Source organism: Crocodylus siamensis, chromosome 1, assembly GCF_052110815.1.
Source record: "Crocodylus siamensis isolate JL-2025a chromosome 1, ASM5211081v1, whole genome shotgun sequence".
NCBI lineage: Eukaryota > Metazoa > Chordata > Crocodylia > Crocodylidae > Crocodylus > Crocodylus siamensis.
In genome coordinates, this window is record NC_143395.1 from 83,143,984 (window position 1) to 83,216,072 (window position 72,089).

The window sequence follows — 72,089 nt, forward strand, 5'->3', positions numbered from 1 at the left end:
CTGTAACATAGAGGTCCAATTGTTTTCAATGGAGCTATTCAAGACCAATGCAGAAGCTAGTATCAAACCATCCATCAGAGCCAAACTGAGCAGGGTGCAGGGCCTGGGGCAAATCAGCTCATATGGGGCCCCACCCCTGCCTTGCTTGCATGCTCCCTGGATGTGAATAAACCACTGTCACCACCGCTGGTGGTAATGGCAGGTGGGGGGAGGAGAGGGTAGTGAGCGGCCAGATGCAAAGCCAGCGGCGGTGGTGCAGAGTCACCACAGCCACTCTGCCTGGCTCTGGGGGGCCTCCCAAAGTACTGGGTCTGGGGCAGTCATCCTGATTCACCCCCCACTATGGACAGCCCTGCCTTCCATTTAGTATCATGAAGGAGAGTGAGGAGAAAGCTTGAAGTTTTATCAAGGCTCCACAGCTCAACATGTTCTATTTGATTTTAAGATAGTATTATTATAATTGCATTTGTGAATTGTGCAACAGAGGTATTTGACAATTCTTCATATAATTCTTTGTTCCTATTGGGCATGTCCAGATGAGCACACACATGCCTCTTGTGGTATCTCAAACTACTTGGAAATGAAAAAATGTTCCCTGTGTTAGTTATTTCCAGCATGGGCTCAAAATATGGTAGATGGAAATCCAGGTATCAAAAAAAATCTGCAGAAAAAGTGTGGAGCAAGATGGGCCAGGACCATGCCTTGAAGCAACTGAAGGCTAGGGGCTTCCAAGAGACACACACCCCTTCTCCCCCACCAATCTCACACCCTGCATTTCCAGCCTATCACATGGAATGGGACAGGACCTGCTGGCAGGAGCTGCAGCTGCAGGGGCAACTGCCACACTGCAGACCTGCTCCATGCCCACACCTGTGCTGGGACATGCAGCCCCAGTCGGGGGGGGGGGGGTTCCCGATCCCAGGAATCACTTGGAGGATATGATGGACTGGGGAGGAGGGGAGGTGGCAGCAAGGGTGTGTGAAAAAGAGGTGGGGGTCAGGGGTGAGGGAGTGCTCCAGATAGGAAAGGCCTCCAGAGCCAGGCTTAGAACCCCCCAGCCCCACTAGAACAGCCTGTGCAGGGGGAGACCAGCCTGGGAGAAAGGGGTCAAGCTCACTTCCTGATCCCCAGCTGAGGGCTTCCCAGGAACAGCATGGGGCAGGGAGCAGAACAGCAAGGGATGGCACTGCTCAGAACCACAAAACAGTGGATGGGATAGCTGCATCTGGACTTATGTCCTGGTGTTGGGACAGAGCTGTGGCTGGGAGGAAGCTAGTGAAGGCAGGCAGGGGCTGTGGTTCAGGAGTGAGGGGACTGGGGAAGGGAGGAGTAGGTGGGGACCATGATCACAACAAACTCTGGTGGGGTTGGAGGATATAGCGGGGCAGGTATCACCGTCACACAGGACTGGTCAATAAAGGCAAAGGCAGATTTAACCTCCTGCTATGTGTTGTGGGCAAACCCTGGCATTGGCCTGGGCCAGCAGGATCTAACCCTTCTCACTTACCAGCAACAGCACCAGCAGCAGGAGTAGAAGCAGCAGCCTAGGGAAGGAAGGGGCATGGCTGACTTTCTCCCAGAAGCTCTTGTCTATTTGTAATCCTCATACCATGGGCCCTAAGGCCCACTGGGTAACTAGTAATGCAGTGTGGGGCTAATGAGTGAGTGGTACAACTAATGAAAAAAAAAGGACAGGAGTGACATGAGGGTCAAAGGGTCAAAATGAGAAAATGATTGTGCCTGAAGGGGACACTGAACAGAACCCCAAGGCTGTACCTACCAGTCCTCAAGGCATCCAAGCAGCTGGTGGATGCTGCCCATTGGTGCTCTGCCCAAAAATGTGCATTGAAAAGCAAGAGGAAAGTGGTACTGCAGTCCCTGGACACTTTCCCTGCCAGATCCTCCTTCCTGGTCAAGTACAGTGTCCACTTGGCAAGGAGGGCCCAGGTTGACCAGGAGGGCCCGGGACATGGTGGGGCCACAGATGGGGTGACCAAAAACAAAAGGGTGGGGGTGAAATTCAACCAGAACCTCAGGAGGAGGTTCTGGAGGTGCAGGAGCTGCAGCCTGGTGCACTCAAGGGTCATGTGTGCCAGGGTCTTTTTCTGCTGTCAGAAGGGGCCCCAGAAGCTCCTGAGATCAAGTAGCCCTGACCTGCTTGCCAGGGCAGATTTTTGTACTGCTGGAGCCAGCACAGGGTGGATTTTTATGTTGCTAGGGCCAGCACCAGACTCTAGTTCCCCCTGGCTGCAAATCCAGGAGGAGCTAGGAAGGGTCATTTTGCCTCAAGTGGCACAACTTGCCCCACACCAAAGTGCATGTCTGGGCATGTGTGCTGCAGCAAAAATCCCCCGCACAAATTTGTGCTGCTACTATTTGAGCTGCTCCAAGTGCACATGCCTGCATGTGTGGATGTACCCATTGTGACCTGATAGCATGCTACTGATCTGTTGCATTTGAGTATCAGTATTTTCAGGCTTCAAGATTTTGTGGGACTTTAGCACTGAACACAGCAGTGAGATGGATATTTTAAAATTAAGACATTCCCAATGCAGTTAAAATCCTTTGTAAATAGTATTAGATGTTAAACAATATACTTTAAGACCATGAGAGATCATTATGACAACTAATTTTCTGAGCAGCTTTTAGACTAATCTAAAGATTGTTAGACTGTTGCAACTCATTTGAAACATAAAATAGTACTCACAACTATGTTATGCTTCTGGAGCAGTTTTCATGCTTGACTTACAAGTTGCTGGCTAATTAGTTTATAGAATATCTCTTTCCAGAATTGTTTTTCCTTATATTGCTTGCAATGCTCAGTTTTTAATTTTATACATATGTCCAACATGGCTATCTAGACAAAATTCAAATATAACATGGATGTACAGTTTAAAATTAATACTGTAGTATTAAAAAAGAGAGTAAGATAGAATTCTTATAGAAAATAAATACAAAGAAAAGAAGTAAGCAAGAACTTGTGGATTGGTTTGTGTAAATGGTTGTAGATATGAATTTGCAAAGGGGCCCCTACTCCATTACTAAAGGTAAGAGAGAGCCCATGGATAACTGACCCTCCCAACCCCTGGAACAAGTTATTGCCGGCAGGGAGCCCTGAAACAAATTGTCTGCCCATGTCTGGTGCAAGCAGTAACTGATAGGCCTGGGGGTGGAAGTGGAGAGTCAGTGATCCAGGAAGGGACTTAGAAGAATCAGATCCAAAAAAAGCGGGCAGTCTGGCTATAGGAGCTTCAGGGGACAATGTTCTAGGAAAGTCAGGCTGTTGTGGCCCAAAAGAAACATCTCTGAGCTGCAGTGGAGGTAGAAGAAACCTTGATTCCCAAACCAGGAACAGATAAGTCCCTGAGGCCCCTTGGGCCAGGGCTTCCACAGGGCAAAATTAACTTTGGAAGGGGAAACCTTAGTTTTTGAGTGGGCTCTCATATTTTTGTTTTTTTGTTTAGATCAGAGGGCTGGGTTGTGGCTGTAGAGGTGGAGGAGGCCACTGAGAAGTGTGCCCAGGGGCACCCCAGATCCCAGGAACAGTTGTCGGTAGAAGGACTATTGCATCAAACAGCAGAAACTCAGGTTCCCAGCCCAGAGCTCATGAAGGGCGAGGCACAGAAAAGACTTGAGTGCAAGCCCAGAACTCATGAGGGTGAGACAAGGGCCAAGGATCCCAGAGCCCTTGGGGACCTGAGCATGGACAAGGAAGCCCAAAGCTATGAGGGTATAGGCAGAGCTGGGGCCTGGGACAGTGGACCCCAGGCCAAGGGGTTCAACCAGAGTAAAATGAGACAAAGCCAGGAGGCCTCAGCCCAAAGAAGGACCTACCATCCAAAACCTCTTGTGCTCTCTAGAGTCAGGGTCTCTGCCAGTTTATAATATCAAGGTATGGCAGGTGAGATATCAGGGCGGGACCCTGAGAAGCCAAAGAGGGCAACAAAGTGGGGCCCAGGGAGTGGCTAGGAGAGAATGGAGCTTTGCTGCCTCAACCCTGAGCACATTTACAAAATTTAGAAATTTTTTACTAAATTTTAAACGATTCAGATGTCCTAAAGCTTAGATGAAATTATCCTGTTTTTTAATGTTTTCTTTCTCCTGAGTAGTGTGCATCTTCCAGCACAAACAGTTCCCACCATTTGTATTGTGCACATGTTGGTGATGGTTGGTGTTACATCTAGTTGGTCTTCTCTGACTTTGTGAGGAAGTCTGAGGTTTTCCTTCAAGGTGACTTTCTCCCTTTGAAAGAGGAGGTTATACAGGGGTTGAGCCTCTTGGGAGCTTATCTTTTTTATGTATGACCAGTTGCAAAATATACCCAGTTACAATGCAATAATACAATTGGAGAGCGTCTTCAGAAGTCTGAAGTAGGTTGTATGGCTAATTAATTCAAGTCTAATACTTTCCAATAGGATATATTTAGCAACACCAGGGTGGTTCTTATATACCTGTTCACAAGAGCTACACAGAACTAAATGCCCAGAAGAAATTCTTTCCCTCATTGCTAATGTGAAAATATGCTGTGTTTATATTAAGCATGTAAGTCAGTGAATGGTGAGGCTTTCGTAACAGATATGGTAAAAGGGACAATCACTTCTATGGAAAGTTCCTCCATTTCTATTTTTCTTGGAAATTATGCTGACATTTTACAAACATATGAAAAATTGACATGTTCCTTCCTAATCTGAAGAGGCTTTGATAATTTTTAGAAGTCTAATAAAGTCCCTTAAACATATTTGTCACATTTAATGGAAAAAAAAAATAATTGCAAGTGAATATAATGTAGTGTGAATGACAGCACCAGGACATAAAGGCATGTATTTATAAATATCAACAGGCAAAGCAAAGGCTGTGCTGTTCAAATATTTCTCAAATTCTTGCTGTATCACTGCTGAAAAGACGCAATGTGGTTTGATTTCTGTATGGATATTGCTATTATTTTCATTTTAATATAGTGCATCTGCTGGTAGACAGTTTTGTAAGTAGGGCTTTGGCTTCTTCAAGCATGGGATGTTGTTCCAAGAGGAAGGTTTGCTAGGAAGAGGAAGAATGCAGTACACTGACAGGCTCACTAACATAGTGAGGAGGGAGGGCTTTAAACTTGGTTCACTGGGGGAAAGTGACCAAAGCCCTGAGGTAAGTGGGGGAGTGGGTGACCTGGAGGAAGCACAGGCAGAATGGGCAACAGGGGAGGCCTTTTCATTCTTCCTGAGTAAATAGGTCAGTCAGGTAGTTACCTCAGATATCTGTATATAAATGCATGGAGCTAGGGAAACAAACTGGAAGAGATGGAATTCCTGGCACAGTCATGGAACTATGATATGATTGGAATAACAGAGACTTGGTGGCATAATTCACATAATTGGAGTATGGATGGTGTTAGGGTGACAATAATTTTGATTATTGGGGAGCTCTGGATTTGCAGCTTAGTAAAAGGCATGACCTGTAGCCTAGCAGAGCTGCCAACCACAAGGCAGAATGATATATTAAAAATATATTGCAAGATGCTTAGGCAACCATATTTTGCTTATGAATGCTTATGCTAAGCCAGCCATTTTCTTATGCCAAGTAACCATTTTAACTATGTTAAACATTTTTTTGAGAAAAAGCAGGAAGTAAATCCATGTGAGTCTGTGTGCTGTGAACCAGCTACAGTAAGGAATGAGATAAAATACAGGGGCCCAAAAAAGGTGGAAGTTGGTACAACATGAGACAGAAAAACAGAATGGTATGTGAAAACCAACACGTAATTGGTAACAGAATCCAAAATGAACATATGGAAAAAACTGAATGGTGACTGGTGAATAAGCCTCCAGAAGCTTCCAGGTTTTGGTCAAAATCCACCCATTGACCGAAGAGCAAGAGTCAAGGTCTTAAACATGCGCTTATAGCAAAAAAGCATGTAAATGAATGACATGCATAGGCAATTCCATGCTAATGAAGCAAACAGTAAACAGAGGTGGAGCTTGAAATGGGAGGAGAAATGGGTGGAACAGAAGGCAGGACGAAGGTAGAGTGAATGTTAATGATTATAAACCGAAGTGTATAAATGAAGGATGAACCTATTGTTCAGGGCAGGACCCTGTCTCTTATGGTGTGAGGCCCCTTGTCTGAAGCTGTCTCCATTCTGAATAAAGTTGTTGCTACCAATGTGTGCTGCTCTTTGCCCCCTGCTCTGCTCTGGCTAATAAGTACCAGGATTCACAGGTAATTGGACCGTTGTCTCCCTAGTCATTGGATGTCACATGGAGTCGGGGTCTAACAGATGGGTATAGATTGTGTAGGAAGGACAGGCAGGGGAGAAGAGGAGGAGGAGTTGCTCTTTAGGTAAAAGAGCTGTATGATTGCTCAGAAGTCCAGTATGAAACTGGAGATGGGCCTACTGAAAGCCTCTATGGTAGGGCCAGAGGGAAAAACAATAAGGGTGACATAATCATTGGTATCTGCTATAGACCACCAGAACAGGGGGATGAGGGACTGTTACTTTCTTTAAAAAGCTAGAGAAAGTTTCAAGATCACAGGCCCTCGTTCTCATGGGGGACTTCAATCACCCTGACATCCACTGGGAATGCAATACAGCAGTGCACAGGAAATCCAAGAAGTTTATGGAGACTGCTGGGGACGATGTCCTGGTGCAAGTGCTGTAGAGGCCAACTAGAAGCCAGACCCTTCTTGATCTTCTGCTCATAGAATTGGTAAGGAGTGTAGAAGTGTATGGCAATTTGGGCAATAGTGACCATGAGATGATTGAGCTTAGGATCCTGAGGAAAGAAAGGATGGAGAGCAGTAGATAAGGACTCTGGACTTCAGAAAACCACACTTTGACTCATTCAGCGAACTGATGGTCAGGATTCCCTGGGAAGCCAGTCTGAGGGGGCAAGGAGTCCAGGACAGCTGGCTGTACTTTAAAAAAAAATTACTGGCTGTGGCCAGATGAGTGGAGCTGTGTGGTATGTGGCAGCATAGATATGTCTGTGGTGCCACATAACACATACTCTGTTCTCTGTACTGCAAGGGTGAAGTGCAGAGGGTTTTTTGATGCCTGGATATCCAGGGGTCAAGAAAATCCAAGGAGAAAAAACATGGAGCAGCGCACACATGAACAGTGGGTACATCTCAAAAGCCCACTCTTAATAAACCTTAAAAATAGTGATTTTAAGATAATCACACCTAAATTTAATACTTGAATAAAGCAAATATCAAATTTTGGTGTAATTAATTAAGGCACCTTAACCCATGTGTAGACACTGTAAGGTGCCTTAAGGCTATGTGACTGAGCAGGCCAGAGCTGAGCCCTTGGGGCCTCATGCCTCCACTGGTCACAGTCAAGAAGAAGGCATGGTGGGTGCTGTACTGAAAGACACAGATGCTGGAACAGTAGTGGTGTTTCTAGCAGCAGGTCCCCTTTGGTGTGCTGTAAGTCAGAAGAGGGGGAAGAAGGCAGGAAGGGCTCCTGTAGAAGCACAAGGGACACCCCCTGTCTCCCCATGCAGGGGAAGGGAGCAGGGGAAGGATACAGCCTTTCTTAGTGGCTTCCCCACACCTTTCCCTTGGGGCAGGGTTGCTAGCTGGGCAATGCAGCCCTGCGGGGGTTGAACCCTATGCTGCCTGCCCTGGATGCAGGGGCCCTTAGAAGCCCACACTGGAGTTTTCACCCAGGATAGTAGGTGGGCTGGGACTGCATCTTCCCCCAGTGTCCAACATGGTTTTCCCTGTTCCACCCACCTCCATCCCAGGGAAGTGCCTGGCCTCTGTGCCAGACGCTACAGGTGGGAGAGCCGACATCAACACCTGGAGGATCTACATAGCTCAGCCCAGGCGGACTGGGTGCAATGCAAGTGGGGTTCTTGGATCAGCCTCTGTGTGTGTGTGTGTGTGTGTGTGTGTGTGTATAGATATATATATTTAATAAGTTTATACTGTTATATTAAATTCTATATTTTACTAATGTTATATATTACTCTTCTGTTATATCATATTATGTACAATATCACGTACATTATATATAATATCATATAATACATATCTGACATCAGAAGCACAAATTTAGAAATTATACAACATATTACATAAAATATGTAACACATTCAACATTCTATGTAATATGTAATATATTCTTCACAATGATATATAATATGTATTATACTATATGTAATTATATCTACATATAATTATACATACAGTAGATATAATCTATAATATATTGTAAACCTACGAGCATACATATATTTACACACACACACACACACACACACACACACACACACACACACACCATATTTACTTGAATATAAAACAACCCCCCCCCAGTAATTAGATTTTATATGGAAAAAATATAATTTTGTTGTAATTTTCTAGGTATACAATCTTATTATTAGATATTTGCCTTGTATTTTTCCCCCTTCTTGTGCTACAGCAGGGAAAACAAATCTTGGAGTTAGAGTAGCACCCTTGCCTTCTGCAACCTCCTAACTTCTTCCCCCTATAGCCCTTTGCCCTATCCCTTACTATCTAACCCTGCTCTCCCATATCACATGAAAGTGAAGAGCAAATATAAAAACACTCACATTAAAATTAAACATAGCTGTAGTAATTTGCATATAGTACCTATAGACTCAGCTCATCCAGACTTGATGGATGTTACCTTTTTTTAAACCAATACAGTTTTAGTGAAGGTATCCTATAAACAGACTTTTAAGCACCACTTATGTAACTACTTATAGATAGTACAAACTATGCACAGTATTTGTCCAAAGCCAAACATTGCCACCATCATGTTTCACCATATGGTTCATTGGACTAGGCCAACTGATTTCAAGCCCTGGTAATCCCACAACTCAGCACTGCTCAGTATGTGTATGTACTCCAGATACCAGCCACAAAGCCCCCCACTCATTACTGGAACCATGTGTTCTTTTCATGAGCTGTATATCCTCCAAAAATATATAAGCAGATAAGGCTCAGGGCAACTTGATCCAGCTTTACCTCATGGAAGGCGAACCACACTAACCACCTACAACAGGCTGAGAAAGTCAGTGATAGAGATCTTCTGGGGGATGTTTGGCGATGTTTGTAAAGTATTTAAGTTTGGTAAAGAAACAGGAATAATTGGAAATTGGAAAGAAAGGCATAGCTCAGCTGTGGGAGTGAAGTTGAAGTCAAAATGTATGCAGTGTTGTGGCTCACCATAACTTGAAAAGGCGGTGGTGTTGTGGGGGAATGCATGCAATTGACATTGCATGTATCTTATTCAGATGCATTGTACTGGCTTGTGGTGGTTTCCCATGAACATCTCAGCTTTTTGGTAAAAATCAAGCATTTTTGGTGCCAGGAGGAAGATGTAAGAGCTGGCTCTGACTCTCCCAGTGCTGGCCTAGTATTACCAATAACTCCATACCCAGTGCCAGTTCCCTGTGAAGAGAATACTTGCCCATTTTTTGAGGGGCAAAAAAGAAAAAGATATATATTCCTATCACTATGTTTGCCCTATATGGGAAATATGTTTTACAGCTATTCTCAAGGGTGACTTCAGCTTCATAATAGGTTTCCATTATTAAGCATATGTTACTTTGGCATCAGTTGAATTATATACTACATATTTAATAAGGTTTCCTTGTATGCAAATGTACGATGAGGGGCGTTTTCCACATACTGATAGTGTTGCCCTGTGGGGCCAGGCCAACCCTCAGGATCTTAATATTGCGCTGTTAGACAGGAGGGTGTGGTGTACAATTGCACATGCACACACTCAAAAATCAATTAGATGTATACACACACACACACACACACACACACACACAGAACATATACACACTCCAGGTGCATGCACCCCTACCAGACATGCACACACACACACACACACATTACCAGTCCAGGCACAAACACATCCAAAATTACCAGCCTAGGCAAATGCACACCTATCACCAATTCAAGCACCTACACACACTATACAAACCAAAAGAAATTAGACCAGAATCAATTATCAATATCTGTACATCCACATACACAGATCATTAATTTGTACACACAGGTGAGTTCCTAACCTGGGTGTTGTGATGTGTATGTATGTATGTGCTTGGTGTATTTGGGATACCTGGGGAAAATTAAGGTAAGAAAGTGGAAGTGTAGAGAGTGAAAGTTGCCAGGACCAGGATTAGAACCAGCAAACTAGAGAGAACTGGACTGAAGAACTGAGGCTTGGGGCTTACTTTAGGTTAATTGACCCTAATTGATTAAAAGGGCAATGCCCAAAGCCTGTGGAACAGGGGAGTGATGCCATAGAGAAGCCAGCACAGAGACTGGGACCAAAGCTGGAGCTACAGGGAGCCAAAAGGTAATCGGGGAGAGGAAAACTGAGAGGGTGCAGCAGAGCTAGAGAGGCTGCAGAGGAAACTGGGGATGGCTCCGGGAACCAGGGGTGCTGGAGAGGGACTGCCGGGGAAGTTAGAGGCAGGCCAGAGTACTGTGGGGGGGAAGGGGCAGCTAGAGAGGGTGTTGGGGAAAGCTGGAGAACACAAAGGAAAGGGGGAAAGGGGCAGGAAAGCTTGAGAACAGAAGGAGGAGAAAGAGAGAGATGGGAAGAGACAGCAGGAGGCAGAAATGAGCAGGGCTGAGAGGCTAAAAGTGGCAGGAAGCACTGCAGAAATACATGGGAAGGAGGCGGTGGACAGCAGAAACAGGGCCAGGAGGCTAGAAGCGGCAGAAATGGTAGGAAGGGCTGCAGAAAGACATGGGAAGAAGGCAGTGGACAGCAGGAACGGGACTGAGAGACAGCAGAAAGCAACAGGGTGAAGAGGCTACAGCAGGGGAACAGAGAAGGGACAGAGAGAAGCTGAGATGTGGAAGGAAAAGGTGTGTGTGGGGGGGAAGCTGAGAGAGAGAGAGACCGGAATTTAAGATGGGGAAGGGACTGGGACTCAGTAACATACAACCCAATTCAGGGTTACAAATGACAGTGGTTTTGTTGAACATGGGAGATGGTGACACAATATCTTATTGGTTCCTTCACACACACGCGCACACACACACACACTCAATGGCAGCAGGGGTTAAAGAGGGCTTGGTGCAGAGGTTGAAGTCCAGGAGGAGAGAGAGAGAGAGTCCAAATTGGAGGAGGAAATGTGTAGGTGATATCTACCTATCCCAGGCTGGAAGCTGATCCTTGATGGCCAGATGGAGTCTACTTCAGCTTGGTGTTTTCCAGAGGGGGTTGCCGGCAGGGCCTCTGGGGTGGATAGGCAGCGTGACGTGGAGCTGGTCTGGTTCAGATAGAAATGGTGTTCCCACTGGGTCTCTCTTCACTGCCCCTTTTTATAGGGGCAGACTTTGTGTGACCCTAGTGACAGGAGGCATGCCCAGGCAAGAGTCAGCCCCTGGTGTACTGAGCATGTGTGCTCCATGCAGGGATGTGCAGTTTCAGGTGTCTGTAATGGTGGGGTACAATGATAGAGTTGCTGGTTCTGCAGGGTCTTTTCTTTCAAATGCTGGGTTCTCGTCTCTGTTCCTGGGTGAGGTCTGTGGTTCCTGCATAATCAATGCGAGGTGATGGCCTGGTCATTACAAGCCATTCAGTAGAGGCCTGCTACCATTGTATTTCAATCATTCCCAATCACTCTTATTCATCTGGGAGCCAATTTACATGGGAGGGGTACATGAATCATACAGTTGCAACACAGGGAATGTCCAGGCATAAGACACAAGATGAAGGCTTGACATACAAAATGGAAACTTGACATGACTTACGCTAACTTACATATATAGGCCTAAAACAGTAATCATACAACATAAAAGCAGTACAAACATAATAATTATCACTTACATAACAGGGGTATGAATATCAAAATATCAGGGAACTTATTTGCAAAGAGGGTAGAGAAAAATAAAACTTTACTACCTAAAATAAAATGTTCAAGCTTATCCCACATCTTAGCTTACATATACTTATCTATAGGGAATAGAGAGGGAGAGAAAAAGTCAGAAATGGTTGGGGAAGGGAAGGGAATGCATTTTAAATAAATTTAAAAAAAGAAAAACTGGAGGTTTTGCTACAATTGTAGGAAAAAAACCCCAAACCTTGTTCTGTATTTGAGTAAATACAGTGTGTGCGTGTGTGTGTGCGCACACGCACACATTTTACATATACCATGTCGCTTGTGTGCTTAGGAAAGATACTCTTAACTATATCATACCAGGAAATTTTTGGGAAAGGATTATTTAAAAAATACTAAGAACAATTTTTCTTCCAGGATATTAAAAAGTAAAGTCCCCCGGAAAGTTCAGTTCCTAGTTTCCATTTGTTGGCTCTTCTCCAGGACTGAGCAAGTATAGAAAAAATAGATGTTGATGATTCTGAGAAGTTTTGCTTCACTGTAAAAAAGATAAAAAGTATATGCATTTCCCAAAATATGCACAATCGTACTGAGATTTTGATAGACATATCAAGGTTGCTTGCCAATTCCTGTTGGCAATGCCATATTTTAAGCAGTGATATGTTCCCTGATGGCTTTCTTAAAATTGGATTTATAGAAAACTTATGCACAAAAAGCAAATGGACTATTTTCTTAGATATTGAGAGGTTTTGGAATAGGAACAGAACAAATCACATTTATCTCAGAAGTCAGACAGGAATCAATGGAGTCACTAGTTCAGGTGTACAGTGTAAGAAGTAGTTCACATAAAGCATAAAAGTAAGAGCATTTTTAGTAGTTCAGTTCAAGAGCGAAGAAGTTGAAATCAATATCTGATTTTGTTTGGACAGCACAAGGGCATTCTAACAGGGAGGAACACAATTTGACAGAATTCAAGTATGTTTCAGGACCTAAAATTTAGGATTACCCAGTGGATCTTCAGGCATATATTTTAGTGTTCAATTCTAGTTTGTGTAATGTATTACTATCTCCTCATATTTCTATGATCCATCTCCAAACTCCTTGTCTTTTAATAGAAAAACACAAAGTGTTGTAGTAATAGCATTTGTAATAACACAGTCAGTGTGCTGATTGTCACTTTGACGCTTTCTTCCTTGATATGAGACAGCAATATAAAACAGGTCTGGGTGCTATCTCAATGTGTTCTCCAATAATAATAATAATAATATATGGATTATGCAAAACAATGAAAGGAAACCTTGGGTAATATACTTGGGATCTTGGGATCTTTTTTATGTATCTTAGTATATGAGAAATTTTAAACTATTTAATACATTTTTCCTCAAAATATTTATAAAAGAAAAAAAAAGCTTTTACAGGTGAAGGTTCAAGTAATTTCTAAGGAATTCTTAGGTAAAATTTAAGAAAAAAATTTAAAATAAACGTATTAATAAAAGAATTAATAAAAGCAATCATGTAATGTGAAACAGAGATGAAATAATGAATGGGGTTGAATTGTAGATTCTACTTATATTAATAACTATTATTAGTTTCATACAGTAGTTTATAAGTTATGGAAAATAATACATCTGAAATGATGATTTTACTAATCCCAGGACAGGACAAAGTAATAATATGAAATCAACATCAGAGGCCAGAACAGGGAACCATAATGCATTGATTATATTTACCTTTACCTATATTTATCTTTAACATTCTTCTTCTCTTTCAGTAGGTAATACTCCAACTCCATACTCACATTTTGCAAATTTAACACAAACATACACATCCCTTTGCACAGAGAAACTAAGGGTAAATGACCAGTCCCAGACTATTCAAGTAAGAAAAAAGTGCAAGTGCACTCCAAATGTAGGGCACATTCAGCAGCTTTTCACTGATTAGGTGCTGTAAATTGCTAAAAATGAAATATACTTGTGAATGTACTGTAGTAACATTTTAAGATTTTATGGTAAGATGTCTGAAGGAAGAACATCTTGCTGGGGTTGTTTGACCCCAGTATTCTTTCCTGCCATGGCAGGGTGTTGGACTAGATGATCTGCTCACGTCCCTTCTGACCCTAGAAACTATGAAACTACTGCCACCTAAAATTTCAAAACATGGGCTACTGGTGCCTCTTAACATTGAGGAAGCATGAGTGGTCACCGATTGCCCACCATGGCAATCTGATCGCTAACTGGGGGGCTAGGGGCAGATGTAGAGAAAAAAACACCGAGTTGGGGGATGAATGTGTGCAAATGTGTGCACATGCCCATCCCCTGGGTAAATGTCTGCGGGGGAAGGGGCAGGGTGGAGGAAAGGACCATGGCAGGGGAGGGAGTGAGGCTGGGATTGGGATCAGGGCTGGGGTCTGCTGCACCCATGCGGCTGCCCCTTCCTCTATACCAGGGCTCATTGAGTGGCACCAGCGTCCACTGCCCCCCAGCTCTGCACTGGCCCTGGCTACCTTCCTGCACCAGACCCTGTCTGGCCCCAGCCCTGCACCACCTTGGGTGGCCCAGAGCTGGAGCAAGGCCAGCCTTGGCTGTGTTATGGGGCCAGAGGAAATGGAGCACCTGGGTACCCCACCCTGCCTAAGTCACCCCTGGCAGTTCCTGCAGAGTCGTGGTGCTAGGGAGCCAAGTGGGGCATGCGGACCCCTCGATCTTTTCCTGGAGTAAGGGTGGGCTGCAGCTGTGATGCACATGGCACTGTGCTGCACCACTTTCAAAGGCTGCAGGGAGGTATGGAGCAGGCAGAACCCAGCTTGCCTTGCAGACACAGCCCTCCCTTGCCCTATGCAAAGATTGGGGGGTCATGTGCCCCGCCTTCACTCCCCAGCACCATGACTCTGCAGGAGCCACTTAGCTCCGCTTGTCCCTCATCTCAGCCCAGCCAGGGCTCCATTCACCATGAATAGGGCCCTGACCAGGCCAGGTCACAGGGCAAGCAGAGCTCAGTGGCTCATCCAGGGCCACTGTGCATTGGAGCCAAAGGGTTGGGGGAACATACCACCCCTCCCCAGCCCCCCCACAGTGCATGAAGTGGCAGGAGCCACTGGGCTCCAATTGCCCTATGACCCGGCCTGGCTGGGGCCCCATTTACAGTGAATGGGGCCCTGGCTGGGCCATGGGACAATACCCACAGTGCAGCAAGGATTGGGGCAAGGTCAAGGGTGAATGATTCACCCCTGCCCGTGCCACACTCCTTCCTGTACTGTGGGTGTCTTGATCTCCTCACCCCCCCAAGAAGAAACCTTACCTACCTGCCTGTGCCTGATGTGCTGGGCCAGCTGCGAGCCTGGCATGCCCCTGCCCCCTGCTACAGCAGTCTGTGGCCAGGTTGCCCAGCAGCAAATCCAGAAGTGCCACAGGTGCTTCTCTGGGGGGCGGTACAGATAATCTCAGGGGGTGCATGTGCGTCCCTGTGTACCCTCTATACATCGTCAATGGTTCAGAAACAAATAATCAGAAGTAAAATAGATCATGGTATGCATACAATGGTGCTATAGGCCAAGCTGTATAAATGACAATGTTATTCCAAATTCTATATGTGAAAACTGTTCTCTCTCATATTATTTTCAACCTGAAATACTGTTAAAGGGATACCAATCCTCTAGTGTGATAGAGAGTGACACACAGCTCTGTGAACCAAGTTACATTCTGCCATCAGGGTTCTTATTAATCAAGGCTACTCTTAACAGACAGCAACCTTTGGGAGATGGGCACTGGAAATACTGTCCAAGGAGTGAATATAGGCATAGCTTTCAGTTACACTAGATCTATCTTAAACTGTTGATATCTACAGTGCAATAAAAGTAGTTCACAGGCAATGGAGACTTCTATAATGAATGAACAAAGCCTTGTATAAATATTTATTAAAAGTGATGAAGTGAGATTACAAGCTGCTTGATAGAATTAATTACTTTTGCTAATCTTATTTTGGAGACTACATGTGCACATGGGAACACAGGACTGGAAGCAGTCATGTAGGCCATCAAGTACAGCCCTTTGCATTACCAGGCAACTGATTTTTCAAAATGGCCCATCAGAATGTCTATTCAGGCCAGTTTCACACACCAGTCAGAAACCTAGCATCAGACAAACAACCAAACTAAACGAACAAACAAAAAAACCCCATCCTCTTACTGTAAAGACTCACATTTGCTGTGTTGTATTTAAAGATCTAGTGCATTATATGTATAGGGCATGTAGTTTCAAATCTCCATACTTTCTGATTCAGAAAAGAGATTTTTCCACTATTTAAAACCAGTCAGTACATAGTTTTGAACCCAGGTCTCCCACACAGTGGTATAATGCAGGACAGCCAGCATAGCATGTGTGCTCAGCACTGCCTAAGGGAAGGGGGGCCAGAAGGATGGGGAAGGGGCACCTTGCCCTCATATCCCGTAGTCTACCTGCCCAAAGGGCTGCAGAAAACATCCCAGGCACAAGCAATGTGTGTAATGGAATGCAAGGTATTCTGGGAATCATAGTTTTCTATATGAACAGTAGACTGCTCCTGTTGAAAGGAAAAATGACCCCCATTTTTGTTAGTGAAATTAGAAACTTTTTTTTGCATTCTCAGAAAGGATTTGGCAGCAAAAAAATTGGATGAAATTTCCCCCCATCAGTAGTGAACTCCGCTGCCACTCTAGAGAACTACAGTTGTACTCCATGATGCACACTGCCTGTCCATGTTCCTGCATATGGCCTAGTGTTTTACCCAGAAGCAAAGGGGAAAGTGTCAGAGAGTATTACAATGGCACTTTCTTTCGATGTCAAACTGTAATATAATGCATGAAGCAGCAGGAGGAACCAGGGTATGAACTGCAGAGCTGCGCTGACTGTTAATTTGAATGACAACTTGAGGGAAAAAGGAAGAGGAAGCTGGAGTGAGGGGAAGAGAGAGCCGCATGCACATGGAACCTGGTCAGCCCTACACAGAGGAGTGACAGTGGACCTGGAGATCGCACTGGCTCTGCCAGCCAGGACTGTGAACTGAAGGAGCTGAACTCAGACTTGGGGGCAACTGCAGGCTGGTGTTTGACTAAAGTCTTGTTTGGGGACACCTCTGAGGGTGTGAGGAGTAAATTAAGGTGCTGAGTATATGTTACCATAGTGTTGATGCTTCTTTACCTTTTATCTGTTCCCTCCCTTTGACTTGTTGTCTTGTGACCCTAACCCCTATGTTTTTTAGTATAGAAGTGAGAGCTCCCCCTTGCTGCTTGTGTCAGTTTCTGGTAATTCAGGGTTGACACAACACCTTGGCTCTTACATCCTATGCCAACACCCTAACCAGCAGACTCCAGGGCATGAATGCAACTAGTTACCCCACTTCAAAAATTCTTTGTTATGAAACTAATTGGGATACACTGTTTTTATAAAATGTTTTGGTTTAAAAAATGGCTGTGTGCCACAGCCAGATCATTGCTAAATGATTGCAAGTACGATAAGAGTATAATCATGCTAGATCTCATCTTCATTAAAATCCTTTCATTTCCATAAAGCCGAGGAAAGGTAATTTAAAAAAAAATGACACCCCCTCCCCAAAAAAGCTATTGTATTTAATCCCCACCAAACTTACTGGTAAGTATAACCTCTTCACTCCCCAAAACAGCTCCAACTATTGCTTTCTTCCAAAGCAATCACAGTGAAAAGCAAAAGATAAACAACATTTCATTACATGTTTTCTCATTGTGAAAAAGTATTTGATAGCCTGAAGGAGAACTCAGACTATTGTGTTCTTCAATAGCCTTGTCCAGCTCTGACTGAAATTATAGGGGTCTTTCCATTCACTGCCAGAGGTGCTGGCTCATAGATTATAGCTGGGTAGAGAAGGCACATTCAGTTCTTATTCATGTAGCCACTCTTTTGAAAGTCTGTTCAAACAAAAAAAGCCATTTCCACAGTCAACTTCAAAGCACACCCAACTGAATACCTAAATATTATTTGTTGAATACATTATTCACAAGGTACAGCAAAAAAAATCACCACTTAATAGATCTAATAAATGACATCCAACCAGCTGTAATATAAACTAAGAATTTTGAAAGATTCCCTGATGTTTCTAATTTAACTTTACCAGAAGGATGGTTATATACAGCTAGCATCAGAGGTCATCACATAGAAAGAATGTTCAGCTGTCATGCTGAAAAAAGAGATTCTGTATCTAGTCAATCTAGATAATCTGGATTATGCGTTTCCATTCAGAGAGCCTTTTCTCATGGAAAGCTTGTCTAATAATCTATTCTCTTAAACAATAAAAGACAAAAACAATTTTAAATGCTAACCCCTGGTCATATTCTTGTAAAAAGGTCTATAATCCTGTCTTATCCCTTTAATCAATCATAACTCCTAATTCAGTCCTTCTGTGCATGGAATTTTGAACCTACAGGAGATACATGGTACAGTCCTGCCCTGGCTCCAATTTGGCTTAAGTCATTTGGCATAAAACTCTGGTTGGGTGATCAATATGGACTATAACTCCTACTACAACACTTGAGCCACAACTGTGAGTTTGTGCTCTATTGGCTAGGAAGAGATTTATATCTCTTTGGGTCCCTCATAGTTGAATCATTTTATTCTTTTCATGGATTTTGCTCTCTGAATTTGTTTGAAAATAAAATAATCAAAAGGAAACAAAGATAAGGCAGAATTTCTCTCTGCAGCTGTAGGAAATGCATCCCACTGTCAGTTATTATTTACATTCCATTCAATATACTTTGCTAAATGTTTGTTGATCTAGATGGTTTATTCTGCTGTGCTGCTTAGGTTTAGAGTAAAATATTATGTTAGAGTCTTCTGAATGGTCATTTTTTTCAGCTTAAGTAGCATTGTAAACTTCAGCTGAAATTGACAATGAATTATTAGACAATGGGAGTTTTTAGAATGCCCTCATTCAAGAGGCTGTTAACCTAGGTGTATAACATTATATTATGTAATACTTCAAGCACTTTTTAAATATTCCTAAAATATTTTCCTCTTAAAAGTGTCATTGTTTGTAATGTCTGCTTCAATATAATAGTTGTTTAACTTTTTATCTGCTTATTTTTATATAGTAAACCATTTTTTTCTTGAGTTCTTAAACAAGCTTATCTCAGTTGGAGTATGCCTAACAACATAAACTAAGTACAAATGTTCAAAAAGTCCCTGGCAGAAGTGCTTTAGCTATTACACTTTACTTAAAGTGCTATAAATTAGAGTGGGAATGAACCAAACAGATATATGGCATTCAGTGAAGGGGAAGCTTGGTGCCTTCCTGCAGTGGCCAAGACCAGCAGGCAGGTGAAGCACCCGCATACCTCCTAAGAGACTCTCTTCCCAGTTCCCGCCCTCCCACCCTGCATGGGGTGCTGGGAGCAGCAACTATGGGGAAGGGTGGAGAATGGAGCTTCCCCACTGTGAGGGCCCACCACTTGTTGGCTGGGGCCTGGGGGGGAAGGGGACTAGGCCAGGTACATATAGCAGGGAGCCCCTTCTCCCCAACCTCAGCATTTTAACATCTGCAGTCAGGATATGAAGCCTGAAGCTGCCTGGCCCAGCTTTGTGCCACACTGGGAACTGAGGAGGGGAAGTGGGGGGAGAAGGAACCCTCTTGCAGCATAGACCCAGTCCAGCCCCTCCTGAGACCCCCTCCAGAAAGCTGTGGGGGGTGTGGGCTTGTGACAGGGTGGGGGGGCTCATTTCCCTCCAGTTCCACTTCCTGGTATGGTGAAAAGCTGGGCTAAGTAGCTCTATGATGCAGCTTCTGTCTGCCATTGTCATGTGGGGGTGGGATAAGGGAGTACCCTTGCCATGAGAGCCCTGCAACAGCTTTCTGGCTTAGTTTCAGGTGGAAAGGGAGCTAATCCAGGTCCACACAGCAGTGGGGCTTTCTTCCCTCCCCCACTCCAGCCTCTTGACAGCAGCAACAAGGAGCTGTAGTGTAGGGTTGCCCAGCCTGGCTTTTTGCCATGATGGGAACTGGGGCTGAGGGGGAAGAGAGCACCCCCTCCTGTGAAGGGACACCCTCCACAACTTGCTGACTGGGGTCTTGGGGAGAATGGGCCATCTGGGTCCAATTCAAAAGGGGGATCACCTCCCCAGTTCCTGGCATGGTGAAAGACTGGGCCAAGCAGCTCTGCACTTCTGCTCCTTTCTGTACCTGTCAAGAGGTTGGGGTGGAGGTGGTGGGGTGGAAGGACCTACTGGTTGGACCTGTACCAGGTCCAGGCCCTTGAGGCAGGGGTGATCCTTTTCACCACCCTCTTCCCACCCAAGCCTCCTGAAAATAGCAGTCAGAAGCTGCAGGATAGGGCTTTTCACCATGCTGTGAACTGGGTCTGAAGGGAGAAATGGAGCCTTTCTCCCATGCAGACCCAGTCCATCTCCATCTAATACCTGAGTCTGCAAGCCTGGGTTGGGATGGGGAAGATCTTCATTGAAGAGAGGCTGTGTTTTCACTCCCATCTCCTCCTCTTTTGCCTGGCTGCACAGGGAGGAGACAGAGCCTTTTGTGTCTCCTCCCTGTGACCACCTGAGGGCAGGGCTGGGCCAATGCTCATGCAGATCATATAAGCACTGGCTGAAGCTAGGAAGCCACACAGTGACAGCCCTTGGGATGGCAGCACTGAAGCAGGTGGATGTGGTACATCTGTGGAGCATTTATAAAGTGGTCTAACATAAACTAAGTTAACTATCCATTGAGGGTTATCTTAGAGATGGATCCACCATTTTTATAGCACTTTAAGTCCCATGAACATCTGTTCTGTTATGGCTTTAAAATGCTTTTTGCATGCATAGCATGCATTAAATGTAACCCTCTGTACCTAGCCATGCACTATGTTCAAATAATAGATCCAAGTCTCCAAGACTTATACATGTATGTTTTACCCAGTATCTCTAGGAAAAGCAGCAGTGAGACCTTTCATACAATTTTTTAAAGTGTCTTAAGTGTCTCAAGATCATAAATGCAATTTTTTTGAGTGTCTGCCAGTGGCACTTGCGAACCATCTCTTTCTTCTGAACAGAAACCTACTTGGGGTTAGAAGGAAATGTATTTGGTTGATTAATCATGATCATGTACTCTGGCAAATTCACTCTTCTTTGCATCCTCAGGGAGGTATTATTACATTAATAGCAACAGAATTCTACAATTTAACATTATAAAGGTAAAACTGTTAACAGCAAGGGTGACAGTTAGAAGGGCTAATTCTCAAAGATAAATGAGATATTGGATTAAGTTGATTGACTAGGTAACTATGAGAAACAGTAGAAAAGGGAGAACCTACATTTTTTAATGGACTAAGGCTCTTGGAGCAGGGTGGAAGAAATAGTTTTATCGTTTCATAGTTTCATAGTTAGTAGGGTCGGAAGGGACCTAAGCAGATCATCAAGTGCGACTCCCTGCCATGGCAGGAAAAAGTACTGGGGTCAAATGACCCCAGCAAGGTGATTGTCAAGCCTTGTCTTAAAGACCCCCAGAGTAGAAGCCAGCACCGCTTTGCTTGGCAGTTGGTTCCAGATCCTAGCCACCCTGACAGTGAAGTAAAGTCTCCTGATGCCTCCCTTCCATTGGGTGCACGCCTCCCTTTTAGCTAGGAGACATTCTCAGATACTTTTGGTGAACCATGGGGGTGTGGAAGAAATCAAACTTCACGTTGTGGTTGAATCAGAACTGACAGAGCCAGCTTTTCTTTATTTAAGGCTATACTGTGATCACAGGGAGAATTCCATACAGCAAGGGGAATCACCCACTTGTCTGTTCCAAAGGATTTCTCAGACTCTCTAAGTTTACAAGAGTATTTATACTAAAGACAGAGAAAGAGATAAAAAATACACCTTGGAGAAACAAAACAATAGTAAATTACACAGAAACTTAGAAAGTTTACTTAAATAACTGTCTATGCATAGGGCTATCCCAAGGCATGCAGAAATGCACAGGGCAAGATATCAAGATAACCCAAGGAATGCAGGAATGTGGATTCTTATCTCAGAACATTTGAATTAAGCAGTTTCAGCACTTCTGGTCTTTGTCTGCTTTTTTCTAGTCAAATGAGCCAATTACTTCTACATTCCCTAATTTTTTTTTCTACAAGTTAGATATTTATAGTCATTAGCCTTTCAACTTCTAGTTTTTCTTTCTCTTTACTTTCTGCTATTTCAACATACAAATTATATACCTCATTTCTGGTTGATGGTCTATTCTTCATTGGCTTAGCAGCATGGCTTATGCAACATTGTATTATCATAAACACTAGGTATACTCCAATAAAAACAACAAACAATATCAACAAACTATGAATGACAGTAGAGCCTAAGGAACTAAAAATAGAGCTAAACCAAGAATTCAAATTCCAGTTATCTGACTCATGCAATTTAGCTGCTTCTTTTCGAATATACTTACTTAAATCCTGGATTTCTTTTGAATTATTGGGAATATAAGTACAGCATTCTTTACCTATTAAAGCACAGACTCCTGCTTTGCTGGCTAGTATATAATCTAATGCAAGTCAGTTTTGCAATGTCATTTGCCTTATTTCCTTCATTTCTGTATTTATTTTATCAAAACTATCAGCAGTAGCATTAGCAATCTTTTCCAGAGATGCTGCAACTTTCTTTATCTCAGACATAGCTAAGCCTGCGCCATAGCTGGGGAACATTATACCCCAAAATCTTTGATTTTCTGTAATTCCACGAACATTGTAAATTCTCCCTTTAGGTAAACGAGATCTCATAGTAAAAGCAGGATATGCTGCGGAGACATAGCACGTTCCTCTCCAACCAGAGGGAAGATTTTTATAGGCCTTATCTCCACATACAAAATAGTGACCAGCTAATGCAGTATATCCACCTGTATTACAGAGTGGGGACATCATCCATTGCAAATAATAGCCTGAAAATTGACCTGCAGGGGAGTAGTTAGATATCCAGGAATTATTAGAAAACCAAGCACCATTTATTTTAAATTCTACCTCACACTTACTGACTCCTACTGCAACACGAGATCCATTACAGGTCCAACAGAACTTTCCAGGGGTGGCAAAAACTAATCATACATATTTAGACCGGTTGCAACTTACATTGTGCCAGGTTTCGTTCCCATGAAAATTTGAATAGTAAGGGGCTTAACATCTGAGTTGCATTCAAGTGTACCAAAATCATGGGTATTCCTCCAGTAGAACAAATAGGGACATGACTACATATCCAACAACAAGAGACATTTAAATCTATTCCAATTTGATTAACTGAACACATTTTCATGAAGTGATCTTCTTTGTCGGTGCAGAAGTGTAGTTTGGTTTACAGAGTTTCTTATAACTGATGAGTCAAGTTCTTATAAGATGGCCCAAAAAGAAATACTGAGAACTATCCAAATCATGACTAACCAACTCCACCTCGGGAACCAGGAACTAGGTAGAGGCCTTTTTCCTGTCCCGAAGGGCATAGTGGTTCGTTGGGGCACATCCTCTTCACTTTGCAGTGGCAAATCCTCTTCGCCAGTAGGCGCTCGGCTCACTACTGGTCTTGAGCTCTCCTGTTGGCAGGCGCTAGGCTCACTACCAGTCTGTGGAGGCTGATTACAAGATAGATATGGAGGAGACTCTAGGTCTAATGGGGCTGAAGTAAGCCAATTACTTCTACAGGGGCCTTTGCATCCTCCTATTCCCTTAGATCTGTGTTGGGAGTACCTCGCTTTGGGCTTGGAGGATTGTCTCCTTAAGGAGTGACCATTCTTCTTGGACACCTGGCTCCCTTCCCCTCTGGGACCTCAGTGCCTCCCTGACTATTCTCCTTAGCTCATTGAAGTCTCCCTTCCTGAAATCTAGGGGTGCTGCCTTGCTGCAGAACTCTGACACCTTGCTCTGGATGGTGAATTCCAGCAGGTGATGTGTCATCCAGGTGGTTGAGTACCCACAGCCCCTCACCAGGTCATCGCCCGTGGCCGGCATCAGGCCCCTGGTGGGGCTGTGTACCTCCTGGATTAGATGAACGTTCTGCATTTTGGCTAGGAACCATGTGAGTGGTCAGACCTGGCTGACTGCTCTTCAGTAGATCATAGAATCATAGAATCATCATAGAATCATAGAATCATAGAAGTAGGGTTGGAAGGGACCTTGTAGATCTTCAAGTCCAACCCCCTGCCTGGGCAGGAGCAAAAACTGGGCTCAAATGACTCCAGCCAGGTAGGCTTCAAGACTCTATTTAAAGATCCCCAGGGTAGGAGCCAGCACCACTTCCCTTGGACGTTGGTTCCAGATCCTAGCCACCCTAACTGTTTTTATGGATGTCTCATCTAAACCTACTCTCCAACAACTTGTGGCTATTATTTCTTGTTATGCCAGGGGGCCCTAGGGGAAACAAGGTCCCTCACAGACACTTCTGGCCCCCCTAGTGAGTTTCTAGACTGTCACCAGGTGCCCCCTCAACCTCCTCTTGTGAAGGCTGGACAGGTTCAGGTCCTGCAGTCTCTCATTGTAGGGTCTGCCCTGCTGTCCCCAGATCATGCAGGTGGCCCTCCTCTAAACCCTGTCAAAGTTGTCCACATCCCTCCTGAAGTGGGGCACACAGAACTGGACAGAACAGGACACAGTACTCCAGCTGTGGCCTGACCAGTGTTGCCTTGGCCCTGCTAGAGATGCACCTGTGGATGCATGACAAGGTGTGGTTAGCCCTGCCAACTTTGACCTCGCATTGTCGACTCATGTTCATCTTGGAGTCATTAATGACTCGAAGATCTCTTTTTGCTTCCGTGCTTTCAAGAAATATGTTTCCCATCTTAGAAGTGTGCTTCTGGTTACTACTGCCTAAGTGCAGCACCCTGTACTTGTCAGTATTGAAGCGCATCCTGTTTTTGCTAGCCCACCCCTGCAACCTATCCAAGTCTTGCTGCAGTCTTTCCCTCCCTACTAACGTGCTCACCTCACCCCAAATTTTGGTATCATCAGTGAATTTAAACAGGGTGCTTTTCACCCTATCGTCCAAATCACTGATAAAGAGATTGAACAGCACAGGCCCAAGAACTGAGCCCTGGGGGACTCTGCTCTCCACTTCTCCCCAGGTCGAATATGACCCATCCACCACATTCCTCTGAGTTCGACCCTTCAGCCAATCTGCAATCTATCTGACTGTGTAGGTATCAATGCCACAGTCACCCAATTTTTTAATGAGGTTGGGGTGGGAGACTGTGTCAAAGGCCTTGCTGAAGTCCAGAAAGACCACATACATGGCAACACCTGCTTCCAATGCTTTTGTGACCTGATCATAAAAGGCAATCAGGTTGGTCTGACATGACCTGCCCCTAATGAAACCGTACTGGTTGCCCTTGAGCATCATCTCTGAGGCCAGCCCATCACAGATGTGCTCCATGATGATCTTCTCAAAGAGTTTCCCTAGGATTGAGGTAAGACTGATGGGCCTATAGTTGCCCGGGTCCTCCCTTCTCCCTTTTATAAAGATGGGGACCATGTTGGCTATCTTCCAATCATCCGGCACCTGGCCCGAGCACCACGAGCGCTCGTAAAGCCATGCCAAGGGCCCTGCAATAACCCCTGCTAGCTCCATCAACACTCTGGTGTGGAGAGCATCTGGACTCGCTGATTTGAACACGTCCAGCTCCTCCAGAAGCTCTCTAACCCAGTCCTCCCCAACCTGAGGTCTGGAGGAGTTCCCCTCAAGTCCATCTTGCATCACGGTGGGGAAGTCCCGGTCCCTGGACAAGAAAATGGAAGTGAAAAATTGGTTAAAGAGGTCTGCTTTCTCCTCTGAAGCAACCACTAGATTTCCCACAGGATCTTGCAGGGGCCCCACATTTCTCAGTGCTTTCTTCATCCTTCCTATATCTTTGAAAAAGGACTTTTTTTATCTTTGATTTTGGACACTAGTCCTAGCTCTATGTCCTCCTTAGCTTTCCTGACAGCCCCCCTACAGGCCCGAGCCGAGGAGGTATACTCCTGTTTGGAGATAGCACCCCCCTTCCACCGATTTTACGCCATTTTGGCAATCAGGCATTCCCGTACACCCTTAGTGAGCCAGGGGGGCTTTCAGGCACTCTTGCCCCCCTTGCTTTTTGTTGGGATGGTCATCCCTTGGGCCCTGAGTATTGTCTCCTTAAGGAATGACCACTCATCTTGGGCACTGAGTTCCCCTGCCCTTGAGAACCCCAGTGCCTCTCCCACTAATCTCAACTCATTGAAGTTGGCCCTCTTGAAGTCTAGGGCCACTTCCTTGCTGCTGGCCCTTGACACCCTGAGCTGGATGGTGAATTCCAGCAAGCGATGATTGCTATCACCCAGGTGGTCAAGGACCAGAAGGCCCCTTCCCAGGTTGTCGCCTGTGGCGAGGACCAGGTCCAACAGGGCATTTCCTCTGGTGGGACTGTGCATCTCCTGAATTAAGTGGAAGTCCTGTATCTCAGCCAGGAACCTCCTGGAACAGTCCGACCTCACTGACTGTTCCTCCCAGCAGATGTCCAGGTAATTTAAATCACCCATGACAACAACATCCCTTGCCTTAAGTGTCTCTGCAAGCTGGCCCGAAAATTCCCAGTCCAACTCCTCCTCTTGGTTGTGGGGTCTGTAGAAGACTCCCACTATTAGATCCCTCTCCCCATGGCCCCATTGTATCTTGACCAAGAGCACTTCAGCTTGCCCCTCTGACCCTATTTTGCTGGCAGAGGATGTGTATTGCTCCTTGACATAGACTGCCATACCCCCGCCTTTCCTTCCTTCTCTACCCCACCTGTAAAGCTAACTGCCCAGTTGTGGGATAAATCCCACCAAGTTTCTGTAAGACCTATTATGTCTGGGTCTGAACTGGCTATTCTGATGGCGAGTTCCTCCTGCTTATTCCCCATACTATGAGCAATTGATATATAGGCATTTAAGGCCCTGCCTAGCTGCGTGTGCCACCCCCCGATTTGGGAGATACTGTTTGGACCCCTGTTTCTTACCTGAGCACTCCTAGCATTTGTTACCTGTCTTACTCGGGTGGTGTCTCCTTGTCTTCCTGCGGCCTCCTCCCCCGGTGACACTAGTTTAAAGCTCGCTGTATGAGATCAGCCAACCTGGAAGAGAAGACACGCTTGCCTTTAGGAGAGAGGTGAAGCCCATCCCACCCCAGCAAGCCCTCCGCCCAAAAGCACGGGTCATTATCAAAGAACCCAAGGCCTGCCTGGAAGCACCAACTGTGTAAGCACTGGTTGACCTTGCCAATGCAGGCCTCATGTCGCTGTCCCTGCCTACTCACTGGAAGAAGAGAGGAGAATACCACCTGTGCCCCCATCTCCTTAAGCTTGTCCCCCAGATCCTTGAAACTCTTCATAATGCATTCAGGGTTTCCCCTGGCCGTGTCATTCATCCCCATGTGGATAACAACCATGGGGTACTGGTCTGCAGATCGGATGTAGGCCAGGATCCTCTCCATGATATCTCTAACCTGAGCCCCAGGCATGAAGCAGAAGTCCCACATCATGAGGTCAGGCTGACAGATGGGACCTTCTAGTCCTCAAAGCATGGAGTCTCTGATGACAAGGACCCGGTGTTTCTTCCTGCTGGTGTTCGCTCTCTGCCCATTCGTTACCATGTGGAGAGCGGCATCATCTCCGCTGGAGGCAATGTCACTGTCTTTTTCCTTCACAGCTGCCAGGGCATCAAACCTGTTCCCCAGGTGAACCTGGGGAGCTTCCACCACTCTAGGCCTAGCAGCTTTGGATTTGGACACCTTCTGCCACTTCTACATTGGATGCGTCTCCTGTGGGGGCTTTAGAGTGGGCGACCGGGCCTGCAGAGAACAGAAATAGGCATCAATTTCATCCTCTGCATCCCTGATTCCCCTGAGCCTGCTCACCTCGGCCTGGAGCTCCCTCACCTGCTCCTCCAGGGCCTTAAGTTGTGCACAGGAGTGTCAGGCAAGGGAACCACCAGGTCCCACCCCTCCAGGACCCCACCGAACCACCCCCACAGACAGAGGGGCAAAGGTCCACCGACCCCACCATGTGCTCTGTCTGGGTGGAGTCCTCAGAAGAGCCCATGGCAGGCGGCTGTGCCTGAGTGGGGCCCCGGCAGCAGTACTCCACATCTGCACCATGTCTGCAGAGCTGCGCCTGCCGCTTTTGGTCACTGGAGGTGCCACTCTGGGCAGCTACCTTGTGCCTGCCTTACATGAATGCCAGCGCAAAGGCTGGTGCACACTTACAGAGCATGCTTGTTTGCGAGCACTGTTCGTGTGTGCTGCCCACACGCAGCTCAGGAGCATGGCTCCCTGTTGGGCAAGGTAAAAGGGCTCCGGAGGGCTTCCCCTCTGTATCCACTTGAATTGCACTGTACCCTCTGCCCCACTTACCTTAGGGAGAAATCAGCTGTTGCTGCTACCACTGCTGTCTCCTCTGCAGCTGCTGCCTTTGCTGCCAAGGTAAGGTGGGTAGACGTGTGGCACACGTGCACCCTGCTCCCTCCGCTCCTGCTTCCCAACTGCGAGGGAATTTCATACCACCACTTTTAAAAGCCTGCAGTTTGAAATTCCTGCGGTTGTGCACTCAGCCAATCAGGCCTTCCGACTAAGCCGGAAGTGTTGGCTGGTGGCCTCGCCCCCTACTGACCCTCCCGCTGGGATCCCAGGGTGGCAGGGACTACCATCCCAAGGGGCTAGTCAGAGCTGCCCCCCCCACTTGGGGGAAAGGCCCCTGGAGCTACTCCCCTGCTTGGGGGAAAGCCCCCCCCTCGCTGTCTGCCTGCCCACACGCAGCTCAGGAGCACGGCTCCCTGTCGGGCAAGGTAAAAGGGCTCCAGAGGGCTTCCCCTCTGGATCCACTTCAGCTGCGCTGTACCCTCTGCCCCACTTACCTTAGGGGGAAATCAGCTGTTGCTGCCCCCACTGCTGTCTCCTCTGCAGCTGCTGCCTTCGCCATTGAGGTAAAGTGGGTACACCAGTGGCACACGTGCACCCTGCTCCCTCTGCTCCTGCTTCCCAACTGCGAGGGAATTTCAAACTGCTGCTTTTTAAAGCCCACAGTTTGAAATTCCCAGGGTTGTGCCCTCAGCCAAACAGGCCTTCCGGCTAAGCCAGAAGTGCTGGCGGAGCTGCCCCCCACTTGGAAAGATGTCTGGAAAGTTCAGGTCACCCATGACGACCACATCCTTTGACTTAACTACCTCCGTGAGCTGACCTAAGAATTCCTGGTCTAGTTCTTCCCCTTGGTTGGGTAGTCTGTAGTAGACCCCCTACTGTTAAGTCTTTTTCCCCTTGACTGCCTTGTATTCTAACCCAGAGCACTTCAGTGTGCCACTCCTCTGACTCTGTGCTACTTGATGGGGATGTATATTCCCCCTTAATGTAGAGTGCCACACCCCCGCCTTTCCTCCCTGTCCTGTCCCTCTTGTACAGCCTATAGCCCTTGATATTCACCACCCACTTGTGCATTGGGTCCCACCACATTTCAGTGAGCCCCACTAAGTCTGGGTTGGTGTCGGCTAGCAGGAGGGTAAGTTCCTCCTGCTTGTTTCCCATACTATGAGTGTTTGTGTAGAGGCATTTGAGGCCTCCTGAGGATGTGTGCACTGGCCCCCTAATCTCAGCATTGCCCTGGCCCCTGTTGCTTACCTGTGTTCTGCTTGTCAGTCTAGGCTGGGCTGTACTTGTGAGGCCCAAATGCATGTTTGGCAGCTTTCTTTCCTACTCCTATCATAAATCATTAACACCAAAAAAAAAAAAATAGAAATTGATGGGGGAGGTCTTACTTATTGGATCACTCACAGATTGTGCATGCAAGCATATAATACAAGTGGTGGAAGTCTAGCCATTTTGGGGCACTGATTGGAATTTCAACTGGTTGTGTACAGTACATATACTAGGTTAAACAGCATTGTGTAACTAAAATAAAAGTTGCTTTTGTGTTTTCAATGAGTAATAATCCTAACCAACATAGTATGCAGAGAGGTGGGTGGATGTGTTTTAAACAGAACTCATTCATTTCAGCCATTATGGCAGAACATATAACCTCCTTGAATCAGAGGGGCTCAGCCTTCATAGACTGCAAGGACCGTGCAATCTCTTGGAAAAACACCAACTTAGTGGGTATATTTTATAAAGTCTACCATGTCTCCCATGTATATGTTGAGGACTGTCCCCTTTACTCAAATGAAGTGAAAAAATTAGAGTAGTGACTGAATATTCTTAGCAAAGTTGGAAAAAAAATGGCTTATTTATGCTTTGGTGTGGCACATTGATTGATGTTCAGGGAAAGCATAAAAATGTAAAGAGGCATATCAAGAATAGCATCTTGCTGAATGCGTTTAATTCATATTAACATTGACTAGAATACTTAGCCAGTATTTAGAGGAAAATATACTCCATAGTATTGTCTCATTGTTGGCATTTATGTCTAAATATAATTTAAAAGGTTAGTTTTTATGTAACTATTGAGAAAAGCCATATACAGGGATCTAAGCAATTTGACATAGTCATCAGTAGAAAAAAAGCTATAATTACACTGGATCATTAGAACTGATATGCATTGTGTATTATCATCTGAGGACTTTTTTTTGTTGTCATCATTTTTGTTTAGGAATCTGGAGGGAACAAAAGCATCATTCCTCCCACCCCATAGGAAGAAACATACTGGGCTTCAATAGAATATGTTCATTTGCATCTTGGTTCTTAAATGTCAAGTGGAAAAAGCATTATTGTTCAATTTATTTTCAAAATCTGCAATATTATATATTCCAGTGTCCCTATATTGTATGTCATATAATGCTTCATTCATGTATCATAGCCTATGACAGTTTAAGCTGAAATTACAGGCATTTAGGGGCACCAACAGATATGCAGATTTCCCACTCTAACTCAAGGTGCTTTATATAAAAGTACCATGTAAAGTATAGGGACTAATTTACATAAAGCACCATGAGTTAAAGCATCCCCCTAACCCAACAGATATTCTGCACTTGGGTCTGGGAGGTGAGGGTGGGGGAATCAGACTCCATTTTGGAGCCAATCAAGCAGAGCAGCCTATGTACAGTTTCTCTCCCCTAGCTCCATCCCACAGTACAATGCCTCTGCTCAAAGGAAGGGGGAAAAGAAGGGGAGTAAGCTTCAGGCTGGGGTTTGCCTGGCCTGAGCTAGAAGAGGCAATGAATGGGTGCGGGGTGTTGTGAGGTGGGGGCGGGGCTCAAATCCATCTACCCTGCCAACCCAGCTTACACCTGATCACACAACAGATTGATCCTAGAGACAGAAGTTCCCTAAAGCATTCCCAAAGTGGAGCACCTTCATCTGATCCCTCACTTGATGAGAGTTAATTTGTCACATGGCTGGCTACTTTTAATGTACTCTGCAACATTGTACATGTGTCATAGCATAGTGGCAGAGCATTTTCAGGGTGTCAATTGCATGGCAAATATAATTTCTGTTTGCACCCTTGATTGGTGCCCCTAAACGTCTGTAATTTCATCTTAAACTGTCATAGGCTATGATACATGAATGAAGCATTATATCACATATAATATAGGGACACTGGAATATATAATATTGCAGATTTTGAAAATAAATTGAACAATAATGCTCTTTCCACTTGACATTTTAGAATTGAGATGCAAACAGTAGTGCTTTATCTGTCTGCATTTTTAGCATGGAAGGCTGTCTTGTTTGTGTTCCATGTTCTTGTGGAAAAGGAACCAATAAGAATATGGGAGTGGTGATCCTATTATTTTCTATGTGTGTTTCATCTCTAATAAACGTCAGTAGAAAAGAAGGAGCAGATTAGGGAGACAATTTCCCTCAAAAGCATTGTTTCTGAAAGGCAGCAGTGTACGATAGATTAAGGCTTTTTAGAATAAGATTAATTGTATGCTAGATTAATGTTGAGGTTATTTTTTATTTAATTTACTTTATTTAATAGTAAGTAAATCATATACCGATAACTATTACTATTACTTAGTTATATTATATTATGTTCAGTGCATTTAAATTAGCATGGCCTCTTCTGCTTAAATAGACTAATTTCCAATCTCTTTATGCTAGCAAATAATCAGAGGCCTGCACCATTCTACCATTTTCAGTGGAGCTCCTCTTGACATAAAGACATGATCCAGTTCCCATTTTAGATGATAATACTACCTAACTCTTATATAGTGCTTTTCATTTATAGCTAGCAAAATGCTTAGAGAGGGAGGGAGGTGATCACAAATGTATATGAGACAAAAAAAATCTTAAGTCCCAGTCTATCCACTAAGCAACACTGTCACTCCATCAGTGCTTTAATTTATTACAATAAATTTGGGCCAAAGTAAAAAGAGAATTAGTCCCTATATTTTCCCACATGATTTTTTCATTGGATCTTTTAAAGCACAAATATGGTCATGAATTTGTTCCAGCTACTGTCAAGATGTGTTGTATTATAATGGTATAAAAAGCATCAAAGCCAGGCTCAATGCAAACACTTCAGTCTGAAGGTACTGCATTGTCTTGAAAATCTTCTTTAACCCAGAGTATTGTTATTCTCAATAAAATTTACTTATGGAAAATATTTAGATACCTGGATACATTTCTCTCTTCTGTTCCAGCAAATATGTGGTTCTCATGCCAATTCAACACATTCCCTCCATCATATTGCTCTTTTACTATCACCAAATCATTTTCCTACCCCTTAGAATGTTGATTTGCAGCTCCAAAATGCCTGAATGTGCACTTTGGTTGCAGTAAATCTAGGTTCATTTGGAGAAATTAAGATGTTCATTACAAACCCAGAGTCTAATGGTGCATACAAAAAACAATATCTCACCCCTGCAGATTCAAAGCAGAGAGATGATCTCAAAATTGTGGGCCAGCTATCAGAGAACCTGTCATTATTAGCAGGAACTAGGTGGAATAAGGGGAGTAAGCAATAAACACTCTTGTCCTCACTGCACAGCAGCCACTAACGATTTCACCAATACCCTAGGTGTCTGACAATTTCAAGACATTAGCCTTCTGAGAAATGTCAAACCCCTTAATATTTAGGAAGGGGGGGACATTGGCACTGGATGTAAAACAAAATCACAATTCATTTTCAAAAAGAGTTATCCATTTGAATTCCTTCTCTTTTACCATTTTACAGCCTTTTAGGTAAACAGGGGTAGAAGAGCAGGCACTGGTTGGAACGATTCTACCAATATAATCTTTAAAAAAAAATAGTCTTCATCAACACATTCAGCATATCTCAATGGGTAACTGCTTGTTTATTTGTATTATTAATTCGTCAGTTGTATCCTGTCTACAATCTGTCACGGTCTTAGAATGTGGCAGCTCTTCAAGCAGGGAAAAACACGACAAGAGTTAGCAGTCTTTACCAGTCAAAAGGGAGTGAGACATAGCAAATAACAGCTAGGCCCAAAATAGCCATTTTACAGCAGTAGTCCCTGCCTTGACATATTTAAAGGGCCAGCCCCCAGAAAGCATTCTGGGAAAAAGTTTGGGGAGCCAGCTAGTCCTTAAAGAAGGTGCTAACCCATTTTTTGTACGAGCTCAAAATACATGTGTTTGTTAGTGTATGTTACAAAGGGTGCATCTACACGTGTAATTAGTTGCAACTAAATTTACTGCACATTAAGCTCATGTACAGTAAGTGATTTTTGGTAGGTGTCTACACATGCAGCAACTTGGCATTAAATTTAATACCAAGTCCCTCCAACTGCACATTAAGCTCATGTACAGTAAGCGATTTTTGGTAGGTGTCTACACATGCAGCAACTTGGCATTAAATTTAATATCAAGTCCCTCCAGCCCTACTACATGCCCTTGTAGCTCTGGGAGGAGCTCCAGCCTCTGGCCCTTGCTGCCAGCAGTTGGCAACCATCTTGGAAGCACAGCCCTGCCCTCTTATCCCTGGTCAGCCCCTTCCCTGCCCAGGAGCCATATGCCTAGTCCAGGGGCAGCAGGCAGCAGCTCCCTCCTTGCCCACCTTGCCTCCCCATGCCATGGCTGCTCCAGCCCCTGACCCTACCCCTGCCAATGACTCCCAGTGCCCTGATGCTCCAGCCCTGCCCCTGGCAGCAGTGACCAGTGCCCCACGCTCCTGCTGGCCATGGTGCTGGCCATGCTGCCCCAGCAGCCCTCCTCACCACCCAGGCCCCAGGAGAGCTGCATACCTGTTAGTGGGGTCCATGGCACCAGGTGAAGTAGGACCTGGCTGACTTCTTCCTCCTGTGCTCCCTGTTCTAGCTCACCTTTACTGCAGCCCATGGAGCCCCAACCCCACTTGACCACCCCCTGCATCATAATCACTACAGGCATGTGTCAGGAGAACAAATCTTTATTTCCCTTACATGAAACAACCCCTGCTTCCCCCCTTCCTCCCCAACAAAACAGAAACCTTCCACTGGTCACCTCACCCACCAAGAAAAAATGAGACCATCTTTACAATGCCAATATTATGTACAATATCTCTGTTTTACTGTCCTAGAGTTGGGGGGGGGGGTTGGGGGGCTAGGGGCAGGGGCCCAGCACCCCAGCCTCAGGTCATTGTGCCATGGGTCAGGGGTCTGCAGTGACCCCAGCGAGCAGCAGTGTTGTGCTGCATCTGCCTGTGATGGCACTCCATGAGGGTGGGTCCCCTTGAGACATGTCCAGATCCTTAGGTGCATGGTGTGGGGGAGAGTGGTGGGGCTAGGCATAGGTAGTTGTCTGAAGGTCTGGGCTGAGGCCAGAGGCTTCTGCAAGCAGGAGACACTGGAGGACCTCCTCCCAGCTCCAGGTAGGGGCCTGATGTAGAGCAGCAGGAGGGATCAAGGGGCCCTGTGGAGCCATGGATGAGGGCCAGGAAGTGGGGGGCATGGACACAACCACCAGGTGCAGAACAATGGCCAGGGACTGGCAATCAGGATCATCTGCCTCCACTGCCTGGGCTTGCTGCCAAAGGAACTCAATCTGCTCCCACTCCATGACCTCCATCCATGTCCAGTGATCTCCCTATTCTGAGCCCCACACTTTCTCCAAGGCTATATTCTCTTCCCACCAGGCCTGCACCCACACCTCCAATTCCTCTGCCACCACCGCTAGCCACTGGAGCAGTATGGCTCTATCCAGTGAGTGCTGCTGGTGCAGCCAGTGTACCCAGATGGCTCCAGTGCTGGGTGGCAGCAACCCAGAGTCCGCATCCCTGCTGGGCCTGGTGGGCTCTCCCCTGGGTCCAGATATTGGCCCTGAAAAGGCAAGAGACAGAAGCCTTTTGTGAGAGATTGCAAGATTTCATAGATGAGATGATGTGTACCAGAAGACTCAGATCTGGGGTTGACCCTGCATGGCTGACCAGGGACCATGGTAAGGAAGTGTGCAGGCCCAGGGCTAAGTGGCTATGGGCCAAGCCCCTCTTTCCCCCTTGATCTTCTGGGGCTGGCAGCCCACTGGGTCCTGGCTGCAGGCAGCCTGCCTCCTCTGCCTGCTTCCTAGGCTGGGACAGGACAGGCTGCTGGCAGCACCTGCTGTTACAGCTCCAGATCCACCTCCCCCCTTCCTCTCTGGAGGTCACCTGCTCTGTTGTGCTGACACTGAGACCATGGTGCCTGGGCTCAGGGCACACAGGGCTCACAGACAACTGGGGCAAGAGGCTGGATGCACCCCAATCCCAGCACTTGGGGCCTCTCTGGGGAGTTGCCCCAGGGCTGTCATCTGCTAGCAGCACCTAGCACAGGGGCATGGCCAGGGACTGGGAGCTAGTTGGCAGAGACACTTTACCACAATACCTATGAAGACAGAAGACACTGATGGGGGTGAGGAGCAGCAGGGAGCAGGTGCTCGTCCTGCCACCAGAGACAGCCAGGCAACAGCCCTGGGGGCGTTATCAGGACTGGACAAGGGGCACAGCAAGCTGTAGCCCTTGGCAACATTCACCTGTGGCCAACCAGCATCTCTGGAGAAGAAACAGGGCAGGAAGAGGCAGCTTGTGTTCTGCCCAGGGGGGCACACAAGGCCTGCAGTTGTCCTACGGATTGCACGGTACCCACCAGGATTCTGTGTAGTGTTCCCCAAGGCACAGAATGGCTGCAGATTTTTATAGTCTGCAGCTAGGGGCTGCCAGAGAGAAGCCCAGCTTTAGGGCAGGAGAAGTGCACAACCAGTAGATGTGGAGCTGCGCTCAGGCCAGCTCCTTAATCACAAGGCAAGGCATACCTGGCACTAAACTTAGTGTTGGGTTGCATCTACACATGTGTTACTGCATGTGAACTAATTGCATCTAAATTTGATACCTGCATTTGCCACCTGCAGGGACCCAACACCTGCATTTGGTATCAAATTTAGAAGCAATTAGCTATTTATACTATGCAGTAAGGGCATGCACACATAGATGTGTGCCCATGCCACACAGTAAATTTGGCTAAGGTACAGTAAAGCATTTCATGTAGACACACCTAAAGAGGATCAGAAGTTAACCATACACACTTATAATTTCAACTTTTTTATTTTATTACTGTGGTGTTTTTTGTTCACTCCTGAAATACTTATATCCTCCCCACTTGTAGTAACAACAACAACAACAATAACAATAATTGTAAGAAAAAAAATTCTGTTTGGTAGAAACACTGTCTTTCATGTGTCAGTTTTCATCATGGGGCTAAAAAATGCCTAAAAATAACTTGTTTTACTAGAGCCAATGCTAACATGTACTGAGGTTTTGTGTTATAGTTATAACATGCATTGGGTAAATAATATTTTACTGTATTTCCCCTGTGATCTGGATTGTAAATGTAATACCTTACTGCTTTATATTATTTTCAAACTGTAATACACCGTCTTATTTTGATTAAATTCTGGGGTTTATCAGCAAGGGACAGTAAGAATAATTAGAGAAAAACTTTCAGAGGAAGTTGAATTATCTTAAAATGAAAGAGACTGCATTAAAATATGTACAATATTAAATATAGGCCAAAACTTCTATTCACTTTATTTGATAACATAATGTATTATTCAATAAAACTGAAAGATACACATTTCAAAACTAATACAAGAAAATACTTTCCCCCACACCTAACTCATTGCCACAAGATGTATGTAACCCTGGGCTCAATGCTACCCATGCCTTCACCTGAATAGTGGGATCCGCAGGTACCCAGCTCCCTGGATAGCAGTTACAGGGTCCCTGAGCAAAGAGCCTCCCCTGACAATCAAAACAACGTTGCAGACCATTATAAAATGATTTACAGAATTTAATTATGTACAAGATAACATATAACTAATACAGTAAACCAAATAATGATACACAACATAACTTGGTGATGGTGGCTTCAGGATTAATGCTTCTCTAATACACCTTACACCAGGGGAAGGTATACAAATTACCCATGTTAAATAAGGAACCAATACATGGATACACCAACTCATAAACCATCTAGAACTTATTTAAACACAGTTTATAACTTGTATGCTCCAGGATAACTAGAATACAGAATCATGCCTCATGCCTCCTGAGGCTCGTGGGGCATGGAAACCACCTGCAGGCAGCAGCAACAGTATTGGTGTGGGGGGTGCGTGGCAGTGGCAAGTGGGGATCACCTGCAAGCAGCCAATCTCAGGGGGTACACCTGCATCCCTTTTGCATCACCAGTGTGTAGCATTGTAGAAATGGAAGGTACCTGTAGTATCACTAAGTCCAGTCCCATGCTGTGGGCAGGAAGTTATTGTGCTTAGACAAGCTCAGCACAGTGCCTATCCAGACTCTTCTTCAACACCTACAATGATGGTGACTGCACCACCTCTGGTGGGAGTGTGTTCCAGAGTCTAGCTGTTGACCCTGGACTTAATTAGGACTAATTAAGTGCTCAAACAGAGGCTGTTAATGAGTCCAAATCAACAAGGGATGGTTTTTGACCCTGGGTTGGTTAACAGGTTAATCAAGGCATATCTGATCACTGCCTTGTTAACTAGGCAATTAGTGAGCTATGATTAATTAGAACACTCACGTAGGATGTAAACTGACATGAATAGAATTATTTATTAAATCACAACAAAAAACAGGGAAGCAAACAACACACCCACAGAGTCCCCACAATGACCCTTACCAATGCAGCAATATAATTCTTATCTTATACTTATTCTATCTAAACCTTAATAAATCTAATCAACAACAATATAATATTCCCTCAAGGATGGGATAGACTTTACTGAGGGAGAGGGGAAACTTTATTAGGTTTGTGTCCTTGCCTCTAGTCTTCCAAACATGGTTTGTTCCTCAGGCACCTGCTCAGTAGGGCTTACCTTCCCCTCACAAACAAGGAGGGGCAACCCAAAACCAGGACAAGAGCGAGGGAGAAAAGGAATGGGTGATACTTATAATGGGAAGTAGATGGCCACTGCTTTATGTGATACATGAACCCAGAGGGAAAGAAACCTGGAAAGTCAACCCTATCTACCTCCAGTGGAGATTCACCACAATGAAGGGAGGAGACTGATGGAGCCTCAGAGGTCACTGGAATCCAGCATGGCTTGCCTCCACAGTGAACTGGCCAAAGAAACCAGTCACTCTATCCTAAGTCTCATTCCAGTCTCTCACCCTAGCAACACAACCACCAATTCCCTCACTAAACACCCATCTTCAATTTCTCCGAGCCTCTCTCCAATCCGAAAACACACACAGACCTCTCAGTCCAGCCACGCCACACACCAAGAGTCTCACACACATATCAACCTGTCAAACAGAGCCTCCCTTTTTATGGGTAGTGCACCCCACTCAATTAGGCTCTGCACCCAGCATGTGGGTGTGTGCATGGCACTCTATTCCAGGGCCTTTGCAGGTAGCTTACATCACTCTGCAATGGGTGGGTCAGATAGATGTCATCTTGTGGCCTACTTAATCTAGGGTTCCATGATCCAGGACTGCATTTGCTCTCAACATAGTGACCCTTATGGATAAAAAGTTATTCCTTATGCCTAGCCTGAATTTGCCCTTTATATGCTTATGTCCATTTGTCCTTGTCTTCCCCTGAGGTGCCCTCCTGAAGAGTTGCTCCACCAAATCTTTTTGTTCTCCCCTGATGTACTTGTAGGCAGCCATCAGGTAACCTCTCAGCCTTCTATTACTCAGGCTGAACAGGTCCCATTCCTTAAGTTTCTCCTCATAGGACTTATCCTCCATGTCTTTGACCATGTGGGTGGCCCCTATTTGTAGACCCCTTGAACTTATCTATGTCCCTCTTGAAGTGCGGTGCCCAGAACTGGACATAGTACTCCAGCTGAGGCTTCACCAGTGTGAATAGAGAGGGAGGAGCACGTCCCTGGATCTACTGGGCACACATCGGATAATGCATGCCAGAGCTCTATTTGCTTTCCTAGCAACCTCATCGCACTCCTGGCTTATATTCATTTTCTGGTTGATCGTAACCCCCAGGTCTCACTCAGATTCTGTGCCATCCAGTGGGCCACCAACCATCATGTAGTTGTGGTAAGGGTTCTTCTTACGCAGATAAAGGAGTTTGCACTTATCTGTGTTAAAGGGTCCAGCCTGTTGAGATCTTCCTGGATCCTGGCCCTATCCTCCAGTATATCCATGTTTCCCCAGAGCTTGCTATCATCCACAAACTATGAGGACCCTGTGTACACTGCCCCCTCAGCTTGGTTTCTTAGGGAGGACTATTTCTGTGTCCCTGGCACAAGGCTGTGAGTGGGTCCCCACTGCTGGAGTCCCTCTCATGAGCATCAGGGGTGTCAGTGCACCAGGCGGTGACTTCTCCCCTGCAATCTCTGCAGGAGAGCTTATTCTGGCCCCAACCCCATCCCCTGGCACAGTAGGAAGTGGAGTCTGGACTACAGGTTGTTGCAGTTCCCACTGCTCAGCACACCCTCACACCACCCAGCAAATGCAGACCCTCCCCAGGCCCTGCCTACCACCGGGGCTTCTGGTGGGAGTCCCCAGCCCCCTCTATCCCTCTGGCACGCTTAACCTGCCCATCCCTGGTTTCATTCTCACTCATGGAGAAAACCAGGCAGCCTCCCACTTGTTCTGCATCCACCTCCCCTACTGTGCTCACCCATGCCACACAGGGGCTTATAGGAGGGTCTTCCCAGGCTCGGAGTCTCCTGACAGGAAGGTCCTCTTTTGTGTCTGTCCTGGAAAGGCTCCAAAGGGGGAAGAGAGGAAGAAAGGATACTGTGTTTCTCTCTCCAGTGCAGCCTTAAGCTGCTACCTCTGCAGAGCTCTGTCAGGGGCTCTCTGGGGGACCGCCATGGTGATGTCCTTTTACTGGTCTCCATCCTGTCTCTCCCCATCTCTTTCTTCCTTATATTCTCCTCCCCAAGAAGAACTTACCTCCCATTTTAAGCAAGCCCTTTCAGCCAATCCCAGACCAGGACTCTTCTTAGGCTTTTGCTAATGTTCCTCTCATTCAAACCCCATGCTGTGGTTACATCACTCCTCCAACTTCAAAGAGGGCTGCCTCCAAAATAGCTTCACTGACTCTCAGGGAAAATGGTATCCCTACTGGGACAAACTCTCTCTTTCTTCATATTCTGTCCCTCTGCAGGGCACCCCTTCCTATCCCTTCAGGTGTGTACAATTTTAATGCTGCTACAAATAATTGAAGAACAGGTGTTACTGGGATTAAAACAGGATTGAATATATATATATATAGGTAACACAAATATATTGAACTATAACAATAGACATTAAAAAGAAACAAGAGCTTTGGAGGGAATCAACAATCTTAAATGTCAAGAAAAAAGCTAACATCTGAGAATGAGCTTGGAAGGAATGTTTTTCTCAGTGCGCAGATCTCATAATTAATTGCTTACTGCAACATTACTTCATATGAAGCAGATGTTATTCTTCTTGTGTTTCTACACCACATGTGACTATTTATTATACATGCTTTTGCTCATTTATTGTACTTTGCAATGTCTTTCATTGTACATGTGCCTTAAAACAGCAGAGAGTGCAGCAGGTGTTCCATAGTTTGAGGCTCTGTGATGTTGTCACAGGTGGTTGAAGCAACAGTATAGCCTCACTTCTTCATTACTTCCTTGAAGTGTCCAACTTTAGTATGTAAGGCAGTTGGTATATTGTCACTTTTGCCATGGTTTGGCAACCGCTAGTGATAAGGACTTGGCTCCTGGAACGTCCATTTTTCTACTATCATGTATTTTTTTCAGCCTCTCATTCCACATCTATAGTTGTTTCTCCTTGGGTATGATGTTGAGAGTTTGGGTGCTGATGAGGAATCTCCTATGTGACTACAGATATCTGTGTGCTGCGGGACAGTCATACATCAGGTGTATCTCATCTTCAGTTTGTCTTGATCATTCTGTCCTGATGATCACAGGTCTCCTGATATCAGATGGAGTGATTTCAGCCAGCAGGTACACCCTGTTTAGGCTGATAGGCTTCAAACATCGTGCACTACATCATTATCAGCTATCATTCAGAATGGGATCAAGGTACTTAGACTGTCTCTCATACGGGACATGCACATTCAACAGAGAAGAATCTGAGAGCCAGAGCACTGGTTTTGATGGTTGAGGGGATAGCTCCCCATTTCAAGTTGACAAGCTTATATAGAAAGTTGTTCTGAGTGCTCATCTTTGATTTGCTCTTTGTGATGTGTTCTTTATATGAGAAGGTTTGATTGGGGATGACTCCAAGGTAAACTAGATTTGGACAGTGGGATAGTAGGGCCCTGGACCATGGAATGCTGAGCTGATAGTTTACCTCATGGTTTTTCAGATGGAAGGCACATACTTGTTTTTTTGCTGGGCTGGCATTTAATTGTTTTTCAAAATAGTATGAGGTCAGGCCTGTTAGTGCCTCACTTAAGGATTTTTCAATTTGGTCAAAGCTAGTTTTTTGGCCTGCTATAGAGTCATAGAATCATAGAAAATTAAGGTTAGAAGGACTCTCAGGAGGTCATCTAGTCCAACCCCCTGCTCAAACCAAAACCATCCCCAACTAGATCATCCCAGACAATGCTTTGTCTAGCTGGGTCTCCAAAACCCACAAGGATACATATTCCACAATCTCTTTGGGAAATAGTTCCAGAGTTTTGACACCCTCCTAGTGACAATGTTTTTCCTGATAGCTAAGCTAAACTTCCGTTACTACAGCTTGAGACCATTGCTCCTCTGTCACCTACCACAACTTAGAATGGTCTATCTCCATCCATTCTGGATCCACCCTTCAGGTAGTTGAAAGTTGCTATTGAATCCCTTCTCAATCTTCTCAAGGCTAAATAAGCTGAGTTTCATAGTTTCTAGTCCAACCCCCCGCCATAGCAGGAAAGAGTACTGGGGTCAAACAACCCCAGCAAGGTCTACATCTAACCTCCTTTTAAAGACCCCCAGGGTAGGAGCCAGCACTACTTCTCTTGAAAGTTGGTTCCAGATCCTAGTCGCCCTGACCGTGAAGTAGCGCCTCCTGATATCTAGCCTAAATCTACCCTCTGCCAGCTTGTGACCATTATTTCTGGTCACTCCTGGCAGTGCTTGGGGGAACAGGGACTTCCCCAATGCCTGCTGATCCCCTCTGACTAGTTTGTAAAAAGCCACTAGATCCCTCCTCAGCCTTCTCTTCTGGAGGCTGAACAGGTTCAGGTCCCGTAGCCTCTCCTCATAAGGCCTTCCCTGCTGCCCTCTGATCATGCGAGTGGCCCTCCTCTGGACCCTCTCCATGTTGTCCACATCCCTCTTGAAGTGTGAAGCCCAGAACTGGACTCAGTACTCCAGCTGCGGCCTGACCAGTGCCGCATAGAGGGGGAGGTTCACCTCCTTGGAACTGGCTGAGATGCATCTGTGGATGCATGACAAGCCTTCCTGACTGCATCCCCACACTGCCGGCCCAAGTTCATCTTGGAGTCAATTATGACTCCAAGATCCTGTTCCGCTTCTGTACTGACAAAAAGGGAGTTCCCCAGCCTGTAGGTGTGGTGCTGGTTGTTCCTCCCCAGGTGCATCACTTTGGGCCTGTCAGTGTTGAATCCCATCCTATTCTTGTCCACCCACCCTTGTAACCTGTCTAGGTCTGATTGTAGCTTATTTCTCCCTTCTAGCACACCAACATCCCCGCACATCTTTGTGTCATCAGCAAATTGGATCAGGGTGCTTTTTACCCCTTCGTCCAAGTCACTGATGAAGATGTTGAACAGTGCAGGCCCGAGGACCCAGCCCTGTGGAACCCCACTGCCACCATCCCTCCAGGCTGAAAATAACCCATCCACCACCACTCTCAGTGATCCAGTTGGTGACCCACTTGACTGTGTAGGTGTCAACACCACAGTCCCCCAGTTTCTTAATGAGAACAGGGTGAGAGACACTGTCGAAGGCCTTCCAAAAGTCCAGAAAGACTATATCCACTGCTACTCCTGCATATAATGATTTGGTAATCTGATCATAGAAAGCCACCAGGTTGGTCTGACAGGACCTGCCACTAATGAACCCATGTTGGTTACCCCTAAGCATGACCTCCCCTGCTGACCCCTCGTGGATATGTGCCAGAATAATTTTCTCAAAAAGCTTGCCCAGGATCAAGGTAAGACTAACTGGCCTATCATTTCCTTGGTCCTCCTTCTTACCCTTTTTGAAGATGGGAACCATGGTGGCCCTCTTCCAGTCCTCTGGCACCACCATTTTCCTCAGCCTCTCCTCATAAGTCATGCTCCCCACCCCCCAACCATTTTTGTTGCTCTTCACTCTACCCTCTCCAAATTTTCCACACCGTTTGTGTAGTGGGGGCCCCAAAACTGAAAACAGGACTCCAGATGTTGCCTTACCAGTGCTGAATAGAGGGGAATAATTGCTTCCCTTGATCTGCTGGCAGCACACATACCAGTGTAGCCCAGTATACTGTTAGCCTTCTTGGCAACAAGGGCACATTGTTGGCTCATATTCAGCTTACTACCCACTAACCGTCAGGTTCTTTTCTGCAGAGCTGCTATCTAATCAGTCAGCCACCTGCAGAGCCAGTCAGCCATCTACAGAGCTACTTACCCAGCCTGACCATGGGATTGTTCCATTCTAAGTGAAGGACTTCACACTTGAACCTCATAAGATTTATTTTGGTCCAATACTCCAATTTGTCTAGGTTTCTCTGAATCCTAACTCTACCATCCAGAATATCTAGTACACCCCTCAGCTTGGTGTAATCTTCAAACTTGCTGAGGCTGCACTCCATGCCATTTTCCAGGTCACTGATGAAGACATTGAATAAAACTGGCCCCAGGACCAACCCCTGGGGCACTCCACTTGATACCAGCTGCCAGCTAGACATTGAGCCATTGGCAGCTATCCACTGAGCTCAGTGATCCAGACAGTTTTCTATCCACCTTATAGTCCATTCATCCAACCTGTATTTGCTTAGATTGCCTACTAGAATTTTGGAGGAGACCATATCAAAAGCCTTGCCAAAGCCAAGGTATACCACATCCACTGGTCTCCCCATATCCACAGAGCCAGTCATCTCATCATAGAAGGTGATCAGTGGGTCAAGCATGACTTGCCCTTGGTCAATCCATGCTGTTATACACAGGTCATCTGCATAGCCAAATATTTTGTTTCCAAATTGATCAGTTGATCATTCATATAGGTATTGTATAACAGCAGAACAAATATGCTTTCTTGGGGGCGGTCATTCATCTGTTGCCTCCATCTGCTTCACTTCTCATTCAGTTTAGTAAAAAAGTTCTGTTTTTGAGCAGAATTCATATCATCTCTGTATAGTATAGATCTTTTGTTATTCCCAGGGTATTATGGAGTCATCTGTGGTTAAATGTATCGTAGGTGGCTGTTACATCAATAAACATAGACAATGAATCTGGTGATTTAGCCTCCTTCAAAACCACCATCAATTTGTTGAGATAGATTGAGCAGCTAGCTCATTGTTGCTTTTCCTAGGTGAAAGCTGTTCTGTTTGCAGATTAGGTATTTATCCACATATGGGGCAAACTGATTTTTCATGAGGGCCATAGCAGAAGCATTCACATCACAATCACTGTTAGAAATACTTGGTAATACCTGGACATTCTATTAACACTCTGAAGCAAGAATTTGACCCTACTAATTGGCCAGCTCTAACCAATTATAATGCCTTGTAACCAAAGTCGATGTAAGCCTTCGTCAAGGCCAACATTGACAGTACTGTTTGAAAACCTTCAAAGGTTTTCAATGGTTAAAAAAGAACTGTTTCTAAATCTGTGTAAGAAAGTTTATTCAATGTCTTGTGCTTACAGAGGATGAACCAAGGGCCTTATAATAACCATCCTTCAATATATGACTATGAAGCAATTAGACTTCCTAGTGCAACAGATAAGATACTAGAGACAGAGGGATTCAGATTCTGATTCACTCCTATATTCTGTAGGAATTGTGGCAGTACACAGGCACACTTTTAAAACTAAAAATCAAAATAAAGTGACTATACAAGCCCTGTAACACTCATTATTACTATTTGCATGATTTTAGAAAAATTAGAATTCAAAATAATGTTAATTTAAGAGTGATATATATTATGATATAGATATATATCATAATATATATTACGATATAGATATATATATATATATGAGTGATATATATTATGATATATTTCTTTTACTTTCCTTTTTGCCAATATCATAATATTCTTGGGTAAGAAGACTTGTATATAATTGTAATTTTTGTGTCTCTTAGTTACATGAGTACACAAGTTATAAGACCCCTGAGAGTTGGCTTAGAAATGATATTTAAAGGTCTGTATTTTTTGGGAATTGGCTTATAGGTATAGATATATGTATTATAAGGGGTCAAGATGGGCATCAGGGGTTAATTAAAAGCAGATGGGCTAATAACACAACAAGACCAATGGATAGACACAACCTGAAAACTGAGTGGGGCATGCCATAACACAAGATCACAGCCTTTATAGCAGACAGGTTGTCTAACACAACAAGGACACACAGCCTGGGAACCAGATAAGTATGTACTATACGGTCCCATACCACAAGATAAGTGACACCAGCAATAAGGTCTCAAAGAGCAGGGGGGCCTAAGTTCCAGATTTGAGGGAACAGACCAAGTTAGGAGAAGGCTTGTAAAACTACATGGCCGTGTGACCACAGAGAAACAACCCACCAGAGACAGCCATGGATGAAGAGTCATCAGGAGTCATCAAGGGGGAAGAAGAATACAAAAGCAGAGACTTGAGATTAACAAAGAGCTTCTCCCTTTGTCCTGTTCCTCCCTGTCCCTCCCCATTTTGATCCATGAGAGGGGTCCCCATCCCTGTCCCTGGAAAGGGTCCCTGAGGTCACCATGGACTGAGATCATATTGGTAGCCCATCTCATGCACTCCACTGGAGCGGGGCTGTGGGCCTCGGCATCCCACCTCCAGACTGCAGACACCTAAGAGACAGAGCCTCTGGGTAAAGCCTGCATCCTGACCGGATATAGTTTGACAGCCCTAGGATTGGTAGATATAAAACTGCTTGATTGTTTGTGCTGTTGATTTTTTATCACCCTGTAGCAATAAATTTGCCTATTATCAACTGACAGGTGTTGTGGTTGGTCTGAGGGTTGTGCTCACCCAGAACAGAGGTATAGGGGCTGGGTTCCTAAAATCCAGTGTCAACACTGAGTAATAATTTAAAATATAGTAAGGTTCCTTATATTCGTTTTCGCCCCAGAATTTTAAGTTTTCCCACTTACTACAGTAGATTTTGCAATCACAGTATCCCAAAACCTCAGGGGTATTTTGGGCATCTAAGCTCATCACCAATACCAATTTCATTCTCAAACTTTCAAATGATGTCAAATGATGTCTGATGTCTATCTCTGTGATCATCTAAATCCTCTACTCTTTCCCATTTTGTATAATTAATTCAATATTACTTGAAGTAGGAACTTGAATCACATCCCAGCTGAGATTCCTAATTACTAAGCTATAGAGTCAGTCTGCTCTCACTGCCAATGATTACTTCATTGTTTATACAAAGTGGAACCAGTCCAATTGGAGAAAGTGAGAGACATGGATCTGAGAATATTTAGTAACCTAGTGAGAAGAGCACACTCCTTCAGAAGTATGGATTTATTTGCTACTATGAGGGTGCATCTACACAAGACATTTACTGTGGAGCTGCCTAATTAGCTGTGAAGTAAAGTCACAGTGTCTATATGTGCATCCCGATTAGGCTGCAGTGAACTAATTAACTCTGCAGCAGGTTAGTGTTCATAAACACCAGTACTATCCTATGGCAGTGTTCTTTAGTGTGCAGCAGTGCACATGTAGATGCTGATGGGGCTGGCTGAGGCATGAGAGTGCTTCAGTGCAGGGGCTGCCTGTTTGCTGGCCCCACACTGGAGCACCCTTGTACCACAACCAGACCCTTCCTGGCATGTTGAGCCTGGTCAAAGCAGCCTTGGGCTGTCAGACTGACTCCCTGGGCCCCCTGCCAGCTGGGGCTGCTTCAACCTGGCTCAGCATGCTGCTATCCTAGATGCAAAAGTAAATGTAGCACCTAGGAGCAATACATTTCAGTGCTCCAGAGTTTATTGCTTTGAATTAATTTCATGTGTAGACACAACCTGAATCAGGCAGAGCAAGTATTTGGGCCTAGGTCTGCTACACCTTAAAGGAATTGTTTTAACTACCTGGATACACTGGAGGAGGAAAAGGTGAGGAATTTCAGATTCACTCTTTCTGTTCTTCTTCACATATAGAAGAAACAAAATTTCAGTGACTCCATCAGGAGAAGGTTCAGAGCTTAGCATCTCTAACAGGAGTAATTTTCCTTGCTAGAAATTGGCCTCTTTCAGTGTGCAACAATTACCTAGGTGCGCAAGCCCTGTTTCTTCCTCCTTGTCCCTTCCCCCTTATTTCTTGTCCCCCCTCCCCCCCAACACACACATATTTATTCACATTTAGCTATTTAAGTAATTGATAAGCTTTGCTTTTGGGGGGAAAGTTAATTACACTATCAGATTTACTTATCTTCCCACTCTCATGCTTTAATTTTCCTTTATTTCTCACAGTAATTCCCAGTCCATGCTCTTCTTTCTTCTGTGCCAGAGATGGGCAATTATTTTGGCTGCCAGGCCATTTAATGAGTTTTGGGGACCTGTCATGGACAACATCCATCTCTTCTCTTCTCTTCTCTTCTCTTCTCTTCTCTTCTCTTCTCTTCTCTTCATCTGTTTCCCTCCCTCTTTATAACTCATCTGAAGCTATAGTTCATCAGGAGCCTGGACACTCAGCTGTGGACCCAGGCAGGTGCTGCTGCCATGCCAGGAGGGCAGTAGCATCAGCTTCAGCTGGGTTCTGGAAGGAGGGAAAGAGGTGGATGGGGAGGGAGATGTAGATACAGAGAGAAAAGACAGAGAGAGACACTGCCACCTGCCCACCATGATAACAGCTCCTGCCTAGATCCACAACTGATACCTCTGGCAAATTCCAGGTCAGGGCTCTGGGCGGGAGCTTTCACTACACCAGGTAGGCAGCTGTGGACACAGCCAGTGAGTTCTGCATTCAGGCTTGTGAACCTATCTGTGGCAGCCACAACTGACGTCACCACCTGCCTGCTGCATGGGAAGCCTCACCTGGGTCCACAACTGATGCCTGATGCTGCTAGGCCAAAGTAATCCCACCCACCTGCCCAGTACCATGCAGTGGTTGGAGTCTCCAGCCACCCATGGGCAGAAACAGTGAGTTGGTGTTCCTCCACCTATGGGCTAGATTGTATGGTATCCATTGGCAGGCTGGATCCAGACCATGGGCCATATTTTGCCTAGCTCTGTTCAACACTCTTTGTTTCCTCCTTCTCTGCTCTCTGGTCCACTTCTCTTACCTGCTGCTTGATTCCTGGACTTTGCTCCCAGTCCCTGGACTTTGTTCCCAGCCACCTGCTCTCCTTTTTCTTCTCCCTATTAATTTTCCACCTATGTTCCATTGTCCCTCTGTCTTGGGCACCCCCTGGTCAAAGTGTTTTTTGACTCAAAAGCACCTTACCTAGATTCCTTCACATATATAGCAGTGGATCAGAACAGAAGCAGCCAGCTACCTTTTCTTTCTTGTTTTCAGCTGATTTTTACCAGCCTCCAGGTTCTTTTTAGTGGTAAAATAACTGGGCACCTGCAGAAGCAGCTGGAAGCAGTGAGATGAGCCAGTACCTTATTGCCAAACAGCTATCTGTGGACCACATTTGGAAAGTGTTTGTGCTTAGAGAAACGTTCTGAAAACTCTTCAAATCTGTAAACCTCAAAGTCTTAGTGCACAGTTTTCAAACCAAAAATAAGTAAAAACTTGAAGGTAATATCCAAAGGTACTTAAAATGAAACTTAGCTGGGATGAAGAGACCTAATTATACATTGCAAACCTGAAAATTGGCTACTGCCTAAGCCTGGGGATGTCGGTATTCCATGGTGTCTGTTGATGCTCTGTGTGACCTTGAGGTTCCCTACATACCTGAAAGCTACTTCTTAGCCAGAGTCTAGAAACCAGGGTCAAAATTCTATTTTGTTTTGAGAACTTAAATAGAAGTCGGTCTAGCTAAGTGGAACATATAGCTGGGATTCTATTCCCCATGCATGGTGGACACATAAGAATGCATGTGTACATTATGTGTAGTAGACTACACTAGAATGTATACAGCTATGTATCTGTGTGTCTGAGAGAAAGTCCAGGATGAAGTGGGTCAAGAATTTTACAAACTAGTCAGATGGGACCAGCAGGCATTGAAAGAGTCCCTGTTCCCCCAGGCACTACCAGGAGTGACTAGGAATAACAGTGACAAGCTGACAGACGGTACATTTAAGCTAGATATCAGGAGGCGCTACTTCACGGTCACGGCAGCTAGGATCTGGAACCAACTTCCAAGGGAAGTGGTGCTGGCTTCTACCCTTGGGGTCTTTAAGAGGAGGCTAGATGAACACCTTGCTGGGGTCATTTGACCCCTGTAATCTTTCCTGTCATGGCAGGGGGTCTGACTCGGTGATCTGCTTAGGTCCCTTCCGACCCTACAAACTATGAAATTATGAAGAGAACATTCCCATTTTAGCTGAATGATTAGGGAACTTTTCTGGTAACCAGCACACTTGTTTCACTCTTTCTTGGAGGGCCAATTAAATTAAGAGGTTTTTCTGTACAGCAGCACAGCAGACTATAACTTAGTGGCTAGGCTGATCTCTTGAGGGGTGGGAGATCTGGCAGGTCTGGCAGAAGACCACAGAATCCTAGGAAAGTAGGATGAAGAAACCTCACAAGGTCCAGCCCCCTAATGAAGGAAAGATTGTCCCTACCTAAAGAATCCCAGTTAAGTTTCTCTCCAACCTGCTCTTGAAAATGTCCAGGGATGGAAATTCCACAACTTATGTTCCAATGCTTGATGTTCTTCGTTATTAGAAACTTCCTCCTAATCTCCAGCCTAAATTTCTCAGCTGCAGTTTGAAGCTATGTTCCTAATCCTGTCACATGTGGCTTACTACACATAATTAATCTGCATATGCATACTTATGTATTGTCTTTATAATTGTAAATCAGATATTTGAAAACTGTTAGCAAATCCCCTCCCCACCAGAGTCTTCTCTTAGGTCTTTCAGTTTTTCCTCATAAGTCATGCTTCATAGGCTGCTAATCATTTTTGTCACTCTGCTGAACTCTTTCCAATCTTTCCACATCATTTTTGAAATATGGGGCCTCTCTAGTGCTGAACATGGTGAAAGAATTGTTTCCCTTGATTTGCAAGGGACATCCCTGTTAATAATAGAATAATAGAATCATAGAAAGTTCAGGTTGGAAGGGACCTCAGGAGGTCATCTACTATAATCCTCTGCTCAAAGCAGGACCATCTCCAACTAGATCATCCTAGCCAAAGCTTTGTCTAGCCAGGTTTTAAAAACGTCCAAGGGTGGAGCTTCCACCACCTCTCTTGGTAACTTGTTCCAGTGTTTTACTATCCTCCTAGTAAGAATATGTTTTCTAATATGTAGCCTAAATTTCCCTTGCTTTGAGACCCTTACTCCTTGTTCTGTCATCTGCTATACAGAGAACAGTCTAGCTCCATCCACTTCTGAACCACCTTTCAGGTAGTTGAAGGCTGCTATTAAGTCCCCTCTCATCCTTCTCTTCTCTAGAAGCCCCCTCACCATTTCTTTTTTGCTCTCTGCTGGACTCCTTCCAATTTCTCCATATCCTTCCTGTGGCAGCCCAAAACTGAACATGATACTCCAGATGTAGCCTTACTAGTGCTGAATAGAGGGGAATAATCACTTCCCTTGGCCTGTTGGCAACACTCCTACCAATGCAGCTCCATATGCCATTAGCCAAGGGCACACTGCTGGCTCATACACAGTGTATTGTCCACTGCAATCCCCAGGTCCTTTTCTGCAGAATATAACCCAGAAAGAAATTGTTCTTGGTGCCATGTCATACTTTACCCTAAATACATATTAAATGTGTTTAAAAGTGAGTAACTGCATGTTCCAGAAGTACAACTGTATCAGTTGTACTCCAATCATAGCAAAGCTATGACTTTTCATGTAAGGAGTATCTCAAGATCATATTAAATAACATATGTTCAGCTATCATCGGACTTCTCCACAGAGATAATGTGATTAATTTACAGTCCTTTTGCATCCCATTACTCCTAGTCCCCCCACTCCCCACATCATAATCTGTCCACCTGCCAGAACTCTACCACCCAGGTACCCCAAGAGGTGTCACCAGCCCTAAAGTGACAATTCCACCCACTGCAGAAGGTGTAACCCCAGTCCACATGGCACTACTTGGGCATAAATTGACACCACCAAGACCCTCCACTTTTGTTAAAGCATGCTATCCATGTCTACACAAGATGCTTAACTGTGCAGTAGCATAGTTTACTGTGCAGTAAGAGTGCATGTCTACACAGGCACAAGCCTATGGCACTGTAAAGCCCGTAATCATCAATAAATTGAATACCTGCAAATGCAGGTATTCAATTTACTCATGACTAGTTACTGCACAGTAAGCACATATAGGTGCCACCCAGGAGCAAGTTTGCTCCCAGGTCAGCCCTGCCACTAGGGGGGTGGCAACATGCTAGCCCCAGGGCTCTGGGCCAGGCTGTTTCTATGGCAGTCCCTGCCTCAGGCCTTTAAAAGTGCAAATAAATTTTGAGCCCTGGGACACACCAGTAGGCAGCCTGAGGGTACTCTAGGCCCCTGTGTTCCCCAAGGCAGACCACAGGCTGGCTGCCCTGGCATGCCTGCACACTGGTACTGCTGGCTGGCACTACAGTGCCAAGTGACTACCATGCCTGTACTATCTAGCCCTACAGGCTGTTGCAGACTTCTGTAGGCTCCAGCCAGGCCTGCCTCACCAAGACACAGCTACAGGCAGCTTCTGGCTACCTGGGCCAGCTCCAAGTGCCTGCAGCCCATACCCAGCACCCTGCCCTGAGCCTGCAGGTGTTGTGGGGCACTGCCTCTTCTGTGTAGCTGTCAGTCCCATGCCAGGTCCCTGTGCTGGGTGCTGCAGGCAGCTTCCCAGGTCCAGCAGCACAGGGACAGCCACATGGAGGTCCAGAGAGTTGGTGAGGAACTCACAATGGTGACATCCTCACTGACACTCATGTCCATGCCTGTGCCTACCACCTAGGGCCCATATTGTCACAGAAGGAGACTGGTGACCTTTTTGTGCTGTGGGCCAAAGTGGAGTTGCAGCGCAAGTTTGGGTAGGGCAAGTGCTCCAGTATCCACATCTGTGAGGGGCTGTCAGCCCGGATGAGGGAGCATGGGCACAACTGGTCACTGCAGCAGTGCTGCATAAAAGTCAAGGTCTTACATGCACAGTGGTTGGCCATCACTGATCACAATCATCAGTTGAGGACTTCCAGTCCCCAAATCCATGCCCTTTATGTGGCAACTGATGGACATCCTTGCATGCTGGCACCCAGGCCACAGCCATGCTGTCTATAGCAACACAGGCAGCCTGCACAGGGCCCTGCCCTGGCCCAGCACTTGTGGTGACAAGTCACTGGGGAGGGCCCCTCAGGTGTCCTGCCAAGCTCCCTGGCTGCACCTTCCATCAGCAGCTCAGGTAGCGCAGGAGAGCACCTGCTATGCCAGCTGTGCAGCCCAACCCCTGCCATGAGGTGTAGCCAGCCATGACACCACTGGCAACTAGCAGAGCTAGCTACTACCTTGATGGGGCTCCTGTCTAAGTACCCGCTCAACATGCTGCATTGTCTGAGGACACCGGCCAGAGCTGCATGCCATCACTGACAGCCATAACCGTGTCGAGCCCCCAGCCATGTCATCCCTGGACATGTGGTAAGGCCCACACAGATGGGAGCGCTCTCTCTGCCCCCACTCCAGCCCCTGGCAGTGCCTCTGGCCCCTGCCCTTACCCCACCCCACCCAGCCCACCCACGATCCCCTGGCTCCTAGCTTCCCTGCACATGTCAATGCTGGTGGCGATGTCCTCCTCAGCAGTGGGGGCAGGGAGGTGTAGCCACAGGTAGCCCTTCATCTGGCAGTGGAGGTTGTGGGATAGCCTCATCTTGTCCCCCACACCATTGTAGCTCAAGGTCCCATGCCAGGTGTGTAGGCACACCCAGAGCACCATGATAATCATCACCAGCACAGCATAGTGGGTCAGGCACCCCTTGGTCTGTGCAAACAGCTTCTTGTGCACCATCCAGGTTATATGCAGCAGGGGCATGCTTGGAGCACAGTGGTGGTGTGGGGAAATGGGGAGGGCTGGCCTCAGCTTTCTTCCTTAACCAGACCCCCAATCTGAGGCTGGGCAGTGCACAAACCCTGGTACAGTGCATCTTATATCTGAAATGTAGCAAACTCATACAAACAGCTTCTTTTTCATGGTTCTACAGCTGCACTCAGGAGAAAGGCTGAACTTTGAATCCAGGATGAAGCTTCTGTGCTGCCAGACACAGCTGGGGCCCTGTGGATGCTCCAGATCCACCATAGGAGGACCCTGGACAGAACCATCCTCCTAGACTGCCTGGTCATGGTGCTGGAGGACTGGCTGGGGGACGATCAGGCCTGGTGGGTGGAAGACATGTGCTGCAAGAACACATGAGACCAGTGTAAGGAGGTGCATGACCAACATGAGGAGGTGCGGGACTGGGATGGCAGGGAGTTCACGGCACAGCTTGTGGCCCTGGATTGTGAGCAGTTGGAGGCCCGGAGGGAGCAGAATGTCACCCTGGCCCAGACAGTGCAGGCCACAGATAAGGGCTGCTGGATGCTGAACACTGTTCTAACCTTGGCAGTCATCTTTGTACTATCCACTGCCGGGCCTCTGACCCTAGCCCTGCCCACCCACTGGTAGCTCCCTTCTGTGTAGCAGCAGGCCCCTTCCTGGGCCTGGGAGGACTTCCTTTACTACCTCCAGCATCCAGAAGCCCTTTCCCAGAACCCTGCCCCACAACAGGTACCACCCAAATTCTTCACTGCCTCTGCCCCCAAGGTAGCCTACAAAAGACATTGTAGTAGTTTTCAGTGGGAAGAAGGTGTTTAATTATTGGTGAGTGGTGGGGATCATGAAGGGGCTCTTTTTGTTGAGGCGGGAGGAAGCTATGTTGAAGAAGGAAGGGGAAGGGGGTTCTATTTTTGGGGAGGAGGAGGGGGGCTCTGATTGATGTGAATGGAATAAAACCTTTTTTCGTGTAAGACATGTCTCCAGTGAGCATGGTGCTGGGGGTGGGCAGAGAGGGAGGAGGGGTTCATGGGTGGTAATGCAGGCAACCTAATGTGTGGAATGTTGGAATAGGTGGTCAGCCAGCACCTCTCACACCCAGTGCCCTGGACCCTGCTGGTGGGTGAACGACTCAGCTGGGGCTTCAGCAGTGGAGGAGAGCCTGCTGCTACTACTGTCACCACAGGTAGTGGTCCTGCTGCCAGGCATCCTCCACCCACTGCACCTTCTCTGCCCAGGCCTCACATAAGAACACCCTTCAGGCCAGTTGTTATGCAGAACACAAGCTACAATGATGACCCGGGGAGGTTGTCCTCAGGGAACTTGAAGCAGGCAGTGAGAGTGTGCTAGCAGATCTTGAGGTGGCCAAAGCACACTCCCCCAGGATGCAGATGTGTCCCAGGCAGCAGTTAAAGTGGGTCTGGCAGGGATCTAGCTGGCCAGTCTAGGGCTGTATAAGCAAGGTCAGGAGTAGGTAGGCCGGGTACCAGATGAGGAGGGGCAGAACCACCATGGTTCCCAGCTGCAGGCCCAGCACCCCTGGTATGAACCGCTCACTCTTCACCAGGCCCGGCAGGCTGGAGTTCCTGAAGATGTGGGCATCATGGGTGCTATGCACCCAGACAATGATCACATGTATGAAGGCCCCACAGTAGTCCATGACGGCCTGGAGCATCACAGAGTGAAAGCCCCTCTAGCTTTAATAGGGGTGGTCTCCATGGGATGGGCAGTTGACAGGCCTGTCCCGGGTCCTGATGTACTGGGGGAATCCGAGGGCACAGAACTCCCCCACCATCACTACCCAGGGGATCGTACACTTGCTCAGCACCATTTACTTGTGAGTAACTTAGTCACAAGGAACCTGGTGCTGCAGCAAATGCACGTGCAGACACACCCTCTAATGCAAACAGTGATAACCTATATATGTGAACTGAACCAGATCACAGAACATCCTCAGACGCCAGAAGATGGGCCTCAAACTGGAGTCATGGAAAGGTGATGAACTTCATCACAGTCTGGAACAAGGATAGAATCACCTCCACCACCAGCAAGGACATGAAGGGTAACTGTGGATACCCACTAAAATCATTGACTCATGGAAAATTAGGGTTGGAACAGAACTTCTTTGCAACTAGAGAATACTGTTGGCTCATATTCAGCTTATTGATCAGGAGCTGAGGTAGGTGGTGCCTGGGGGAATTGCTGAAGGGTCCCACTTGAGAACACCCTTTGCAAGGACTGAGGCTCTTTCTGTTATGGTTCTTTTAAATTGAATGTTGTGTTTGTTGGGTAGCGAGGAAAGATTTATGTATTTTTGAGGGCAGCCACAGACCATCTGTAGATGGGTGGGTCCTGTTGAGTGGGAGAGGGGAGAGTGGGAAAATAATTATACATAAATGTGAATGGGGCTCATTTTGACTGGAGTGTTTGCAGGATATGGGGGATGGGGTGATGTTTTCCAAGTGTTGTGCTGTCATTTAGGGAATCTACTGCTGTTTCTTAACTGTGGGTTCTGTGTTAGCCACTCTGAGCCTTTCTGGATAGGACAAGGTATAAATCTAACTAATGATAATCACCTATTGCAAAATATAATGATTGTGAGTTCATATGAGCAGTATGCTTCCAGTATGCTTTACAATAACTGTTATGATGAACAAGGTGCTATACAAATCAAAATTGCTTTTTTGGTATTTATAAAAGCAATAACATACTTGAGTAGGAAAGGTGAGTCAGGAACATGAGAACTGCATAGATGGTTGAAGGCCATTAAACTTTGCTCCCCTGCTTCATAATGAATTAATTGTGAGTAGAAATCCTGGAATAGTCATTTCACAGATAGACACCCACATAAACCTTTGACAGTTGATGCTATCTTATACTAATAGTATGTATGTTTTTAAACCATAGCACTATATATTTTTAATAAGTGGAAGAGCAATATATACTTTTTTGAATTAAAGGGTAGGGAATATATAATAATGTCATCTTGCCTTGTATATTAGAAGAAAATATGTTTCATTTTTTTAACCCTCCTTGTCATACTGTCATTTTTGGTTGCTGTATCCCTTGTGCTAGTTCTAGGGAAGAAATGTTATTCTGAAAGGAATACAAAGTTTACAAATCCTCTGGAGAAAGCCAATGGGAACCTTTCAGGAAAAAGTTGAAAAGAAATGTAACTAATATTTCAAGTGAGTACAGAAGTAATGACCTAGGGCTCGGTGCTTGGACCGATACTCTTTAATGTCTTCATCAGCGACTTGGACGAGGGGGTGAAATGTACTCTGTCCAAGTTTGCAGATGACACTAAGCTATGGGGCGAAGTGGACACGCCGGAGGGCAGGGAACAGCTGCAAGCAGACCTGGACAGGTTAGACAAGTGGGCAGAAAACAACAGAATGCAGTTCAACAAGGAGAAATGCAAAGTGCTGCATCTAGGGAGGAAAAATGTCCAGCACACTTACAGCCTAGGAAATGACCTGCTGGGTGGCACAGAAGTGGAAAGGGATCTTGGAGTCCTAGTAGACTCCAAGATGAACATGAGTCGGCAGTGTGACGAAACCATCAGAAAAGCCAATGGCACTTTATCGTGCATCAGCAGATGCATGACAAATAGGTCCAAGGAGGTGATACTTCCCCTCTATCGGGTGCTGGTCAGACCGCAGCTGGAGTACTGCGTGCAATTCTGGGCGCCGCACTTCAAGAAAGATGCGGATAACCTGGAGAGGGTCCAGAGAAGGGCCACTCGTATGGTTAAGGGCCTGCAGGCCAAGCCCTATGAGGAGAGATTAGAGAAACTGGACCTTTTCAGCCTCCGCAAGAGAAGGTTGAGAGGCGACCTGGTGGCTGCCTATAAGTTTGTCAGGGGGGCACAGAAGGGAATTGGTGAGTATTTATTCACCAAGGCGACCCCGGGGGTTACAAGAAATAATGGCCACAAGCTGGAGGAGAGCAGATTTAGATTAGATATTAGGAGGAACTTCTTCACAGTTCGAGTGGCCAAGGTCTGGAACGGGCTCCCAAGGGAGGTGGTGCTCTCCCCTACCCTGGGGGTATTCAAGAGAAGGTTGGATGTGTATCTAGCTGGGGTAATGTAGGCCCAGCACTCTTTCCTGCTTATGCAGGGGGTCGGACTCGATGATCTATTGAGGTCCCTTCCAACCCTAGCATCTATGAATCTATGAATCTATGAATCTAGAGTGGACACTAACCTTTTTATATTTGACCTAAATATAAACGTAAAGGTACCAGATATAAATAGCTAAATGTTTTATAAGAGTATACAACATACTACCACTCACATTATATAATTGTTATTTATTTTTGTGTTTTAACTAGGAAAGAAAGTCTGCACAGAATTTCACAGACAGTTTTATCTGGTTGTTGCATGTCAGAACTGTGGAAACACAATAGCATGGCTTTTTCTGCTATAAACAAATCATGGAGTTGTTCCTTTATTATGAGTAATTTATTACAGAAAGCTTTACATTTCCCAGATCCCCAGAATGTATAGCTTTTTGGTTCAGAATAGCTTTGAAATCTCAAAATTAACTTCCTCCTAGGTTACATGTATAATAATGTAAAACGCTGAAAAGAAAAGCAAGCAAAAGAGGTTCTTGTGTGGTCTGGTTTCTCTTTATGGCCCTAGGGTGAGTAATAAGATGCTTTTCTATTAGCCCTGTATTAAAGGTTAGGATTTATCATTACCCCAGTGAGGAGAAGATTGAGGTGTATTGAAATAGCCTTAAGCTGTATACTTTTTACATCTCCTTTCTCCACTAGATCTGCCTTGCTTCTATCTACTGAAATCCTTTTGGGGGGAGAAATGTGGATGTACTATGGTTTTTCAGATCATGAAGAGCAATGTTTAAAAAACAAGGGAATTCTAAAATGTTAGGGGAAAGAAGAATAGTTAACAGATCTGAACTGAGGAAATCTGAGACAAAGACTTCAAGAGATGCCTTTGGCTTGGACAAAGTTTCCCTCCTTCCCAGATATCTTCTCCTTGTCTTTGAGTGAGCTATGTTCAAGAAAAGGGAAACCTCAGGCAATATTGCCACCCCCAAAATTATATGGCAGGCCTCTAGAAAAGCCCTAAGATTTTAAATATAACACCAAACATTTTTATTTATCTTGTGACCTCTGAGCCATTAGGGCTCATGCATTTTCTAATTCCCAAGCTTTCCCCCTTGTTATCATAAATAGTAGAAATTAACATTGTTTTAAAATAATTCCTGGAATTTTCTTGAAATGCAATTTCAGTTTCTTTAAGCAAACATCATGTGCCAGGGCTCTCAATAAAGTCATGAAAATTACTATGGTCTGTGGAACCTCTCCTATCACTCCACAATAGGACACTGTGGCAGTTCAACCCAGCAATATGAATTGTTTATGAAACACTTACGTTGGGAGCCATTTCTGCCATACTGGCAGCTGGTACATTATTTGTAAGGGAACGGGGAAAACAGCTTTTCTGGATTCCTGGATTCTTTCTACACAATTTACAATACCTATATTAGTAGTCTACAATCCCTGGACTGCTTACATCTCTGGGATTTACATGGTGTAGGTGAGTAGTCTAATTCACCTGGGCAGCAATTACTTCCATATGAAAAGGGACAATTAAGAAAATATATCTGTATTTTAATATACTTTAGTACAATATTTTTATCCTGAAAACAAGTTAATCATCCCATTTGCTCTTCATTTAATTTCATCTTGTATCTGTTCTCTCCCTCACTAAGAAAGGGCACCGTGTGATGAACCAGCCCTTTGCAAACCAACGTGAAGTTTTCCATGGACCCCTGTGCGGGAATCAGTGTGATAGATGCTCCGGTACATTAGACCAGAGTCTATTACTGCAAAATTGCTTAAGTGAAATAGGCTTATAGAGAATTTTCTAATAATTTATGTAAGGTTAAAAATGTAGCTCTGGAATAAAGAAAATGTGTCGTGAATAGTAACCTCTGAAATAATATATTGGTCTGAAATTGCATTTCTTTGATGCTTTCTTTGATGCCTCATAATGGATTTGGTGAATTAACCCCTGGCTCTGAAAATATTAATTATTCCATTCACTTGCTTTAGATATCCTACAGATATTAGCTGATACAGGGGAAGATGAAGAAAAGATATTTATATGACAAAATATTCCAATTATAACCTTTTTTCATTTCCAGCAAATCTTTGTAATAACAATAAACCCAGAATAACAATGTAAGCAGAACACCATCTGTTTATTTTTTTAATTAAAAAGATTTCATCTCAGCTGTGACAAATACATTACTTACTTCATTTCTTCCTTCTTCTTTTTCCTCCTCTTCCTTTTCTTCTTCTTTTGTCCACTTATTTTTTTTTTTTGCATAAAATCTCTTGGGTTCAAATATTGTAAGTTTCTCAGTTCCTGGTTAGATTCTCCCTCATTTATATTCACCTCCTAGTGCATGGAAAGGCACAGGGTCCTTTGCAGTATAGTTTACTGATGGGGAGGTACTACAGCTTTCTCTTGGTAGGGATCCTACTGCAAGTCAATACAACTGAAAAGAGATGATTTTATGAAGCTACACAAGCCCAAAGTCCAAAAGGGATATAAGTATGCTACTTACTTTTTTGTTATAATTTACCACATTTTCTAGTGTGTAGGACAGAGTCTTTTCCACAAAAAGTACAGTAAGATGATGGAACTATTGGAAGACTTTTGAAGCTGCCAAAGGAAATATACTAGGTAAATGAAATTAGATACTAGTACCTTGATGATGATCATGGAGAAGCCACTAAGAGTTAGCAGGAAGAAGGGCATACACAGAAGCAACTGCTTTCATGTATTGGGCACACCTGGCACATTGCTTTTGGGAAAAATAAGTAAAAGCCATAGCGGTCCACCAGTATCCAACTCTGTGTATACTTCAGACAAAACTTGCATAGACTGTCATCCCCATTGGTCTACCTCCCACTGAGCTTTGGACCCTCCCCCCATGTGGCTCAACAATGAAGATTTCTGTCAGAGATGAAACATCATGCCAAACCTTTTCTCATACTCTCCACCTCTGTCACGCTCCCCATTTTCTCTGTCAGCTGCTGTGAAGGCACGCAATTTTATCTTTTTGTTTTAGGGAGTAGTTCATCTTGTACACTGAATTATGGTATGCAACTTTTATTTAAAAAGCAGTTCACATGTTTACATAGATTTGAAGTTCTAGCCATCTTAGCACAGACTCCTATCTGTGGTCCAAATCAAGTAATGACCTAGAAAGCAAGACACCCTCCATGGCATGAAAGTGCTTCTTCATAGGACTACAAGGGAACTTCTATGAGACTTAGGCTCTTTAATCATGATGGCATTTTTGTCAGTTTTACAAGGGACTAACCATTATTACAGTTCATATACTGTCTCTCATAGAGAACTTCTGTAAGTGGACAGTAAGAAGATGGGTGAAGTAATTTTTGCTAGTATTGTATTTCTAATCCCAGTCAGTTTTTGTTGTAAGTGAAGATAATTTTAAATATTTGACATGCTTGCAAGGTACAAAAAATATTTTAAAAATGCAACACAAAATAAATAAAAGCATGTGGCATGTGTAGGCTTCTCCAGACTATGATCAGTGCATATAGAAATCACACAGAAGCCCTACTAACAGCATGAACTGAAGTTGACCTCAGTGAAAATGAAACTAGGAATACCATATATAGCTTTCATAGATTTGCTGGTAGAGACAATCCCAGTAGGGTGCAGGGCCTGGGGCAAAGCAGCCTGTGCAGGACCCCTTCCCCATCCCACATCACACTTACACTGGGGGATGAAAGCCCTGCACCCAGGATGTGGCAGGATGGGTGGTGGCCAGAACTTCTGGCCAGAACAGGCAAAGAGACATCCAACCCACCAGGCGGGAGCGTGGGTTAAACTTCAAATGCATCAACGGCAGCCTCCCTGCTAGGCTTTGTGGGGGCCTGCAAAGCACAGGGCCCGGGGCAGTTGCCCCGACTTGCCCTCCCCTAGGGAAGGCCCTGCTTGCTGGAAAAAAGCTTGTTAGCCTCCAAGGCCAACAGATAGAAAATGATTTGATAAGACCAGGACAAAACACCAAAACAAAGAGCAGAGTGACCTGCCAAACAGGTGTGGAAGAAATCAAATTTCGCGTTGTGGCTGAATCAGAACTGACAGAGCCAGCTTTTCTTTATTTAGGGCTATACTGTGATCACAGGGAGGTTTCCACACAGCAAGGGGAATCACCCACTTGTCTGTTCCAAAGGAATCCTCTCCCTCCCTAAGTTTCTAAGCATTTTTATAGTTAAGACAGATAAAAAGAAAAAAAAAATATGACCTTGAAGAAACTAAAACAGACTTACTTAACTGGACATCTGTGCACAGAGTAATAATGGAGGATTTTTTTTTATCTCAAAACATATAACTAAAATAAGCATTATCAGCACTTCTGGTCTCTGTCTGTTTTTCTAGTCAGGGAGGCCAGAATCCTGACTAAACTCACTCTTACACAGGGCAGGTGTCTATATCCAAAGGGAAGGCTGAAATAATTAGTTAGAAGTAGTATTTGGATGATGGCACGTAAATATGTTTAATAACTGGTGAGAATTATGATGCATATTCTGTAAGTATGAAGGATGTATTGATTATTGTGTTAAAAAATAAGGCCCAGTAACCCTTGCTTTATACAGGGATTAGAGATTATATTGAGAGATGGATTTAGCGGGGTGTAGTGGTGCAGCTGTACCTCACTTTTATTTCCGTGCCACCCAAACTTTAAAATCAACACCCTGGGAAGGTCAGCTAGATTTCTGCTGAGGCAGTGCTGAAAGAGTCAATTAACTTCATGGCTCATTGTCATCTTCCTGCTTCCTGTTACTGTCTCTCCACTCCACAGGTGTTAACAATCCTCTATCCTTTTTAATGGTCTTGCCATTCCACTATTCAAGCTATGTTTTCTTTTATAATTTTGCTGTCTGCTTGACTTTCCTAGTAATGTCTATTTTCTATTTCATATCCCTGCAGACTGTTTTTAACTCTAGGTAAAAGCCTTAACTCAAGTGTAGTAATATTACTCCAGGTGTAGAAATGGCTGACAGTAAAGTGTTGAAGGCATTGTCAAGATGCACAAGAAGGATAGATTTTGTTTTATGAATCTAAATAAGAGACAGGTATCCAGGTCATAGCCTTACTGGTCTAGAGGAAAAAGCAATCAGGACTCATGGTAGAGGTGATATCTTTTATTAGACCAACAAGATTTTTGCAACAAAAAAAATCTTTAATTGCAAGCTTTTGGGAACAATCCCCCTTCATCAGGCAACAGAGAAAAGATTGTAAATGTTTTCCTGGGTAGAAATAAAAGTTTATATTTCATAGGATTTCACAGAGGAGTCAATAGATGGAAAACTCCTCTGGGCAGACAGTTCCTAGCTGATAAGGAGTCTCTCTGCTCTCTTGTGAGGTTCTGTTATAATGCAAATTACTTTGAACCAAGGCAGGAGTAGTATCTCAGGTTTCAGGTGGTCACAGTTGCTTCCTGCTTGGGAAATTATGAAGAATTCATTTTCAAAAATCGGTTAAAATTTGATATCGCCCATGTGTCAGGTATCCAGCTTTTAGCTGTATTGATCTAGAGGAAAAAGCCATATACATTTAACTATAATGACTATAGGACCAATGAAATCAAATGTTTTGGCTTGTTTCGTGATTTTTGTGCCTTGTTTGTTGTGATTTTGTTTAAACTTTATTTATAATCTAGTAAATCAGTGCCCATTCCAAAAGTAATATTTCTATAGTGATATCTCCCTAGCACTTCCAAAACTATCACCAAATTCTTTTTCAACAATTTGTAGGTAAGCATGTGCTTATGTGGTAAATTCAAAGGAGTTCCATTATACATCTCTAGAGTATTCATCCCAGTATGTTCTTGGTTGACTCACACACACTTAGGTAGTGGAAACATGTAGGCAAATCTACTTCTTACAGTGAAAAAAATGAAAGAAGTTTGACCCCCAGTTCTTTCTTTGTCATTTTTTGCTGTTTCATTTAAATAGCAATGAGACTGTTAGTTATTTTAGCTATAATACAAATTTGATTCCCCTTAATTATATGCTTATCTTTAAGTTAATTGAGCTTCTGCTATAGTAGCCAACAAACAATGAGTTTACATGAGGTTTGTCCCTGGTGAGGAAGTAGCATAGTTGTTCCACTAGGAGTAGCTAGTTTTTTGTGGTTTGATTAGATGAAGTATTATAGTGACTAATTTGTTTGCAGAGTCATTTGGGGACTTTATATTTGAGTAGGATGGTCTGTGCATCTAACAGAATTTGTAGGAATCGTTTCTCCATTTTAAAGCTGGAGACAAAAAAAAGAGAGTGGTGGCAAATGAGCCAGCAAACCTAAATACTTTGAGTGACAAAGAAGGGGTGCAGAAGATGTAGAATATATATTATCCTTAAATGTATGCCTGAAGAAAATGTTTATGAAATGAAATTGGTGATGAGGGTGAGGTTCAAACAAGGTTTTGGGGAAATGATAGAGGAGAGGAGAGTAGAAATTGTGGAAACAGCTCAAGATTTGCAGACACTTACTGAAAAAAAGGATTTAGAGGACAGAAACCTAAATGATGATGGTAACCTGGAAGCATGAAACCACTAGGACAAGGCAGAGGAAAAGATCTGTTAAAGAGAAATATTGTTAGAGAACTGGTCTGCTGCACTGAAAAATGAAAAGAAGAAATAAAACCAAGTATTAGAATAATAATTGTGACTGAAGCAGGTAGGGAAAGTTACCTGTTATTCAAAACAGACACAAATGAAGATTAGTGGGATACCATTAGAAGGAAATGATGTGCTAGATTATAAAGAAATAAAAAGGATCTCATGGATAAAAGAGATTGTGGTTAAAAAAATGGGAAACAATGGTAAAAGGGATTATTTAGGAATTGTAGTGCTGTGGGTGTTTTACAGATCTGTTGCCTGGATTTGTAAGAAGGAAGATCTCAATAATGTAATTTGTTAGGTAAATTGCATCAACCTCTATACAGTAGAACAAATAGTACTTATAGAACAAATACTACTAATAGTGGAATGGTCCATTTATTTTTTCAATGTGACAGCAACCAATTTCTTCACCAGATAGTTAGGGAATTAGCAAAATGTTGGTAAAATAATAACCTTGAATTCATAATGATGAGTTTATTAAGTTTAAATACAATAGAAAGATAAAATAGTACTGCAGCAAACACACTTGATTTTTAAAGGGCATTTTTTGATAAACTAAGGGAACTCATTAATGAAATCAATTAGAATAATGCAATTAAGTTATGAATGTAGAGGAAGCCTGGAATATCTTTAAATCTAGGGTGCTGAAACAGCCTGAAATTTCCATCCTAAATAAGGTCAAAAACTCTAAGACCCTCACGTCCCTAAATTCATAAGTGAAAACTGACAAAAGGCAAAGTCTGCTGGATCTTGTAAAACATATTTTAAAAATAGCAAAAGTAAAAAGAAAAGTATTTTCAGCCACATTAAAAGAAGAGAGAAGGAAGAAGTGGTGATCCTTTGCAATATGAATTGTGTAAGTAAATACTTCCCTTCTGTTTTCCAGAATATAGATGAGGAAAGGCAGGGGAGCAAAGACAGGATGCCTCATTGGGAATAAAAGCATGGGAAGGAATTAGGGCATACACTCAATTAGGAAAGAAGAGATAATTTTCATTCCAGAATTCTGTACAGGACAAAAGAGAGAAAAACAGAAGGAAACTTATCACCTTAACTATTGAAATATCTAGTCTATTAGCAAGTATTTTAAAAAATATCTATCCTATAAATATTGTTTGCATGGTATTGAAAGGTAGAAAATATAGTACAAGGGTGTCAAACACTTCTGACCCTGTGAGTTAGATGAGTGACATGGAGCAAGTCCAAAAGCTGGATCAGGATTTTGGACCACCCCCTTACCTCCGATCCACATGCCTGATCCAGCACAAGTGGCACCTACCTAGGCATGTTTGGGTGCTATCCCTAGTAGGTGCTGCATACAGCACAGCCCAAGACCAGTCATGAGTAACACCGCCTGGGAACAAGCCTAAACAAATGCAGTTGGGAACACACATCCCAGGCACTGTGAGAAGGGTAGCACCAAAGGCCAGATTATGAAGCTCTGTGGGCCAGGTCCAGCCCACAGGTCATATGTTTGACAACCCTGAAGTAATATCTAAATTTAAGAGGGTGAGGCTGAGGGTGGGGGAGGGGAGTGATCCAGGTAATCCAGACCAATTATTCTGACCTTAATAGTGTACAAGCCTCCAGAATTTATTTTGAAGGAAAATTAATTAGAGTCAGAGGGGTAGCTGGAAAAGGGGATTAAATTTGCTAACATGAGTTTTCCAAATGCAGTTAATTCTAGATTAAGTCATGGTTTGATATCTGGAGATCAGGAGCTAGGAACCAGACCAGCATCAGAAACTAGAGGGTCATAAAGGGGAAAACACATATAAGCATTCAGGCTAAGTACAAAGGAGTCCCAACATAGATAGCCGAGTAGTGAGAGGGCCATGCCCATGAAGCTAACTAGGTCCAGTTCCTAGCTAGTTAGGCGGTTATCAGCCAGACCCACTCAACTGACAAATGACACCCAGGAAAAAGCCAACCTATTAAATAGGTACTTTGCGTCAGTCTTTCATCAGTCCCATGGGACGCCCATGCCTGCTATGGGACAGGGAGATCCGGGTGATGGGGATCCCCTACCCTCCATAAATGCTGACCTAGTAAAGGAACACCTTGAGAAGCTGGATACCTTCAAGTCAGCTGGCCCTGACAATCTGCACCCCAGGGTACTCAAGGAGCTGGTGAGCGTCATAGCCCAGCCCCTGGCACGGATCTTTGAAAACTTCTGGCGCTCTGGTGTAGTGCCCAAAGACTGGAAGAAGGCCAATGTGGTGCCGATCTTCAAGAAAGGGAGGAGAGTGGATCCGGCTAACTACAGGCCCATCAGCCTGACTTCTATCCTGGAGAACATCTTAGAAAAGTTTATTAAGGAGGCCATCCTTGAGGGACTGGCCCAGGCTAACATCCTAAGGGACAGCCAGCACGGGTTTGTTGCGGGTAGGTCTTGTTTGACCAATCTCATTTCCTTCTACGACCAGGTGACCAATCACCTGGATGAGGGAGAAGAGATTGATGTCATATATCTTGACTTCAAAAAGCTTTTGATCTGGTATCCCATGATCACCTCTTGGCCAAACTGGCCAGTTGTGGCCTTGGCTCCACCACGATCCGCTGGCTGGGAAATTGGCTCCGTGGTCAGACCCAGAGGATTGTAATTGATGGCAGTCACTCATCATGGTGCCCTGTGACCAGTGGGGTCCCTCAAGGATCTGTCCTGGGACCCATACTGTTCAACATCCTCATTAATGTTGTGGACATTGGAGTCAGGAGTGGACTTGCCAAGTTCGCCGATGACACCAAACTTTGGGGCAAAGCATCCACGCCAGAAGACAGGCGGGTGATCCAGGCTGACCTGGACAAGCTCAGCAAATGGGCAGACGAGAACCTGATGGTGTTTAACACCGATAAATGCAAGGTTCTCCACCTTGGGAGGAAAAACCTGCAGCATCCTTATAGGCTCGGCAGTGCTACGTTGGATAGCACTACAGAAGAAAGAGACTTGGGGGTCATCATTGACCACAAGATGAACATGAGCCTCCAATGCGATGCTGCGGCTAGTAAAGCAACCAAAACGCTGACTTGCATCCATAGATGCTTCTCGAGCAAATCCCGGGACGTCATTCTCCCCTTGTACTCGGCCTTAGTGAGGCCGCAGCTGGAGTACCACGTCCAGTTTTGGGCTCCACAATTCAAAAAGTATGTGAAGAAGCTTGAGAGAATCCAGAGGAGAGCCATGCGCATGATCAGAGGTCAGGAAAACAGATCTTACGATGACAGGCTCAGAGACATGGGACTCTTTAGCCTGGAAAAGCGCAGGCTCAGGGGTGATCTGATGGCCACCTGTAAGTTTATCAGGGGCGACCACCAGGATCTGGGGGAACGTCTGTTCACCAGAGCGCCCCAAGGGATGACTAGGTCTAATGGTCATAAACTCCTGCAAGACCGTTTCAAGCTGGACATTAGGAAGAATTTCTTTACTGTCCGAGCCCCCAAGGTCTGGAACAGTCTGCCAGCGGAGGTGGTTCAAGCACCTACATTGAACACCTTCAAGAGTAAATTGGATGCTTATCTTGCTGGGATCCTATGACCCCAGCTGACTTCCTGCCCTTTGGGCAGGGGGCTGGACTCGATGATCTCCTGAAGTCCCTTCCAGCCCTGATGTCTATGAAATCTATGAAATCTATGAAATAATCAGTGCCAGCTATAGACTAGTCAGCCCATGTGCTGCTCTGACTCTTAACAATCTATTTAAATATTGCACAGTAGATAGAATATCTCTAGCCTTCAGTAAATCATTTGATATGCTGTCCATAAGCAACATTATTAATAAAGATGGAGAAGATAGGGATTGGTTAAAGAATTTTAAGGTGGGTAAGGAATTATCTGAAGGGAAAATAGAAAAATGTAGTATTGAAAATGGAAGTATTAAGCTGGAAGGCCATTATTTCTAGAGTTTCTCAAGAATCAGTTTTATTTATTATTTTTATTAATGACCTTACAATGATGAAATTTTCTGATGACACAAAATTGGGAGGCATAATAAATACAAAAGAGGAACAGTGTCACCTTGATAACTGAAATAGTAGCAACTGCAGGAAATTTAATATAAGAAAATGAAGTAATGTGCTTAAGGAACAATTATCAAGCATTTCTGCTATACAATGGGGACTCATCATTTGGAAGCAACTAAAGGACCTGGCTATACTAGGGGAACATCTACACATGCACTTCAGTGCACATTAGCCTATTATAATGTGCATTAAGCATCACTTAACCTCTGGGTGCTTATTATCTGTGCGTCAAGGCTACTGCAATGCACTGTAATTACAGCATGCCAGAGCAGATTTGATTAATCAAGTCTGCTGGAGCATGGTAATTACTGTGCTGTAGCAGACTCCAGAGTCACATGTATCAGTGTCCCCACACTGAAAAATGGGTGACTTCAATGACCCTGGCATCTGTTGGGAGAACCATTCAGCCAGCTCTAGCAAGCAAGACAGCCAATTTTTTGGCAGCTGTCGATGACCTGTTCCTGACACAGGTTGTTGAAGGACCAAATAAGGGTAAAACCACTCTGGACTTAGCGCTTGGCAAAGGGGAGAACATGATAGGGGACCTGAAGATGGGAGGTACTCTGGGTGACAGTGATCATGATCTGATTAGGTTCACCATCCACTGGAAGGCTAGGATCCCAATTAACGTAACTGAAGTCCTGGATTTCAAAAGGGCAGACATTGACAAACTCAGGATGCTAGTTAGAAAGATCCTCTGTGCCTGGGCAGTGACTAGATGATTTGGGAGTTCAGGAGCCGTGGTGCCTCTTCAAAGGTGCAATTCTCACTGCCCAAAAAGAGGCCATTCCGATGTCATCAAAGAGCGGAAAAGGAGCCAAGAGACCTGTTTGGCTCAACAGGGACATTAGAGAACTTTTGAAAAAGAAAAAAGATGTATTTAATCAATGCAAAAAAGGTTCAGCAAACAGAACAGAATTCACTTGTATAACCAGGGTCTGCAGGTCTGAGATATAGAAAGCCAAAGCAGGCATGAAAATAAAGCTGGCATCTGAAATAAAGGACAACAAAAAGTCCTTCTACAGGTACATGGGAAGGAAGAAAAAAATTGAGTGGCACTGTGGGACCCATACTGAATACAGAGAGGCAGCATACAATTGATCCCCATGAAAACACAGAGCTCCTAAATGACTTTTTCACATCAGTATTCCAGAAGGCTAATAGGAGCTGTATACACCCACCCAGAGGCCCCGAGAGTATGGGGAAGCCTATAGACAACATGAAATCAATCCTGAACAGGTGAGGGTCCTTTTAGAGCAATTGAACATTTTCAAGTCTGCTGGGCCAGATGGCCTACATCCAAGAGTCTTGAAATAACTGGCTGAACTCATAGAAGGGCCCTTGGCAAAAATATTTGAAAAGTTGTGGGAGTTGGGGGTGGTCTTAGATGACTGGAAGAAGGCCAATGTGGTGCCCATCTTTAAGAAAGGGAGGAGTGATAACCCTGCAAACTACAGAAAGGTAAGTTTGACTTCGGTCCTTGGAAAAACTTTTGAAAAAATTGTTAAAGAGGCCATCAATCACAAGTTTGTAACTGACAGGGTATTAAGAAACAACCAGCATGGCTTTGTGGAGGGCAGATCATGCTTGAAAAACCTGGTGTCCTTTTATGACCAGGTAACTAACCAGCTGGACAAGGGTCATGAAGTAGATATCATTTACTTAGATTTCAGTAAGGCTTTTGATTGTGTCTCCTATGAAGTTCTGTCAGTCAAACTGGAGGGTACTGGCCTGGACCAGCCTACAGTGAGGTGGGTGAGTAACTGGCTTAGAGGCTAGTCCCAGAGAGTTGTAATTGATGGGACAGCCTCATCCTGGAGGACTGTCTCCAGTGGTGTCCCACAGTGATTGGTGCTAGGACCCATGCTTTTTAACATATATATTAGTGACTTGGATGAAGGGGTGGAATGCTCTATGATTAGGTTTGTAGAGAATAACAAGCTATGGGGAAATGCAGGCACAGCAGAGGACAGGGTAAAGATCCAGGACAACCTTGACAGGCTAGTTGTATGGGCTGATTAGAATCAAATGAGTTTCAACAGGGAAAAGTGCTGGGTCCTTCATCTGGGTAGGACGAACATTCACCACAACTATAGGACAGGTGGTAGCTTGTTGGCTGGCACAGCATCTGAATGGGACCTGGAGGTCACAATCGACCAGAAGATGAATATGAGCTAACAGTGAGAGGAAGTCCAACAGGGCAAATAAAACTGGTGTGTATCAGCTGATGTGTTGCTGACAGATCCAAGGAGGTACTTCTCCTTCTCTACTCAGCATTGGTGAGGCTGCAACTGGAGTATTTTGTCCAGTTTTGGGCACCACACTTCAAGAAGGATGTGGATAATCTCAAGCAGGTGCAGAGAGAGGCCACCCACATGATTAGGGTCCTGAAGGATACGCCCTGTGAGTAGAGACTCCAGGAGCTGTGCTTGTTCAGTCCGGGCAAGAAGAGGTTGCAAGGTGACTTGATAGCTACCTACAAATATGTCGGGGGGAACATCAGGATCTGGCGGAGCAGCTCTTCAGGAAGGCACCCCTTGGGAGGATGAGAACCAATGGTCACAAACTAATAGAGGGAAGATTTAGGTTAGACATAAGGAAGAACTTCTTCTCCATAATGGTAACTAGAACCTGGAGCACTCTCCTGGCAGAGGTGGTGCAGTCGCCAATCTTGGAGGTGTTCAAGAGGAGGCTGGATAAGCATCTCATTGAGCTAGTTTGAGCTCTTTAACCTCCTGCCTATGGCAGGGGACCAGACTTCATGATCTTACAGGTCCCTTCTAGTCCATTGACTCTATGACTCTAGTTTCTTGACAATTTTGTTCTTTTACTGGATATTTGCATAGAAACATTTCTATTATTGATATCCCTAGGAAATGTGTTTGTCTGCATTGAGTGACCTCAGTACCTATTGGCTTTCCCTAAACTCCTAGTTTAAATATTCCTCAAGTCTTATTAATATGTAGCACCAACACATTGGTTTCATTTTGGTTTATATTTCAGACCTTCCTGGTACTCATCTACTGACAGAGATTTTTATGCTCCTTTTTACGACTCCTGAGAGTAGAATGAGAAATAATGTAGAGAAAAATTTGATGTGTACTTTAAAGCACCAGAGACCTCAAACCAAAGTCGGTTCCATGGGTAAATCCTTAACTCCATTGACATCAATGGTAATTACCCTGTATTTTCTGTATCATCTGTATAATTGTAATTACAGAATCCTCACGGCAGCTAACTTCTATCTGTTTGTATTTGCAAGCACTTCATTCAGTGAGAATATAATATAATATAATATAATATAATATAATATAATATAATATGATCAGGGACTTAGGCAAGGAAATGGTCACACTCCAGAGTATTTAAGCTAGAATTTACAAGCTTAAACTGTGTAATGATTTCTTTAATCCCCATGAGTCTTCTAGAGAGGTCAGAGGAATTGTTATTATTATAGTCAGGCTAGTGGAAAAGCAGGCTAGAGATGTGCACAGTTAAAGAAACCTTAATAAAAAAAATGATTAAATATTGTTACTACCTAAGAGCAGTCATTTTATCTTTTCCTGGCTCTTTTCCTTAGCTTTTAACACACCAGGAAGTACCCTTGACAATATTAACAACATTGTTTTGACAATAAGATAAATATAAGTTAAAACCTTAAAAAAGGAGTAAATTAAGGAAATCAAGTCTCAAAGGAGAGAAGAGAAGAACAAGCCATTTGAATATCCAGTGTCTTCCATTCAGTCATTGTTATGGGAACCTTATTTTGCATTTTTTTTTCTTTACTCTTCAATTTGGACCCTAAACTATATAATAGTCCATAGTGTATGGTCATAGAAGTAGTTTTCCTCTCTCTAAGTGTTTGCAGATGCAGATCAGAGAAACATGAAATATTCCAATTCTGTCTCCT

At 44.7% G+C, this 72,089-nt stretch overlaps 1 pseudogene; it reads right to left on the reverse strand.

Annotated features, from left to right (window-relative positions):
- Positions 1-26,878: 26,878 nt before the first annotated feature.
- On the reverse strand, positions 26,879-39,361 carry LOC149872974 (uncharacterized; annotated as a pseudogene).
- Between the last annotated feature and the right edge of the window lie 32,728 nt (positions 39,362-72,089).